At 35.7% G+C, this 71168-nt stretch overlaps 8 protein-coding genes across 10 annotated transcripts; 4 read left to right on the forward strand and 4 right to left on the reverse strand.

Moving 5' to 3' along the window:
* Positions 1–6370: 6370 nt before the first annotated feature.
* Positions 6371–8556, reverse strand: LOC137716587 (uncharacterized). Of its 3 annotated transcripts, none has more exons than XM_088691379.1 (2): positions 8262–8556; positions 6371–7666 (listed from the first exon to the last, which is right to left on the reverse strand). In XM_088691379.1, the coding sequence occupies exons 1-2, from the start codon at positions 8405–8407 to the stop codon at positions 6508–6510; spliced, it is 1305 nt and encodes a 434-aa protein (XP_088547505.1). In that variant the 5' UTR covers positions 8408–8556; the 3' UTR covers positions 6371–6507. The 3 variants fall into 3 exon arrangements, with proteins under 3 accessions (XP_088547505.1, XP_088547504.1, XP_068312136.1); XM_088691378.1 differs by having other exon boundaries at positions 6371–8133; positions 8262–8370; XM_068456035.2 differs by having other exon boundaries at positions 6371–8458.
* A 4055-nt stretch (positions 8557–12611) lies between these two features.
* Positions 12612–15876, forward strand: LOC137716144 (BTB/POZ domain-containing protein At5g60050-like). The gene is made up of 2 exons (XM_068455546.2): positions 12612–13648; positions 14788–15876. Exons 1-2 carry the CDS (start codon positions 13019–13021, stop codon positions 15742–15744), a joined length of 1587 nt encoding a protein of 528 aa, XP_068311647.2. The 5' UTR covers positions 12612–13018; the 3' UTR covers positions 15745–15876.
* NRPC1 (nuclear RNA polymerase C1) lies at positions 15753–31899 on the reverse strand. The gene is made up of 28 exons (XM_068455544.2): positions 31692–31899; positions 31420–31496; positions 31195–31324; positions 30685–30837; positions 29055–29232; positions 28766–28950; positions 28547–28656; positions 28295–28394; positions 27001–27216; positions 26718–26866; positions 26477–26615; positions 26246–26386; positions 25432–25620; positions 25086–25296; positions 23923–24016; positions 23020–23254; positions 22539–22730; positions 21597–21695; positions 20566–20772; positions 20205–20480; positions 19638–19785; positions 19379–19530; positions 18773–18928; positions 18581–18697; positions 18368–18477; positions 17253–17457; positions 16925–17127; positions 15753–16322 (listed from the first exon to the last, which is right to left on the reverse strand). Exons 2-28 carry the CDS (start codon positions 31491–31493, stop codon positions 16232–16234), a joined length of 4260 nt encoding a protein of 1419 aa, XP_068311645.2. The 5' UTR covers positions 31494–31496; positions 31692–31899; the 3' UTR covers positions 15753–16231.
* Positions 31900–33241: 1342 nt separating this feature from the next.
* LOC137716162 (uncharacterized) lies at positions 33242–34403 on the forward strand. The gene has a single exon (XM_068455569.2). The coding sequence runs from the start codon at positions 33359–33361 to the stop codon at positions 34178–34180; it is 822 nt and encodes a 273-aa protein (XP_068311670.1). The 5' UTR covers positions 33242–33358; the 3' UTR covers positions 34181–34403.
* On the reverse strand, positions 33248–38676 carry LOC137716226 (laccase-17-like). The gene is made up of 3 exons (XM_088691380.1): positions 38548–38676; positions 37373–38340; positions 33248–37022 (listed from the first exon to the last, which is right to left on the reverse strand). The coding sequence occupies exons 2-3, from the start codon at positions 37794–37796 to the stop codon at positions 36892–36894; spliced, it is 555 nt and encodes a 184-aa protein (XP_088547506.1). The 5' UTR covers positions 37797–38340; positions 38548–38676; the 3' UTR covers positions 33248–36891.
* Positions 38677–42740: 4064 nt separating this feature from the next.
* LOC137715911 (laccase-17) lies at positions 42741–46854 on the reverse strand. Its single transcript, XM_068455272.2, has 6 exons — positions 46574–46854; positions 46195–46346; positions 45822–46066; positions 44375–44503; positions 43269–44243; positions 42741–43151 (listed from the first exon to the last, which is right to left on the reverse strand). Exons 1-6 carry the CDS (start codon positions 46691–46693, stop codon positions 43021–43023), a joined length of 1752 nt encoding a protein of 583 aa, XP_068311373.1. The 5' UTR covers positions 46694–46854; the 3' UTR covers positions 42741–43020.
* A 13165-nt stretch (positions 46855–60019) lies between these two features.
* On the forward strand, positions 60020–61364 carry LOC148698157 (embryo-specific protein ATS3A-like). Its single transcript, XM_088690263.1, has 2 exons — positions 60020–60164; positions 60653–61364. The coding sequence occupies exons 1-2, from the start codon at positions 60066–60068 to the stop codon at positions 61112–61114; spliced, it is 561 nt and encodes a 186-aa protein (XP_088546389.1). The 5' UTR covers positions 60020–60065; the 3' UTR covers positions 61115–61364.
* Positions 61365–65459: 4095 nt separating this feature from the next.
* Positions 65460–68343, forward strand: LOC137715492 (WUSCHEL-related homeobox 3). The gene is made up of 2 exons (XM_068454839.2): positions 65460–66001; positions 67573–68343. The coding sequence occupies exons 1-2, from the start codon at positions 65561–65563 to the stop codon at positions 67867–67869; spliced, it is 738 nt and encodes a 245-aa protein (XP_068310940.1). The 5' UTR covers positions 65460–65560; the 3' UTR covers positions 67870–68343.
* Positions 68344–71168: the final 2825 nt, after the last annotated feature.

Raw genomic sequence — 71168 nt, forward strand, 5'->3', positions numbered from 1 at the left:
CATTTCATTCAAAAATCTCATAGCTTCTTTCCATCCAATTTGCGAACTCCACGAATCAAAGAGTTATAGGTAACGACGGTGGGGACAATTCCGTTACCTATCATTTCAGAGAAAAGGTCCAACACATCAACAAACATAGTATCTTTACATAGGCTGTCGATGATCATGTTATAGGAAACAATGCCAGGCTTGCAACCACCTCCTTCCATTTTCCTAAGTAGTTGAATAGCCTCAGCCTCTCTTTTCTGAAGAAGTAATGCGTGGAAGGTCACCACACTCGGTTCAAAACTAAGTTTGAACAACTTTCCCAAGACAGACAAACCGAACACCATTTGGTTGAGATGAGAAAAGCAATTAATGATAATGTTTAGAGTACAAACATTAGGACGAATTCCCGACGGCCTGCTGAATAATGTTTCAACTTGGCAACTTGACCCATGATTTGATTGAAAAGGACAACGGAAGGCAGAGGACGCATTTGCAGCATTTCGTCGAATACATGGAGTGCATCCTCAAGATTGGAGGCTTTCACGAGGTGTTGCAATTGGGTGTTTCTAGATTTGTTCGGTTCAAAAGATTGAGAGTGAAACGGAGCGAAGTCATTGATGAAAAGAGTAGATTTATAAAGAAGACAATGCACAGGCTCCATACCTCTCAGTCTCAGTCTGCTACCGATGCCATAACCAACCTTCAAAGAAGAAGAAGAAGCCATTATCGTCGCCCGCATCATCTTCAGCGTGTCTGTGAGTGAGTGGGTGGGTGTTGATCATCAAACCTTTACTTTTATATTGTTAATTTTCTGTAAAATATTTTTTTATTTAAAAAAAATTTAAAAATAAAGGAAGAAAAACTACAACGTAGTAGGTGATTTTATGTTAATTTGGAATTTTATTGTTTTATTTTAAAATTTTAAAGTAATTTTGGATTATTAATGATTTACCGTCGTCACATTCTGACTTTATATACAGATCCCTTTATATATATAGATTAGTGGCAATTTGCTTTTTACGTGTTATATTTTACTTGTAATTTTATCTCTTTTATTTTGATTTTAAATGTTTTTATATTTTGATCTTAAAAAATTAAAGGCAAAAGATTGTCCATTACATTAGGTTTTAGGAAACTTTAACGAAAAGCTCCCGATATTTTTTATTTTAAAGAAAAACCACATTTTTACACTAACAAGTCAATCATGGTATTATTTACTTTACCTTTTATTTTGTCTTTGTCTTTAAAATTTAAAGTTTTCAAACCATTTTCATTAGTTTTCTTTAGGTTTTATTCTGTTAGTGAATTTTTAAAATTATATTATTTTTATTTTAAAATTTTATTAACGAAGGGTATTTTTAGATCTATAAATGTTTCACGTTTTTTGCTTTCTAGATTAATATATTTTCTGGTGTACAAGCAATAGTATCTCCGTTGTAGCGGTGCATATTTTTGTTTAGTGTATTTTCCTTCGTGATCATCTGTATAAATTAACTTTGATACCATAATATTCCAACTTTTTTTATTTTTTTTAATTTTAATACGGCAATATATTTACACCAACTTGCTATTAATCAACTGATATTTTATGTTCCGCTGTGAGAATAGACCCAGATTCAATTTTCTCCTTTTTCACCTTTTACCGTATATTATTTAAAAATTCTTCCTAAATTAGGTGTAGGGTTGCTGCTAGTTTGGTATTTTTGTGCTTTTTAAAGAAATTGTTTCTGTTGTACTATGCTGAGAAAATAAATAGCTGTAAAATAAAGTTGTTGAGTGTGTGGTAAACTGTTTTTGTAAAAGTGCTTTAACCAAAAAAAAAAAAAGTATCTAAGTGTTTGGTAAACTTTTTTATAAAAGTTATGTGAATATGTTAGACCATCTCCAACCGATCCGGCCAAAAGGCCATAGAGCTAAAAATAGCTCAAAATGACACGAAAACCGTCTCCAACCGAAGGCTAGGCACATGGCTCGTGGGCCCCACCAGGCCACAATTGCATAATCGAGCCAACTTGCTGGCTCGAACCAGCCAGCTAGCCAACCCCGGACCGGTCCAAAAATTCAAGCAAAATCGGCTACTTGGCGTCAGCATGACACCAGCTAGTAACGGTTAGCTGACGCAAGGTAGTCGTTGGATTTGAATTTTTTTCTATTTTTTTTTACAATTAAAAATTCTAATTTTTTTTCTATAACTACCTAATTCATTAAACAATATTAAATAACATTGAAAAAAAATATTAAAGAGATATTGTAGAGGGCAAAGCTGAAGGTGTGTGAATTATAGCCCAATATCGACTATATTTATGGACATTGGAAGCTGAAGATAAGAAGTGGCACACAGATAAAAATCCTATCTAAAATTCCCACAACCAATTACATCTCGTCACGTGGGACTCGAAATCCAACCTAAAAGATTGGAGACTTTCACAAGGTGTTGCAATTGGGTGTTTCTAGATTTGATTGGTTCAGAAGGTCGAGAGTGAAACGAAGCGAAGTCATTGATGAAAAGAGTAGATTTATGAAGGAGACAATGCACAGGCGCCATACCTCTCAGTCTCAGTCTGCTACCGATGCCATAACCAACCTTCAAAGAAGAAGAAGAAGCCATTGTCGTCGCCCGCATCATCTTCAGCGTGTCTATGAGTGAGTGAGTGGGTGTTGATCATCAAACCTTTACTTGTAAGTTTTATTGTTAATTTTCTATAAAATATTTTTTTTATTTAAAAAATAAAGGAAGAAAAACTACAACGTAGTAGGTGGTTTTGTTATGTTAATTTGGAACTTTATTGAAATTTAATTGTTTTATTTTAAAATTTTAAAGTAATTTTGGATTATTAATGATTTACCGTCTTCACATTCTGACTTTATATAGTGGCAATTTGCTTTTTACATGTTATATTTTACTTGTAAATTTATCTCTTTTGTTTTGATTTTAAATGTTTCTTATATTTTGATCTTAAAAAAATTAAAGGCAAAAGATTGTCCATTACATTAGGTTTTATTCTGTAAGTGGATTTTTAAAATTATATTATTTTTATTTTAAAATTTTAATTAACGAAGGGTATTTTTAGGACTATAACTATTTCACGTTTTTTGCTTTCTAGTTTAATATATTTTCTATGGTATACACGCAATAGTATCTCGGTTGAAGCGGTACATATTTTTATTTAGTGTATTTTCCTTCATGATCATCTGTATAACTCAACTTTGATACCACAATATTCCAACTAATTTTTTTTTATTTTAATACGGAAATATATTTACACCAACTTGCTATTGATCAACTGATATTTTTTGTTCCTCTGTGAGAATAAACCCAGATTCAATTTTCTCCTTTTTCACCATTTACCCTATATTATTTAAAAATTCTTCCTTTTTACCATACCCCTAAATTAGGTGTAGTGTTGCTGCTAGTTTTGTAGTTTTGTGCTTTTTAAAGAAATTGTTTTTGCTATGCTGTGCTGAGAGAATAAACAGTTGTAAAATAAAGTTGTTGAGTGTGTGGTAAACTTTTTTTTGTAAAAGTGCTTTAACAAAAAAAAAAAAAAAAATGTATCTAAGTGTTTGGTAAACTTTTTTATAAAACTGATGTGAATATGTTAGGCCATCTCCAAGCCAGTCCATAAATTCAAACCCAACGGCTACCTGGCGTCAACATGATGCCAACTAGCAATGGTTAGCTAATGTCATGCTGAGGCCAGGTAGCCATTGGATTTGATTTGATTTTTTTTTTTTTTTTTTTGTTACAATTTTTTTTTAAAATTAAAAATTCTAATTTTTTCCTATAACTACCTAAGCCATTAAACAACATTAAATAACATTAAACAATATTAAACAATATTAAAGAGATATTTGAGAGGGCAAAGTTGAATGTGTGTGAATTATAGTCCAATATCCACCCTATTTATGGACATTGGAAGCTGAAAATAAGAAGTGTCATGCAGATAAAAATCCTATCTAAAATTCTCACAACCAATTACATCTCAACACATGACAATTGAAATCCTATTCGAAAAATTATTGAGATTACATATCAACAAGAAATCAAGATAGTTACTCACATATCAACACGTGACACTCGAAATTCGAGACGTAAAATTATTGAAATTCCATATTGACAAGAAATCCAAAGTTACTCACATATCGACACGTGGCACTCGAAATCCGAGACATAAAATTATTGAGATTCCATATCGATAAAAAATATGTAAAGTTACTCACATATCGACATGTGACACTCGAAATCCGAGCCGAAAAATTATTGAGATTCCATATCGACAACAAATCTGGAAAGTTACTCACTTTAGTGACACGTGTCACTCGAAATCTTATCCGAAAAATTATTGAGATTCCATCTCAAAAAATTATTGAGGTAGTTTAATTTAAGTAACTATATTAATTCAATTAAAATAAGAAATTATGTTTGGCCTATAACCCTTTAGCCCCTTCGGTTGGAGATGATTTTTTGTCACAGTGCTATGTTTGGCCTATGGCCCTTTGGCCCCCTCGGTTGGAGATGGTAAGAAATATGGCTTGTTATTGTTCATTAAAATATTAATTTCTTGGAGAGTTATAGGGCTAAAGGGAGCCATTTGGCTCTCATTCGGTTGGAGATGGCTGATTCGGCCAAAGGACCATAGGGCTAAAAATAGCCCCAAATGACACGAAAACCATCTCCAATAGAAGGCTAAGCCAAAGGGCTTGTGGGCCCCACCAGGCCAAAACCATCAACTCAGGCCAACCGGTTGGCCATCTCTAGCCAGCCAGTCTGCCCGATGAGCCCAACCACTTTTTTTTTTGACGAATTTTTTTAGCCTAGCCCACTTTTTGTTTTACTAATTTTTTTTTTAGCCCAGCCCACTTTTTTTTTTCTTTTTTGGATGAATTTTTTTTTTTAATTTCTAATTTTTTTCCAACATCATTTCTAACATACTTTTCATCATTCCATACTATTTTACCTCATTTTCTTTCAATTCTTCATATTCTATTCTCTTCCAATAATCTTTCCTTTAATTTTTTCAATAATTTTCAAATGGCCACCTCTTTCAATAATCTTCCAATATGTTCGAAAATCTTATTTTAATAAGGTAATTTAATTTAATTAATTATATTAATTCAATTAAAATAATAAATTATGTTTGGCCTATGACCTTTTGGCCACCTTGGTTGTAAATGGTTTTTTTGTCATAGGGCTATATTCGGCCTATGGCCCTATGACCCATTCGGTTGGAGATTGTATGAAATATGACATGACACTGTTCATTAAAATATAATTTCTTGGAGGGCTATAGGGCTATAGAGAGCCCTCTGACCCTCTTTCGGTTGGAGATGACCTTAGATGACTAAATAAGATATGATATTGAATATAATATAATAATTGTCAAATAGAATGATGCACTTGAAAAATGGTAATTTTATAGAATATGGGGGTATACTTATTATTTGAAAATTTTATAAATGGGCATTGTTCACTATGCTTTGAAAAAAATAAAAAAGCACTTGTTTTAGAAATGTAGTAGACCCTACTTCTGCCTTTCTCCATTTTCACCATTTACCGTGTATTATTTAAAAATTCTTCCTTTTTACTGTACCCCTAAATTAGGTATAGCGTTGCCGCTAGTTTGGTATTTTTGTGCTTTTTAAATAAATTGTTTCTGTTGTGCTGTGCTGAGAGAATAAATATTTGTAAAATAAAATTGTTAAGTGTGTGGTAAACTTTTTTGTAAAAGTACTTTAACAAAAAAAAAAATATATATATATATATATATCTGAGTGTTCGGTAAACTTTTTTATAAAACTGATGTGAATATGTTAGATAACTAAAAAAGATATGGTATTGAATGTAATATAATAATTGTCAAAGAGAATAATGCACTTGAAAAATTTGTAATTTTGTAAAATATAGGGGTATACTTATTATTTGAAAATTTTATTAAATGGGCATTGTTCACTATGTTTTGAAAAAAAAAAACACTTGTTTTAGAAACATAGTAAACCCTACTTCTGCTTAAAATCAATAAAGCAAAACGAAAGCAGAGAGCAAACACCACCAAATAACAAGCACCATACCTCTAACAAAGTTGACAAAACGCCTACCCACAAGTAGCCTGAGGCTTCCTCCCGATGGGTAACTAAGCCGAAACACTCTGCTTTGAAAACTGAAACTTGCAGCTGAGTAGAAATAGCAAAAGAAAAAGAGAGAGAAAAAAAAAATAAGAATAATCCTACTGCAGAAATTTAGTTCAGCTGAAATTTAGAATGTGAATCACATCAATATTAGTCGGAATAATCCTGCTGCAAAACACCATCACACACCTGAATGTTAGCAATTGCGGTTCCACACCATGACATTGCTCAATCAGATATGACAATATGCTAAAAGTTTGGCTCTCAAGGCAACAGTGAAAATTAATCAAATGGAGTACAGATAACATCCACTGTTTTCAAAGCCGTGGTAGCTTCAAAGTTCATGAGTAGGTTCTGTTTCGACATTCAAATACGCAAATTGACTTCATAGTGCTATTCTATCAACGGCAACAAAGCGGGATCTACTTTATCTTTAGACAATAACTCAAGAACCAATTCAGCTGTTGATGCATCTGCAGAAAAACCGTTCTCCACCATTTGTTGAATAAGTCCCATCACTCTTGATGTCTCATTGTTATTACAAAGCCCTCGGATAATTGTGTTATAGGTGCAACCATCTGGCGAACAGCCTATCTCTTTCATTTCTGAAAGTAAATTTTCCGCTTCATCTATTAGGCCTGCATTACAAAGTCCACTAATCATTATGGTAAATGTCCTGACATCAGGCTGAAGTCCTGTTGATGACAAACCGCTAAAGAGATTCTTTGCGCATTCAACTTTTCCACTTATGCACAAACCTTCGATAAGAATATTGTAAACCACAATATTTGGATCCAAATTCTTGCCTTTCATCTCTTCAAACAATTCAATTGCCTTAGACAATTGTTGGTTTTTACACAGACCATCCAGTAATATAGCATAAGTTTGAACATCTGGAAGAAGGCCACAAGCTTGCATCTTGGAAAACAGCTTCTGTGCATCGTGTATTCTACCTTGCTTGCAGAAACCATCTATTAGTGTGCTATAAGTAACAGTATCTGGAACCAGTCCCCCACCAGACATTTCCTTAAAAAGCAACATTGCTTCATCTATCCTTCTATGCTTACAATAGCCATTTATCAATATGTTATAACCATAAGCATTAATAATGGATCCCCGGCTAAGCATTAGATCAAAGACTTCCTTCGCCTCACTTATTTCTCCTCTCAAGCAAAAACCATCCATGAGTGAACTGTAAGTAACCACGTCAGGCTCAATACCTCTTTCGGTCATCATTTTGACCATGCCCCTTGCTTTCCCAACCAAGCCCTCCTTACAAAGGGTGTCTACCAAGACATTGAAGGTTTGCAGATTTGGAAAGATACCTTTACTCACCATTTCATTCAACAGTCTCGCAGCTTCTTTCCACTCCCCTAATTTGCATACTCCATGAATCAAAGAAGTATACGTAACGATGTTGGGGTCAATACATTTACTCATCATTTCAGAGAAAAGGTTCAAAGCATCAACAACCATAGTATCCTTGCATAGACTGTCGATGATCGTGTTATAGGAAACAATGTCAGGCTTGCAACCTCCTTCTTCCATTTTCCTAAGTAGTTGAATAGATGCAATATTGTTAGCTTTCATGCACAGACCCTTTACTAGTGTGTTGAATGTAAACACGTCTGGCTTACAATTACCACTCTCCATCATATTATTCAGAATCCGGACAGCATCAGCCTCTCTATCCTCAAGAAGGAAGCCATTGATTAATGTGTTGAAGGTCACCACATTCGGTTCAAAACCAAGTTGGAAGAATTTTCCCAAGACAGACAAACTAAACCCCATTTGGTTGAGGTGGGAAAAGCAATTAATCATTACGGTTAGGGTGTAAGCATCAGGACGAATTCCCGACGCACTCATTCGGTTATTCAAGGAGATGACTGCCGAATAATGTTTCAACTCAGCGACTTGAGTCAAGATTTGAGTGAAATGGACAACGGAAGGCAGAGGACGCATTTGAAGCATTTCGTCGAACACATAGAGTGCATCCTCAAGATTAGTTACTTTGACACGCTGAAGCAATTGGGTTTTTGCAGATTTGGTTGGATAAGAAGGTCGAGAGTGAAACGGAGCCAAGTAATTGTTGAAGAATAGAAAAACAGTAGATTTATGAAGAAAAAGATAAGGCACAGGCGGCATACCTCTCGCTTTCACTCTCTGTCTGCTGCCGATGCCATAACCAACCTTCAAGGGAGAAGCAATTGTGGTCGTCCGCGGCATCTTCAGCATGTCCGTGAGCGAGCAAGCGAGTCTCAAATTTTACTACCTCTAAAAACTCACTTTTCATTTTTAAATAATAGATTATATTTTTCACTCATTCTTAAGTTCAGTTTTTAAAAATAATCATATTAAATAAAATTTTAAAACATAAAACTTGAAAATTATTTTTGAATTTAAAAAGTTAAATTCAAGTAAAATAACAAATAAACCCTTATCTTTTTATTTATTTATTTTATTGTTAACAGGGCTTCATCTCTAGTCAAACCCTCTCCTTCTCGCCATCAAGATCCCTCTCCATGCTCTATTCCCCTACCTCCTCGCCCTCCAAGCCCCCCTTCTCCCCTCCTTCTTCCTAACCACCGTCGCCACGACTCGCCGGGTCAAATCAGTCTCTGACTCTACCGAACCAGTCCTAAACCCTATACGAGATGATGTACGATGACCAAAACTGAGACTCCAAGCTCCTCCCGGACCGAAAAATCCATGCATCTTCACCTTGATGTCAACGTTGCATCACCTTCATCTCGAGCTCTCGGGCCCCGACCATATAATATTTAAAAAATTTGAGCCAAAAAAATTTAATATTTAAAAAGTCTTTTTCTTTTTACAATTACCACTCTTCTGAAATAACCCAATGTCTTGAAAACTACCCAAGGTTAATTAGTACATTAATTATTCAGATTTCAGAATCTTCCCAAACAAACGCCAAAATTCAGAATCTTCCCACGCTTTTCATCCCTATAAATCTACACAATTAAAAACCTCCAACCATAAAATAACTCAAAATTTTCAATTTTTATATAATTGAAAATGAAACATGATATAAAATGGATGAAGAAAATGAAAAATGGGAGTTCTACCGCTTGAGAATGGCCTGAATTACTTCTATCGGTGGTCAGCATGTGCTTCCTGGCCATTGGTCGAGTGGCGACGCTTCAGCTGCTGGAAGAAAAGAATAGCCGCAAAGGATGAGAATGGTGGTTGGGGTCGTGGGCTAGATTTTTGCATAACCACGCGGAGGTTGCAGTTTGCTCGGAAGAGGGCGGGAGGAGTGACGGCAGGATGAGTATGGATCTGAGAAGAAAATAAGAATTAGCTTTTCTTTTAATGAAATTACATAAACATCCTTAATTAAAATTTGAAAAAAAAGCCTATTTTCTAGTTTGCAAGCCATGACCCAAGAATTCCATCCAATTTTGTAACTCATGAACTAAATTGTACCTTATGTTTTAAACTTTTAGTAACTCCAATTTTGTAGAGTAAATTTCATTTTACTTTTTCAAGGTTTGAATGCAATTACAACTTTATAAATATTTAAAACATTTCAATTTTATACGTTTAGTTATTATTTCATTTCTATTTTATATAATTGTTAGAAAAGTTGTTAAGTTGGTAGTTAAATAATGAAGCTGTAACAGTGGATTTCACATTTCTGCTTACGAGGCTGCCAATTTGTGCCACATGGTTTTTTTTTAACAAGTGATATTATCTACAATAAGGGGGAGGGGCTTAGCCTCACAATGAGTTAACAATAATTTGGTTCAAACTTGTCTTTGATAAGAATTGAATTAAAACATTTCACTTACAAATGAAGAATAATACCATTAGACCGTAGTATTATGTGACATTTGTGCCACATGGTTAGACAACTAATAAAAAATCTTAAACGGTCTGCCTCGATCCATCTGCACCCCTCCACCACCCCTTGTTGGCGACAACTCCAACACCCCTCCTTGTGTTCTCTGAGTTCTCATCTTCCAAACCCATCTCGTAGCCGGCGAAGGGGGTGGATTGCACGGAGCGTGGCTCGGATTGATGGGGTGGGGCCCAATTTTTATTTATAATTTGTTTTTTAATCTATGCAGACAAATTTGATTGCCGCATCAACAAAAATATAGACCTTCCATTTGCCAAGTTGTCATTTAACGATCAAATTAACTATTTGACTGACGAATGTGATTAAAATGTTTTAAAGATATCATATGAGGTTGAAATTATATTCAAACTTGAGAGGGTAAAATATAATTAACCCAATTTTGTAACTCATGGACTAAATTGGACTTGTCATGTAGCGTGCTAGGTGAAAATGTACTCTCCACTCGAGTTTTTCTTCCATAGAATTGTATATATATTTTTGTTTTAAGTAGTGTGAGGAGATACTCTCTCAAGTCTTGACATAGAAAGTTGTTATTCATACTTTAAAATATTTATTAATTGTGAGAGCAAGATATTAATTTTGAATGTCAACAACAATTCATAGTGGCATAATAGTTAGACACGATTCAAAAAGCATACTAAATCGGTTGAACTAGTCACCTAACAATTCTTCTAGTCAGTAACGTTGTGATGCCCACACCACGTCAAAGGAATGAAAACCGGCTTGGTGAGTCATTTCAGCTGTACTCATCAAATTCTGGCAGTTGGGTTTAGAAGGAATAAATGGAATTTGGCGTGGACTCCATCGTCTATAACATATTACATTGTTTGTTTGGTGCCAAATTAGACTCTTACCTCACAACATAATTATACAAAGAAAGTAGAAAAAAGGAATCATCCTGCTGCAGAATATTTGCAATTGCAGTTCCAAACCACGACATTGCTCAACCAGCTATGACATTATGCTAAAAGACGACAATGAGAATTTAATCAAACGGAGTACCGATAACATACATGATCCGTGGTTTTCAAAGGCGAAGCAGCTTCAAAGTTCATGAGCACATTATGTTCCAACTTTCAAATTTGCAAATTGATTTCATAATGCTCTTTCTATCAATGGCAACAAAGCGGGATCTACTTTATCTTTAGAGCGTAGCTCAAGAACCGATTCGTGTGTTGATGCATCCGCTAAAAAACCTTTCTCCACCATTTGTCGAACAAGTCTTATTGCCCTTGACGTCTCATTCTTATTGATAATCCCCCGGACAATGGTGTTATAGGTGTAATTGTCTGGAGGACAGCCTCTCTCTTCCATTTCTGTCAGCTACTTCTCTGCTTCGCTTGTTAGCCCTTTCTTTCAAAATTCATGATCATTATGCTATATGTCCGGACAAGGCACAGGCGGCATACCTCTCAGTCTCAGTCTGCTGCCGATGCCATAACCAACCTTGAAAGAAGAAGCAATTGCGGTCGTCCGCATCATCTTCACCATGTCTATAAGTGCTGTCTTTCATAAATATATTAAAAAATATTATTTATTAATGTATTTACCTTATAATATTTATTTATTACTGTAGTTACCTTTTTTTTTTCTTTTTTTTTTTCCTTTTCATTTTTTAATTATTTTTTATAAAGAGGACAACTAGTGGCAAGTCGAATTTCACCCTGCCTATGACAGTAAAGCAGACTCATCAGTTCGGAGCATTGACCTCGAGACCTCCCACATGTTTTTGTTTATTTGGAGAGCCGCAGTCTGCACTCTTATTATTGGGCCACATGCTGTGGTTTAGCGTTACCTCTTCTAAATTAGTGTCTAATGTCTGAAAAACTAGCCAAGGTTAATTAAGCATTCATTCATTTATTTATTTTGCTGAACAGACAAAATTATCTACATTAAGTGATGGAGAAGTGGGATAAGCCTCACAATAGACTAGCAGTAATGTTGTTCAAATTTACTTTTGACAAAAATCGAACCTAAAATCTTTCACTTAGAAATGAAGAAAAATATCACTAGATCGTAGTACTAAGTACCAAATTCAATCTATCATTGACTTTGCACAAATATTACAAGGGGTAATGGAGCAGCATTGCAAAACACAATAATGCCTTTGGGTGCTAATCTTAAAACATCATCTGGTCCAATCATGCGGCACTTGTTATGAATTACAATGATTCTTGTATAAACATTCACTCAGCCACACTATCTAAAGAGTAATCATCCTTCACAAATCAAATTAATACTTTTAAAAACACACAAATAATTTAGTTTGGGCAACCTAACGCAACATAACTTCACAGAAAACTTGAAAAAAAAATAAAAAAGTTAATTTCCTTGTACCCAAATATCAGTTTCTCATGTCGAACACCCCTCAAGATTGCCGGTAGAGAAAATTCAATATCAAAATAGAAAAGAACATTATCCCATTATTACTATGATTAGATTATCAAAATCTGGATTAGGGTTAATTAAACCAAAGTTAGATCCATTTTATAGACTAATTAAAAGCTGATCAGTATTATAATTTATACGTAATAATACACAGATGGGTCCATAAACTCCTTTCCTCCTTCATCCCCTACCCAAAAAAGCACAATTTTACAGCAAACAAAACAATATCGTACGACTGGAGTGAGTGATTGAGTGAGTGGGCAGCTCACCGGTTAATTTAATTACCTTCTTCCTTCCTTAAACAAACCCTTTTTCTCATGTACGTTATAATCATTCACACCATTACCTCTCTCTCTCTCGATTTTCTTGGATTCCTACTTTTTCAATTTTCCCGGAAAATATTTTACTGTCTACTTCCCGACAAACCATTCTTAATTAATTTCCCTCTCTCTCTCTCTCTCTCTCTCTCTCTCTCTCTCTCTCTCTCTACTTTCCTAGAAAATTTCAGTTCTTTCACTCACTCCAATCCTCCAAGAACCCATCTTCCTTTCATCCTTGCATCCCCAGAAAAATCCCACTTCTGGGTTTTCTTGACCACCCACTTAATTCCCCCACCGAGCTATCAGAGCTCCAATGGCGGCCGAGAACGCGCTGAAATCGAGGGAGGTGTCAGCCATGATCAAACAGGGCTTCATCGCCGATCAAACCATCTCCTTCTCGCCGTCAAGATCCCTCTCCAAGTTATATTCCCCCACCTTCTCGGCCTTCAAACCCCTCTCCTCCCCTCCTTCCCAACCGCCGCCGCCACCGCCGCCACCGCCACCGCAACTCGCCAGGACAACTCAGTCCCTGACTCGGGTGACCCAGTCCCAAACCCTCCACGAGATGATGTCCGACGATCAGCACGGGAACTCCAAGCTCCTCCCGGACCGGAAGGTCCACGAGAAAGTCCACAGGCTCCTCCAAAACGCGCCATTTCGGAACCCCAAATGGGGAGGGCTGGTGTCCGGCGACATCAGGCTGATGGTGGTGGCCAAGGACGGGTTCAGGGTCTCGATGGACGTGCACAAGAGCGTCCTGGTGGCGAAAAGCCGGTTCTTCGCCGAAAAACTCCGAAAAGACCGGGGGGTTTTGCACTGCGTGGAGATTTCGGACTGCGATGATGTGGAGGTGTATGTGGAGGCTGTGGTTCTCATGTATTATGATGATTTGAAGAGGAGGTTGATGGGTGACGAGGTCTCTAGGGTTTTGGGTTTGCTGAAGGTATGTGCTTTTCGCTTTTCGCTTTTAGCTTTTGTTGACCGTAGCTTTTAGCCTCGTCTCTGATTTGTTTCTTTGTCTTATATACTCTGTTTGGTTGGTGAGAAAATTTTGGATTAGGACATATGGGTTTTGGAAATCTGTACACTTTTGGATAGGCAGTACACGTTCATGTTGTATTGTTGAAGTTGCTAAAGTAGACGCAAACAAAAATTATCGTAATTAGGAAATTTATGTATCGTACGTTATTGCGTATTTAATTTGATATATTACTGAAAAGATAACGTTAGAGAGATTAAAATTTTAAACAAAAATTGCAAACTAAATGATGTATCACCAATAGGAAATAAGTTTAATCAATACTTAAGTAATAATTCAATCATCAACAACCAAATCATTTGATCTGCAAATTTGGTTAAAAAACATGGTCTCCCTAGCATTATCCTTATTGAAAAAGGTCGAGATAATTAGAGTAATATTCTTTCAACTATATTTCAATTCAAGCTTTGGTCCCTAACTTAAAATTTGTGAGTTTTTGTATCTAAATTTGTTATAGTGTGAAGTGAGTATCCTTTTGTTAACTTCGTTAGAGCTTCCATCGATTGTTTTTCCTTCAAAACTCTTTATTTTGGATGGAATGGATAGCTAAAATGATAATTATTTTATATTATAACTTATTAATTTATTAAGGTATTTCTTATTTTCTTAAATATTGTATTTTGTATTTATTTATCGTCTTACGAACTAACAATTCTATGTAATTGTTTAACCAAGTAAGTGTTTCGCTAAATTAATGGACTTTCTTGGTCCTAAGACTATTAATTTATAGAAGTTTAACTGTATTGACAGAATAAAAAATATATCATAAGAATTTAAAACCTAGAAGTCCCATTTTTCATCCGCAATTTCTTGTGCAAAGCTGCATTTTTGTTTTCCTAATTCATCAAAACTTAAAACAATGACCCGAATATGTATTTTATATATATATATATATATATATATGAAAATACAAAAGAATTGTTGTAAATCGATTCAAAATTGAAAAAAGACTCGAATATTGGTTGACAAGGATCACGTCTGCGTTAATTTTGTTCATTGAGTTAGCGATGGTGAATATTTGTAAAATTAATGTTTTGTTGTAGGTATTTGCTGCTATCATGTTTGATGAAGGGATTACCGCATGCCTGGAGTATTTGGAAGCTGTTCCATGGTCTGAGGAAGAAGAGGAGAAGGTTGTATCGCAACTTGGTGAGCTCCAGCTTCATGAAGACTTAACCGGTGAAGTTCTTCTGAGAGTGTCATCTGAACCATCCACTTCTGCAAGAGCCAATGACATCTTCATGAGACTGCTGACCGGAGTTCTTCAAGCAAAGAATGATAGAGCTCGTCAGGGAATGAAGACTCTCATTTCTCAGTTGCTCAGAGAAGATGCAGCCAGTGACGGCAACAGGATTGATGTTTCTAAGGAAACCCTTTACCATCTTTGCCATAGATGTCTGAGTTCTCTTGTCCTGTGCTTATCTGAAGCGACATCCGCGGATGACGGCAGGCGGGATCGCGGGGTTTTGATGGCGGAGATAGCGAGAGAGGCCGATAACATGCAGTGGATTGTTGGTATTCTGGTGGACAAGAAAATGGGCGATGAGTTTGTGAAGTTATGGGCGGATCAGAAGGAGCTTGCTGTCCTGCATTCCAACATTCCAATCATGTACAGGCACGAAATCAGTAGAATCACTGCTCAGCTGTGCGTTGCAATTGGGAGCAGGCATTTGCTTGCGCCCAAAGAAACGAGGTTCTTGCTGCTATCGACATGGCTGGAAGCTCTGTATGAAGACTTCGGATGGATGAGGAGGGCTTCTTCAAGGTCTATTGATAAACAACTGGTTGAAGTGGGAATAAGCCAGACAATTCTCACGCTGCCATTGCAGCAGCAGCAGACTATTTTGCTTAGTTGGTTCGATCGGTTTCTAAACAAGGGAGACGACTGCCCCAACATTCAGAAGGCGTTCGAGGTTTGGTGGAGAAGAGCATTTATCAAACACGTATCGGAGCAGGAAAATACCCAGTTACAAATAACTGTTTGTGACCACGCAAGCTGAATAAAATCGACACAGAAATGTAGTAAATATATTTTGTTTCCTGTACCAGCTTTTGATGAAAACTTTAGGTTTCGAAGATCATCAATGCTGTGAAAATCTTACGTAAAAATTATACAGGTACTCCTTATGCAATTTTATCTGAGAAAGCTACTTGTCTTTGTACCCGTCTATCGCAGGCAAAGTTAAAGCCGCAAATGAATCAGACGAGTTTACACAAATTGAAATCCGACTGCTACATGTTGCAAAGAGTACAAGCTTCCCAGTTAAGATGAGTTCCATTAGTCGAGCATGTGCATGATCTGGTAACCGGGCCGAATATTGGATTGCTGCGAAGACCACCCCGATGTTCCAGACAATCCTCAGGTAACCGAGGTGAAAGGCGAGCCATCTAGACATGATGGTAGAGCAACCAAAATGATATAAGCGTCGAGGCTGTGTGACACAGTTCTGGAGAAGTGAGACACTTTACAAATCGTTTTTCTTCAAATCAGGTAAGAATCGGTTGTGGCCCATAATCCAGCTGCACATCTGAACGTGGTAGTCCCAAATCTGTGGGTTGCTCCAGACAAGAAGAAACACTGCTCATGGAAAAACATTCAGTTAAAGCTTCCGGGAGGTTCACAAAACAAAACCCGAAACAACAGAAAGTTAACCAACAAAAAATATTAGATATGGCTCATGTTAGATACAGAAGTATATCAAAGCATGCAAACCACTATTGCGATTAGTAATGCAGTTCTTTAAATTGTCCTTCAACCAGCGGTGCACATTTGTCCCAAAAAAAAAAAAAAAAAAAAAAAAAACTAGCGGTACACAGAAACTGATGCTGCCGAATGCACGACTCAAGGAAAGAAGGGGAAACAATGATTCATTAACTAAAACAGGATGGAGTTAATCCATTTAATTATAACGACTAGACAGATTGATAGGTTGCCGACTTTAAATTTGATTTGGTGAACCCAGGAGATCGGGCAAGTTTTGTTGAGAAGATTTTCAGTTGATAGTCAAACATATTTAGTGTGGTATTCCTGCTCTAAGAACATAATATAATCAGACTTCCTTATCACTGTCGCATCAAAATTACTGAGCGTTCGGAGAGCATACATGCGCAATAGAGTGAACAATCTACGCAACATAAGGACTCAAACTATGAACGCATGTATAAATACAAAATTCTTACCTTTGCCTAACTTTGAACATTCCAGTGCCTATCTGCATTGGGATACCCATGATGATGCTTTCACTTACGCCTTCAATCTTGTCAACTCTCCCGTTTACACTAGCATTGAATAGGATATCGTCTGTCCGCTCAAATGAAGCAAGCATCAAAACACTCTTGTCCATTTTTGAAACGCCAAATCTTGTGATTCCAAGAACTTCACCCTGTCATGTAGAATAATTTATACATGAATATGCATCCTCACTCTAACTGCATGTCTAATACATCAGTGTACACCAATTTTGCTTTTTAGATTTCCAGTAAAAGATTTGGTATCAAAGGAATTTACCCTGTATGTCATAACATCCGCTAGAAAAATCATATGGCGATCGTCTATGTTCATCCCGTGCGATTTCATTACTTTCTTTATCTCCTCAATGATACAGACTCTAGCAGCTTCAATTCCAAGTGTCCGCTGCACTTCCATAACATCATTACTTGTCGTTTTACAACCATCAATTCCTTCAGTGCCCATTACCGCTAGAAGACCGGTGCTATAAAGTAACACAACCGGCAATAAGATTAACAAAACAGCTGACATTTAGAATCATTTTCTAGGAGCAAAATAACAACTACCACTTGGAAATTAGAAACATAACACGATACAATGAAAACTACAGAAACCACACACACACGCACATAACGAAATTCAATTAATGCCCATAATTATATTGCATAACCAATAACTCACTCATTTTTCTTTCTGTCACAGAGGGAATGAAACGACCCTGTTCTTTCCCCTCTGGTTTCCCACCCACCACATCATTTCTGGGTTGGGTTATGTCTTTTCTATTTTGTTGTCTACGTTCAGGATAATGATATCTTTTCTTCATAAGGCATCTTCACCAATGAAAACTAAAGATTTTGATGATGGAAGCACATAACACGTATCTGCCTATGCCAAGTTTGGCTCCTAAGGTTCATTGGTTATTGAATATTTCATCTTAGTCCTTTTCCAGGACAGAAAAGACGTGGAAGACGCTACTGGGTGAAGCTTTTTTTTCCCGTAAATGTTGATCAAAACTAAAAGGTGAAATTACTGACGCCAAGGTTAAAGTATTCAAGGTACTGTTCCATCTTTCTGGAAGTGACTTTGTAATAAATAAATTAGTTTACTATGAGCAGCAACTGAAAATTCACATGGCATCACAAATGAATCATCCAATTTGGATACACATTACATCATAAATAAAGAACCCAGAAAGACTCCTAACTAAATGTGCACTAAATCATATGCCGATTGCCAAGTGAGGACCAGTACGAGAGATATCAATCACCATTTTGCATGAGAAATATAATCAAACATCAGGCCAAACTCATGCAAATATAATAGTTTGAAGAGATCTAACATGTAAACCGTTCAAACCTTACGTCACGCGAAATTATATTTTATAACAAACTCACCCTTCTGCAAACAACTTGTACTTCTTTTCGTCTCCTTTAACTTCAACATCATTTTTCTCTTTTTTCACCTTTTCTTCATTAATAATGACACGCTGAACTGTGCCTACACCCTGTTATTGAAAGAATTTAATGAATCACATCAGCTTGATGTGTTTTAAACTTGGTAAATCGAAACAGGAAAATAAGCATTCAGAAAAAAATTAGAAGTCTCACCCGTACAATAACTTTTGGGAGCATACTCTTTAGATAGTCGAGGTGAAAACAGAGCCTACTCCTATCAGCCTCCTGAGGAAGAATTTCTAACTTTCTGATATCCAAAACCCTAACATGCTGCATATGAGATATGACCACGAGTCATTATTAAGAACATATAAAAGTTAGCTAACTAACATGTCAAATTCTCACCTCGCTCTTCAGTTTGATTCTCGGTGTTCGTAAAATTGATTCTTTTACAACATTAGCATCTATAGACAAGTGTGCATCTTGAATCATGACCATATCAAGTGTGATGACTATAGATGCCGCTCTTGAAGTCATTACAGTTTTTATACTCTTAGCAACCTTCATAACAACAGCCAAACGTGTAAGTGAAATCTAACAATGGAGACGAAGAATAGACAACCCTATCCAAGTCACCAGGAAGAAAAGTTTCGGGTTGTTAAAGAATATTAGATCCATGCACGTCCAACAATAAGTAAGATAAACTACTAATAGAACATCAACCTTTACCTTAAAACATTCTGAAACAAATCAAACACTAGTTTGACTTTCTAAAAAAACCCGTTCTTGAGCAATCCAACCAACTAAGCCCAAAAACTTATTGACTACCGATCCAAAGTTGTTGAGAAAGGTAACAGGAAAAAAAACAGAAACCTTAATTTGCATTGCCAACTAATCACGTTCAGTTGAAAACTATATATACAACAGTATAAAATATAAACTTCATTGAGTGATCAACGTGGGCTATTGTCAAATTTACAATATTAGTAACAAATTAGTTAAAATACATACCTGCCCTAGATTTGTTTTCTCAATTCGGCCTGCTACCAGCCGTGCGAATTTCGCATTAGTATCCCACTCAAGTACTGCAGTGATGATGGGTGTACTGATCTTTTTTGCTCCGTTTATTATTTCCTTGATACGAGGGACCCCAAGGGTAACGTCTAACAAAGAGTTAAGGATCAAATTTAAAACCAACCAGTAAATAGCCAAAAGTCCATGCAGCTTTTATACATATCTAACTTTACTCATTCTAATGAATCAAGGATACTCATGCTTGCAACTCCGGCAAAGTGAAAAGTTTTTAAGGTCATCTGCGTCCCAGGTTCGCCAATACTTTGAGCTCCAATTACTCCAATTGCTGTCCCAGCTTCGACCTTTTTGGAATGATAACGAGAAATGCAAGTATCGAGGAAGACCTACAATTTAAATGTAAAGGAAATTCAATAGAGGCACAATCATATGTTCTAACCAACAATCTCCAAAAATGTAAAGGGCTAACTCTAGTTCTTAGAAGAAACATTAGATAACCAGACAATTTCAAAGGATACACAAGGAACATAACACCAAACATTACAAACAGGAAATGGCTCAGCCCAAAATTACGTAATCAATCTCATAATAAAAAAATCGTGAATGAATGTCCAACTTGCACACTGATATAAGATACATCAAACATCCTAACGCCTTATACCAATACATTTTTGGCAAGTACACTCGCAGACACTTGCATTTTAAGTTGCTCACATTATTCATATGTCTAAGACTCTAAAAAGTAAAAACAAAATAGGGAATGCAAAAGGTGACGACTTGCACTAAAACATAGGAAAATAAGTACCTTCAGCTGTTGAGAAGTAACACCAGATATATTTTGGACAATCTTATCCAGAGTAGCAGACTTTTCCTTCAATGCAGGATTTTGATCCAACACAAAAGTCTCATGTGTTTCTCTAAATGTTTTTACAAATTTATCCAGGAATTTCTCCAAAGAAGTTTTGAAACCAGCTGCGCAACCTCCATCAGGAGTCATATCGTGTTTTGAAAGCCTGCTACTCACTATTTCAGACACTTCTTCAGGAGACAAGGTATCACTTCCTCCAGCAGGACATGTGGCCTGTAAATGGACCTCATCAACTCAACAATGAAAAGTCCATGATTACTTCTGAGTTCTGAACCAAATGAAAATCAAGGTTTCATACCTTGGCTTTCAAAAACAATCGGTTGAAGTCCAAAGGAGCTCCACTTTCTTTTCCTTCCATCATTGCAGGATCCATACCGTCATCCCCATAACAAAATTGAACTATAGATCCACTTGAATTCCTTACCGTGTTATCGTACTGGACAGATAGGTCCTCCAAAATTTTTGACAATCTACGAGACATGTATCCAGTATCAGCTGTTTTCACCTGCAAAGGTAAACAAAAATTAAAGACAAAGTATTTCAAGACCCAAGGACCTCTGTGTTTGGCTGCTAGAACTGAACCCCACAAATACATTCAAATGTTATAATAGATTAACAATCTGTCCAGGTTTGACAATGAGGTTACTGCTAATTTTATTGAATCTTCTAATGCATAAAGATGGAGCTAGATTCAACTGAATTCTTATATTTGTGTATAATGTGTAAAGAGAGGGAGTAGACTATCAACCAAATGTTTTAAATTTTCGTGTGCATCAGCTTTTTTGCTATTTCTGTTAAAAGAAATATAGGTGTATTAGGTAATTCAAAGGTGGTGTTTTACATTTCATGCTGAGAAGCCTAAAGTACGGGACAGAGTCAGTTTGGGCTGGAGTAATTACGAGACAAAGTCAGTTTGGGGTCTCGAAACCTTGTCTGTAGTAATAAAACTTATGTTCCTTTTCTTTTTACTTCATTATTTTTTGAGTTAAATTACCGTTAGGAAACTTGAATAGCAAGTTATATCATACAGAGCAACAAATACAAACAACAACCAAATAAGGGGCTTGTCCAGTAACATTTTCATGAAATATCAGCTATTCTATGCACATGCTGATCAAGTATTAACTCGTACTATTCACCGTCTATAATTTTCTTGATCCCCCAATATATTTTAGCTATATTAATGATTAGCAAGCAATCTGTAAGTTTGACAAGTGACGCACAGGCCCAAATCAAGTGGGTCTAGAACCAAAAAAAAAAAAAAAAAAAAAAAAAACACATTAATAATGTGACTTGGAAGATTGATGAAGTTATGACTAGTTAACATACGGCTGTATCCACAAGCCCCTCTCGCCCGCCCATTGTATGGAAAAAGAACTCAGTAGCTGTCAAGCCACTGTAAAAGGAACTAGCAACAAAGCCTTTTGCCTGCATCAATAATAACAGAATGTTCATTTAACACATAAATTCAGACAAAAAGGTTGATAAAAACATTATATAATTCATCAAACTATAAACACAAAGTGAAAACCTCCAATGCATACTAGGTTTCACAATGGACTTACAAAAACTTGCATTAAAGTTCAAATAATAAACATTCAGCTGATTTCACAAGAGACATAACTCCTCGTTAGAATTAAAAATTAAAAAAACAGTACAATGTAAGTGAACACTAGTATACTTCTAAAAGAACAACAGCAACACCTCGGTCCTATGAGAAAACATCAAGACAAAAACAGAATTAACTACAAAACAGAAAATATAAAAATAAAATAAGAGAGAGAGAGAGAGAGAGAGAGAGAGAGAGAGAGAGAGAGAAGAAAGCTCCTTAAATTCCGAAGCTATAAATTAAAAAAGAAACTTTGTCCCATAAACACTCACCTCCTCACCCGCCACATTCTCAAATATCCTCCTATTTCTTCCGAACAACTTAATCGTTTTTCGGGGAGAAAAACAAAAACCAATGTTCTTGCAATGCATGAATTTTTCTAAACATAACCAATTATAGAGTTTGTCAAGGGGTTAGCATGCCTCCTTTCTTTTGAAGTATTCTATTATCTTTCTAATCTCTCCCTATTCTCTTCAATTTCAATCATTGTCGAAGCCACAAAGAGCAACCTGCCTTCAATCCATAATGTAGACAATCTTATAGCCGTATATGCCAGACAATTTTTTTTAGAGACTATATGCATGTCAAATTAGCATATGATATGAGTCACATCACTTCTCACACACACATACAAAATTGACTAAAATCAGCACAGAACTTACAGCAGGCATCTTTGCAAATCTAGGGAAGTGAGGAAGGCTTCGATCTATGAATCCATTAGGTGCACGACGACCCCCAACTGATTGCTGGCCAACACAGGCAACCATCTGGCTGATATTGATAGGAGATCCTTTAGAACCACACTGGGACATGATCAAGGGACTATTTCTCCAATGGAGCTTTTGCATGCACAACTATGGAAACATGGCAAAAGACAATTTCAAAACCATCGTCTTTGAAATATTCTTGCATGACAATAGAAAATAGAAATAATTGCTAAACAAACTGTGCTACTCCAACACACATGGCACTAAGTTTTCAAATGAAAGTAATTTTAAACAGACATACTCTAAGAAGTTAAAACTGTAGAATTTTGTCCTTTAAAACTAAGAATTGAGATTGAGACTTAAAAAATACACTAAAAGGAAACCCAAAAGGGAAGTTCAATGCATAAACAAAGAAAACAGTAATTAAAAAACTCACCTTTCCAGTTTGATCTCTAATATTGTTTAGTAAACTAGTTATCCCAGTCTCAAGTGATTGTGCGGCATCAAAACCAGGTACAAGTGGTAGCTGTCCTTCATTATACAACTTTATCTGGCCACCACATTTGTCATAACCTTCTTTAATTAATTTTTCCTTCTCATCATACAAGCTGTCACTTGGTTGTACGTCACTAATCCCAATTGAGAATCCATGATTACCAATCCATCGGGCACTGCCACCCATGCAAATATGACAAAATTAAACACATAATATTGTTGTATGTACCATTTAAATGCACAAAGAACAGTGACATCAAAATATGGATGCATCATTTGATGAGTCATCCAACTAGAAGATTAGATGATGAATATGATTGAAAAAGATAATTTCTAATTTACAAACGCAAGGTTAGACATTCCTAAAGGGCAGCAAAATAATATACAGCATCAATATCATGGAGTGTCAAAACTCGGTGATGGATAATCATCAAAGCTACAACAGGAAGACGATAATAGTAAGAAAAATCAATATAGTGATATCCAACCATCAAAACCACAAAAAAAATTTGCAAATAGAAACCTTCTAAGTTTTAAATCTCAACACAATATTTAGACCATTAAAAATGTACCACCTCTAACATGATTTTTATTTTCTGATCACCCATCTCAAATATGTCGGACTAGGATTTTTTTGGGTCAGCACACATGGTATATTATGTTAAAAAATTCAACTTTTTGAGTAACTTTTAGTCATACCTTTTTAGGTAACATTTTTGATAAATGTATGCAATAAAATAAACAATAGGTTAGAAATCTGACAGAAGACAATAAAACTAATTTGAACTGTCAAGATGGGTTTAAAAGAACTAGCATTCAAGAAATAATTGTGCTGCATATATACCTTAACTTTGCCAGGCGATTCATGCAAGAAGCAGCAGCATGAGCTTTATAGTCTCTCAATAGAACAGAGTAAAGTCCATCCTTATTGCCGTTCCCTGGAATAATATAAATGCAAAACTGTAAGCCTCAATGGTTCAATATCACTCACTCAGATATCCAAATGCAATATATGATAAAATGAAAATAAAAGTCCAAAAGACTTTCAAGTTTCAAATCAAGAAAATTAACTAGATCAGAAAAAGTCGTACCCAATTCTCAACTAAATTTTTTTGGTAGCGTTACAAGGTTCTAAGGGAAGCCATGACTATCTTAGCTTTGTATAAAGATTCTGAGAGTTTATTATCAGTTATGCTAACCTTTACCTCATCAACTTCTTTTGAGAACAATAGGATTACTTAAAATGGAGCGAAGCTAAGTGTTTCCTTTGTTTCCCTCCAAGGAATATTGGAGTCTATGTAACACCAAAAATTTCTTCCATGTAACTTCACTTTGTAGTTAATGCATTTGATTGAATGAATCATCCAAGCCAAACTAATTGAAAAATGGGTTGAGAGACCCAGGACACGGCATACAAGTATGTATGGCTTTGATTTCTAGATGTGAGATTTCTCAACCCATCCCCTCACATATGAGGTGACTTGAGCCAAACATGTAGACAACATATATTGTGTGACATGGAAGCTCAGGTGGTCACTGGGCCTAACAAGCAAAATGAGTAGTTTAGCCCTTGAATCCTTGTAATCAAAAATAAAAGAATGCTCCCCTTTCCCTCTCTCTGGTCACATATTCACAATTCAATAAGCCCGAGCCTCAGGAGTTCTGATGAATTTTTACCCCCCTACAAATACATATTTCTTGGTTATTAATGCATACGAGGGGGCTGCTTACCTAGAAGGTTTTGTTTACTGTATTGCTTATTGTATGGTTTTCAGGTAGCTGTTAGGTCAGGTTGTCAGAGAAAATCTTATCCTCTATAACTTCATTTGTTTGTAATCATCTATTGTTACAAATTTGTTTCTCGTAAAAAATGCAAAATTATTTTTTATCCTTCCTCTTCTATCAAATGAAATGTAGTGGAAGCAGTCTATCTAGGTATTTTAAACAATGCAGGACATAGACAAACATATACTATCAAAAGACAGAGAATTAATCAAGAAAACTGACCCAAAGTACCCTTCCCAAGTTGCCCAGCTATGAGCTCACTGTTACGAAAATAAACAAATCCATCGTTTGGGCACATTGCTTCAATTTCTCTTCCATCTCCAGTCTTGGTGTAGGATTTCTCCGTAACTGTAAGATTCAAATAGACTCTAACATTTGAATTTGGTCGCACTAGAACACTAAATAATTGTTTTCCTGTCCATAGCTCTATTGGCTGCAAAACAACAGTTAAGAAGAGAAAAGATAAATACTAGAAACGATATAGACATATAACTGAAATTCTCAAGTGTAAGGGTACAATTGTGTAACAAATTTACAACAGAAATAAATAATGGCTTCAGTAACTCACCTTAATTACAGAAGGCGTTGGCAAGTCAATAGTATCCACTCCATCCCCCATATATGAACACATGAGAGAAAAAGATGCACGGTCATAAAATGTGTCCTTCCTTGTAATAAGGAAAGAGGACGTTAGAAAATCTTGGGTGGAAGCAACCAAAACCTCTCCATTTTTTGGAGTACATAGATTGTTTTGCACCTGAAAAACACACTGAAATGTTACACCAAAAACAAATGCAGCGAACAATCAACAAAAGTATAAGCCAAAAGAGACGACGCATGACTTTCCACACCAAGAAAATGGGGAATAGAAACAAAAATAGAATGCATTCACAGTCTATAATGCATCACTGATGTATGACCTCCCAGGACCAAGAAGACAACCACCAAAATTAGGGTTTTACCTAGCTTGACAGGGCAACAACAAAGACAGTAATAGAAATAACCCACTACAACTCATTACCATAGCAGAAAACGAACAAGCTCATTTGGTCAAATTTTTTTTTTTAGAGGGACCAATCTAATTACTGACAAACAATAAAATTACAAGGGAAGTGGACAAGAAGATCAATCCAAAGAAAGCAAAGCACAATGGATTTACAGATGTTAGCAATGCTAGAAAAGACCCAATCAAAGCACAACACCTAGAAAACAGCAGCTTGCCCAACTGGGAGATCAGAATAATAACACCAAGACACTGCAATGCTCAAAATATACCAATGATTGTGAATAATGTAGTGAAAAACTGTATTTTTATGTAGTTTTATGCATAGCCATTAGCCATAGGCATATATCTCAATGAAGTGTGATCCAATCTTATTTACCCCCATCAATGTAAGAGCTTCTGTCCGGGCCTCTTCTGTTTGCGGGACATGCATATTCATTTCATCGCCATCAAAATCAGCATTGTATGGGTTGCAAACAGATTCATTAAACCTCAATGTTCTCCAAGGCATGATCTTAGCCTGCAAGTACAAAATGATAACACGTGACTAAATATCAACAAAATCATGAAACAATGCCACATACAAAAATAATTATAAACATTTAATCACCCTATGACACATGAGAGACATCCGATGCAAGCTTGGTTGTCTGTTGAAAAGAACAATGTCCCCGTCTTCTAGGTGGCGTTCAACTATGTCACCATATTTTAGTGAATCAGCAATGCTCTTTCTGTTAACCTTTAAAACCCTTCAGCACAAAACAATAAATTCAACATCAGCAACAAAGCAAGCATTTCCATATAAGAAAAGAACCCAAAGCAAGCAACATTAGCACAAGACTATTATGTACCATTCAGTCCCATCGGAATTTCTAAGCACTCTGGCACCAGGGTACTTATCAGGTCCATTACTGACACACTGCCTCAACTTCTCAATATTATGATGAGAAACACGTTCTGGATAAGTTAATATTGTAGCCATTTTGATAGGGATTCCAACCTAGATTCAATAAAGATTTAGAGGAAACAAACATAACAGGCAAATAAAATTAGCACAATTGTGTCAGAGGTTTTAGCAGAATATGCAAATAAAATTAGCACAATTATGTCAGAGATTTTAGAAGAATATCTAACCTCGGTAATTTTCAGATTAGGGTCTGGTGATATAACAGTTCGGCCAGTATATTCTACACGCTTCCCAGATAAATTCCCACGAAAGCGCCCTCCTTTCCCTTTCAGGCGCTGCACAAAACCAGCCAATGGCTTGGAAGTTTGCATGGAAAAGGGAACACCACGAACATCACTGTTTACGTACTGTGCAACCTCAACTTGAAGTATCTCCCAACTAGCCTGAACACCAGTTCTCAACATTAAGCATTACAAATCATACTATAGAACCATAAGCAACATTTATTATCCTATTAAACTTCACCAGCAAACAAGATATTCAAATATGTTTTAAACAGCATTTGCGCAAAAAGCGGCCGCATAATTAGCTCACGATTTCTAAACAGTAAATCAGCAATCAACTAATGAATAAACAGATGCGATTCTTTTTCTTTTTATACAAAACAGAACAATTGGGTCAATAAAGGTTAACAGTACAACCAAAGGCGGAGCACCAGTCCACAAAAAGATACCATCCTCAGCCAACGAAAATACGACAATAAACTGAATTACAACTGTACAAGAACAAGCATCCCTCAGCCAAGAAACCCCAGAACCAGCAGCCAAATAACCTACATTCTTGACCAAAAAAATACATAACCTACATTCGAACATAGAAAACAGCTTCCTGAAAAGCTCTTGGTACGACATGCCTCCCAATCCAGAAGAAATGGACAAAACAGAATGTCTTTAAATTTTTTGAACAAAGAAGGCCCTGTTAAAACTAAAGTCTAATTCATTCCCAAATTGAGCTCAGATCCTCCTCATTTCCTTCAAGATTCCATTGTTCCGGTCCAACCATATACACCACAACAAAGCCAAAGCAGCACATCTACGAAGAGACACCCGCATCACCATGAACACCTTTTGAAAACCACTCTGAATCCCTATTGGCTGCAATTATATCTTTCTGAGTGACTTATGCATGTTCCCATCACCAAAATTGACACAACGTATTATTTGGACAAATTTGACATGGTTAGGAACTATAAAGGTGTGTTTGCTAGGTTTTAAACTATTGAGACAAGAGTAGAACGTAGTTTGGCCAAACCAACAGAAAAAGAAGGCACATAATCATGAATGTGACTCAAATCTCAGGAAACCTAAAATATTTGTGTGCACATAGCATTATATACGAATTTCTATACTAGTGCCTGGGTAGGTCTATATCAAGCATGCAGAATTACATGTACAAATGTGAAGTAAACAACAAGACACTGGTGATACACTTTGGAGGACATATATCCTCCATGATTCATACCAAACATTTGGCTGCAGAACTTGCTTCCATTAAATCCTGTCGGAGACTAGAATTTGACTGAATAATTCTCTTCAACCTCTCTGTAATGTCATTTTCATTGCTGTAATAGGAAAAGTAGAACCCTAATAAGTATTATTTACAGCAGTACTACCATAAAAGCACTGAAAAAAGATGTTTATGGCATCTAATTACAAACATGAAAAGAAAAGGGAGCAAAAGCTTCATATTCAGTAAATAAAATATTGAGATGACCTCTGTGATCCATCCACAATAACAGAAGGACGAATAGGTATCGGTGGCACCGCAATGTTTGTCATTATGAGGTTCTCTGGTCTATCTGAAAGATAAAGCAACTCACAATCCTGCAATAACAGTAGAAAATACAAATATGCTTCAAGAGGAACAGAATGCAAGAGAATATATAACCATGCACCATTTTCATTGTTTTTTTAACTTTTTTATAAGTAGTACCTCATCAACCATCCTTTTGAACAGTGAAAAAACTCTAGCAGGGTTTAGATTATGAGTAGCCGGATTAAAGGACGCTTTGGACTCTTTCGTGTGAGATATTGCTGATCTAAAGTCATCCATAACACCAACAAATTTTGAACGATCATGGATAATGCCCAGCACACCCACAGCCTTCTTCACTGAACCTGTAAAGCATAACATATCAAGCCATTACTTTTGAAAGATGATAGAAGATCCAGCCAGAAAAACAAAAACAATAAAGTATCAAGAGGGAATATATGAGCCAAACCATTTATAAATCCACATTTGGAGCACTTCACTGGTCTATTATTGGTTGTCAAGCTATTACACTTCTTCACTATCACTTTCATCAACTCACTTTTCTTCATGGGCTCCATTTTGGGACGTCTCATTTTCTTCAAAAATTCGATGCGCATTCCCTCCTCCAAAAGTATGCCAGAACATAACTGCATATCATGCAATCCCAACTTGAAATTCCAGTAAAAACAGGGTTTACTTGGCTAATAAGATTGCATTGTAAAGAGTTCACTGTCAAAGCAGTTATTATTTTGAGTCATTAGTGCAAGAGTATGAGTCTCTTTTACACAATGGTGAGGTTATTAATTCTAGCAAAACTGAAATTTCCCTTATTTCCCCCATTAGTTCATGAATTTTGCAAGAGAAAACAATAAAAGCCTTAATCTAGTACAAAAAAGAAAACATTCTCTAAACCATATGAAGGGAACTATGAATCACTAAAAGAAATTAAGAAACATAAGTCTCAATGATTCAGTTTCAGAAAACATCAAGATTAATATACATGAAGTTCCAGAGTTTGTGACTGTTATGGTTTGACTGATCCAAAGTGGAATTCAAATCCAAAAATCTAATTGTATCTTTATAAAGGCATCAAACTATAAAAGAATGGTGGAGGTAGTACTGATAAAAGTTTTCCCCATTGTAGTTAATCCTTCCAAGGGCACCCCTCCCCCCCCCCCCCCCCCTCCCTCCTTTTTTCTTCTTTTTTGTCTTTCTCCCAGTTTAATGTTTTATCACAACTTGTACATTTATTTGAGTCATTTTGTCTTATTTTATTTAGAAATTTACATAAAGTGTGTGTGTGTGTGTGTGTATTTTTTTTAATTGATCATATTAGCGAATATCTTTATTTAATAATTTTTTTTAGGAAAACTAATGAAAAGGGCTTGAAAACTTGAGTTTTAACGATAAGGACAAAATAAAGGGTAAAGTGAATAGTATCAGGTTTGACATTTTAGTGTAAAAATTTGGTTTTTTGTTAAAGTGAACAGTACCGTGGGCTTTTCGTTAAAACTCCCCTTTTTTCTGTGAATTATACAAAATAAATTCTTGTGGATGGGATGGGGAACTTGACCCGCATTGTGGAATCTGTTCGCCCAATAGGGATCCCCATACCAACCCAGAATGGGGAGAGGATTGGATCCAACACTTCTGCAAGGATGGATATAAAGTGCGCAAACCCTCCCCTCCCCTCTTGCCAGTCCTAGGTGGTAGCAAGATACATTCAAGGTTTAAGTTCTTGTCCGACCTAAATAAAAGCCAAGCTCATGCATTTAGCCCAACACATTGTTTAGATGTAAATTTAACCACATTTCATGCATGCTAAATTCTCAAAAGTATTTGAGAATCACTGAATTTCCCTTGACAGTGGCCAAGGTGTAAAATGGAGAGCCTAAATTCAATTTTATACTCCTGGTGGCCTAAACCTAAGTCTCGTAAAATCAAATATCCCAAAATCTCAACCAATCTCAAACTAAAAAGAAGAAATATATAAATAGTTGTTAAATTTAACTTTTTAATAGAAAAACAAAACATATAAAGGAACATAATTCAAATTCATTAGAAAGTAATTACAAATGGAGTTAATCTATTCTCTGTACCTTACAAATGCACTTCAATATGTCCACAATAGTACTTAAATACCCAACATTGAAAACAGGAAGGGCAAGCACCAAGTATCCAAAGTGCCCCGGGCAGTCCTTCGTTGTCCCACCACAGGTCGCACATGCACCACTACTCCTATTTGCAGGACCCTGAAGCAATACCAGAACATCCAAAGGAAAGAATAATCTACAGTTAGAATACTACTTGGTCATTCTTTGTTCTTTATTTGAATCGTTTCTAATTGCACTCTTCCATGTGAAATGTACTCACGTGAAATGAATTCAAACAAAACTAGAACTTTCAGAAAATGTTATTCTGTCTGTGAGTCAATTATATTGAGTGTATTGGTTAACTTGTTCCCTTAATCCTGTTTAATACTTCTTATGGTCAGTCCTAATGCCTGCACAAATCCATCGATTAGTCTAACGTTTCAACAATTTCCATATAATTCAACCGAAATTGCTTCAACAAGAATCGAAAGTAACAATTAAAGGGTGGGAGAGTACCAAGCGGGGGTCCAATAAGCCGCCTTCAATAGGCTTCCGATTGGAATCATAATATTGACCTTTAAAGATTTGAACTTCAGCCATTTTCATGATCTCCTTGTCGGACATCGCGCTGAATTTCCATTTTTCTCTACAGGCATTGAATTATACAAACCGAAAGCGTCTCACTTTACAAAATTGAACAAATCAAAATTTAATTTTTGAAGAAAAATGAAAAGGGCTTACATTCTAAGGTGTCCTTGGTCTTCGATGAAAGGCTGTTTGGTAAAGATTATGGTCTTGGCTTGCCCTCTATTCATCCTCTACATTGATCATACCCAAAAGAGACGAAAACTAATTAATTAAAGATGAATTAATTAACCACAAAATTAGATTGAAATACTCGAATGCCGGGTTAATTTGATCATAACTATTGAAATTAAAAAGAAAAAAAAATTGTATATTTGTATTTCCATATTAGACTGCTGCAAATTTAAAGATATGATAAATAGCAGTACCGAATGGTGGCGGCGGCGCCGACGGTGGAGACTTCAATAGAGGTGGCGAGAAGCAACTGCTGCAGTTAGAGAGAGTGAGAGAGAGAACGCTCAGAAAGGTTTTGGGTTGGGTTTTAGGCTAGCGGCACATGCTTCAGCGACCGGTTCGAACCGCTTAAACCGGCTGAAATGTTAAAACTGAATTTTTGAAGGTTTTTTAGCACCCCACGTTGCAATTATTATTAAATGACCTATATATTCTACATGAAATGACTGTTTAGGCCTTATAAGATTTTATCCATGAAAATAAAAATTACACATAAAAATTTCAAATGCTCTTCCACCGTATATTTTACTTTAAAACAAAACTCTAACTACTAAAAGTACAAACATGTTGATGAGAAAATGTAATTTTTGACGGATGAAACATAAAATTAACGTTTTGGGAGGCTTCACATTTTTCGTATTTGAGTGATTTCAACGCCATCGTTATCAATATAAGCATATACTCGCTTTTGCTTTCCAAACGGTTGGAGAAGAGGCTAGTCTCGACCCCATTTCTAAAAACCAATCCCTAGAGAAAGATAGGATAGTGTTAACAGTGCAAAAGGAAGTATCATCGCCTTCGGATTTGAAATCAACAGACGAATATGGTATACACAAGGTTGATGTGGAGTAAATGTAGACAGCAGAGTGTAGGGTATGTAGAATATATGGGGTCCTCGAACCGTAAGCGGTTTCTTTTCATTCATTCATTCATTAATTCAAGCTAGTTGTAGCTTGCTTCCAAGTTCAAGTGCTAGCGATAGAATAGGCCGAAACAGATTCGTATGCCACCATGATTTAGTTTAGTATCAGATTCTAACCTAGCATTCATCCTCGTTGCGCATGTTGAGCTAGTAACTCGAGCTAGGATGACAGTATGAGCAGTAGCGAAGTCAGGTGTGACATCCCGTCCCAGGAAGTGGTCCCGCCCGGACCGGAATGTGACATCAGGAATTGTCTTGGGGTGTAGAGTACCAAAGGGGCGAAATCATCACCCTTAAATGGCGATTTCCAACGTGATAGAGCGGCAACCCCTCCTTGTCCCCATGTAGCTTCAGCCAAGAGTGTGAGGGTACTATGGAAAATAATGTAGGGTGTATTAAAAATTTAATTGAAAAATTAGATGTGCGTGTATTTAACAATATATGAAGTGTGAATAAAACAACCTTTTTAGAATCAACAACACTAATAGGTTAAATTGTTCTCTATCATAAAATGGACATCAATAAAGATCGAATGCGAACCAAAAACATTTTCTCATTACTCCGTCACTACAGTAAAACGTTATTAAAAATATTTAGAAATGGAAAGGGAACTTTTCCGAACCCCATCCTCCAAATCCAACCAATTAATCAATTCGGGTTCTTGAAATTTGATCCAACGGTTACAAATAAAGGAATCATTTAAAAGTTATAATAATTTTAACCGTTTGATTAAATTTTAAGAATTCGAATTAAGTGATTTGATGAATTTTGTGAAAAGATCGTGATCCTTTCCTCTAGAAATAACTTGATTTTTACAGTCGAGAAGCTGAACGGTGAGACGAATCTAGCTTCAGTTGGCAAAGCAATAAATACGCGTTTTACTTAAACCCATGTGTCCAATCTCGCCCCCTTTCTCCTAAAACCCTAGAATTCCCAACCATGAAAACGGTATCGGGGATCGTCCTCTCGTCGAAGCCAATCTCTCTGTCCAAAGCGACTTCCACTCTCTCCTCCTTCGTCTCCAGCGACACCGGCGCGTCGCAAGAGTTCACCGTCTACCTCCGACGCACCTTGGCATCGTTCAAGGAGGTGAAGCAGCTACACAAGGAGCTCAAATCGCCGAGATCGGAAAGGAAGCGGTCGCGGCGGCACAGGTCGGAGACCGAAAACGACGACGCAGAGACCGTCGGAGAGAATCCGGCGCAGAGTACCGGTGTGAGTGAGGTGAGTCATGGGCTTGAGTCCAAGCCGGAAACGCAGCGACAGGTAGTGGATGCCCAGGTGAAGAAGAAGGAGAGGAAGAAGGGTGAAGTTCGTAAATTTGGGGAAGATGGAGGTGGAATTTCAGAGAGGGGAGGGGAGGGTGGTGAAAAGAAAGAGACAGCTGATTCAGTAGAGGTACTTAGGACGAAGAAGAAGAAGAAGAGGGACAATGTAGGTAATTCTAATGAAGATGGGGATCGAATTGAGAAGGGAGATGGCGGGGTCAAAATTGCAGAGAGGGCGAATGGCGGTGTTGAAAAGAGAGAGCCGGCTGATTCAGTTGATACACAAAATAAGAAGAAAAAGAGGGACAATGTTAGCAATTCCGGTGAAAACGGGGGTCAAATGAAGAAGGGAGATGGCGGGGCTAAAACAAGGAGCGAAGAGGTAAAGAAGGAAGAGAGTAAGAAAAGGAAGAGTGGGGTGTTAGAAGATGGAGGCTCTGGTGCTTTAGGAGGAGAGCAAGGGGATAAGAAAAAGAAGAGGAGGAAAAGTTGAGAACACTATGACACAATTGTTCGTAGTTGTCGGTTTTGAGTTTTCTGGAATTCGTTGGAGATTTGAATTCCATGAGGTCTGCTGCTCAGCACCTTCAGGGTAATTTGTGGGGATACTATTTTCTATGTAATGCTAATTACTAAGCTGAGCTGTAGTTTGTTTTTGGTGATATTATTGATTGCAACGGAAATATTGTTAATGCCATATCGATTTTGGTTCTTAATTTGAGTGTTATTTCAATTTGTGTATTCTGCATTCAGTTTTGTATGTCAAGTGTTATGTTTATTTCAAAGAACAAACCGATTCTATCAATTGCAATTCTGTAGATGGCTAATGAAATAATCATATATGAGAGGGAAAAAAAAGGCTAGCAAGCACCATAAGAGGATGTTTTAAACAATTGAGAAAATTGTAGATACATTTTTAACAAATTAAGGTTGCTTCTTTCAGTTACTGGATCCCAGGCCTTTACGTTCTTTGTGTAAGTACATCCTTTTACTTTTAATCTCTGTTCTTTTTTTCTTCGACGGATATTTGGTACTTCCTTTGCTCTTGGATATAATGATCCTAGGCAGGCATATGCATAAGGTTCTCCACCAGCGTATTTTAATTTTTGGCATCTTTTTCTCTTCCTGGATCAGTCCACTTTATAATACAGTGAATTGTAGGATAAACATGGTTAAATAGTATGTCACGTTGTTTCCGCAAGGGTTATACCTTTTTGAAGTTGGAACAGAATTACTCTTGAACCTATCAGATACTTTGGTACACAGTTATATAACAGCACTACCAGGTATGTTATCTCGGTATCAACTCTTGCATGTTCGTGTTTCCTCTTATTTAACAAAATTGTCCAACCATCTTGCTTTCTGTTTTGTCAATTTTTTGTTCTTCCTGTTTGTCTTATCATATCCATGTTTATTTATGTAATTGAAAACACAAAAAAGAAGAGTACACAAGACCAGTTCAACAACTGAATACTGCAGAAGCTATAGAATCCTTAATTCTCTACAATGATTCTTTAGATATATTATGTATGTTTGGTGTATTTGAATTCCCTCTGTTTTCGATATAAAAGAAGGAAAGGTTTAATCAGTTTATGGGAACTCCATGGTTCTCTGTGTTTTTGACCAGAAAAAAAACATGGTTCTCTGTGTCCCAGAAGAAACTAAAGTCTCCATTGGCGGAAGAAGGATTATGGGATTGCGTTTTATAGTCAATAGCAAAGGAGAGGATGAAGTGAAATTCAACTTTGACATCAACGGATACATCTGTGAAAGCATTGTTCTCATCTCCTATGTACTCTCTGAAGAGTTTGGGTTTGCCGTGACTGTAAGTAGGAATGCGAAAGTTGTGTACTTCTGGGGTCTGTTGTGCAACTTCGGACCTCGTTTGGAGGTACTTGTACAGGTGAGCCGCAGACGGAATTTTTTATTGTTATATGTTTTGGTGCTGATGTCTCATTCTTATTGAAGCATAATGTTACTGCTTTGCAAACCAGATTCAATTGATTCCTCATCAAGTATGTTGGCAAGAATATATTTTTCTTGGCGGATATCACCAACCGATAGATACATAATAGATATCAATTTTGTTTATTAGGAATTCAACTTGTATCATTTGAATACAAAGCATTGAATTGATTAATTAAGTAATTAAGCACCTATGTGGAATGTCGTATTACAACCGTACACAATTCTTTGGATTCTTAGGTATATACTGGTAAGGAATATAGGGACTCTTATTGCATAGAAATTAATATCATCTGTATGACGTGAATGCATGTCTACTACTGATCGATCAATCATAGGGCTCCATTAACATGAAACCCCTATGAAAGCTATTTCGACACAATTGCTCGTCTACTACTGATCAATCAATCACAGGGCTCGTTAACTGGAAATCCTTATTAATCAATTATGTGAAACAGTAATTCTACTTCATTTTTCTTTTGGTTGTGCAATTTTTCATGGTAGTACTTCACACAATTACTTTTTCTAGTTAATCGTACGTGTTATGACATCAAATTGTGAATAAAGCTGTTGATTAGGTGGTGGATTTTGAATATGCAGACTAACATGCCATCCATTCAATCAATGATCATTCTTCTGTCGTGACATGCTGCTGCAAACCTAGAAGAAACCATGCTATTCTTGTTTTGATTAGAATGGAGTAACTTCCGGACGCCTGAGAGAAGATAGGATCCCTCTGCTTGGGCGGCTATGTACGTTTCGGGCGATCTTATTCCCTTCGGCTGCATCCACAGATATGCTAAACTGGGGTTGGTTGGTTTCTTCCTTGTACTGGGAAATCTCAGCTTTGTGTGACGACACGCTTTTGCCGGATAATTCAACAAACACTTCTTGTTTTGTTACCAAAAGTGTACATTTAAATTCAAAATAATGCAGGGCATTCCCTTTGTGTGTTTGTTTCTTGTATTCCAAGAAATGAAAAAGAACAGCAACAATCTGCTCGTAAATATTACTGAATATTGAGAGGCATTGTACATTAATAATATAATTGGAGTATTAAGTATTGTCCTACTCTTTTGCTTCCCTAAGCTCCTCTTAAGAAATGTGCAATCACACTCAAAACAATTTAATTTGGCAAAGTAATTAAAATCCAAAAGGTGCCAAAGAATAAACAAATATTAATGGGTCAGGAAATTCTTTGGACAAGTTATGGTCAGAAGTAATGGATTGAAAAGATCATCAGCATTTGGGAAGATCTGCAGGGGAAGGGAGCAGTTTTTGATTGGGAAGCTTGCCATCCAAGACTACCCAACCCATCTTCAAGCCCCAACTTGTGTGGATCTCCAGGTGGCAATGCATAAACCATACTCCTGTGTATTCACACATGATACATTAACAAGCAATCAACCAACAATTAGAAATTTTGATTTATCATTGAGAGTTATTATTGGCACACTCACTATTACTAATCACACAACTGATGCTTCTCTGTCTTTACGTAAGTCTTACTTCCATGATCATGATAGAATTCTCGTTCCTAGATGCCCGATTAGGGCACCATGAGTGAACGATGTTGAATCATAGAGGTTAGATGATCGAATCACCTTGTAATCCAGAGTGACGGACACAAGAATTTCTCTCTTATGCGATTGGTAGTGTAATAGTATATAATTATGATTTTAACAATTTACTTTTAGGTTCAATTCAATTAAATAGTTACCTGGATTATCAGCCAGAAAATGGATAGCAACCCACCCACCAGAGGGCACACCCACAATGTTCCTCTCAACAGGGTCAACCAGATTGAACTTTTTAGGGTCCTTATTCGGGTCAAAGTTCCCGAACCCTTGACCCACAACAAAGAAATTGAACCCATGAAGGTGCAGAGGATGGCTCTCAGCACCAAGAATGCTAGTGTCCTGCATCACCAGCTCCACCCTAGAATTAAATGGCAGCACCATCAGCTTTGTCCCATTGCTCACCATAGTATCCTTTGGTGGGGGGCCAGTATAGTTTAATGGCGTTATGGGATTGGTTGGGAAGTCAGGAATGCAGACCCCACTTGACTGCCCAGAAAAATGGGATTGTAGCAAGGCAGTGTTTGGCATTGCAAAAGAAATGTTGTTAACTGAGGCTGCAAACATTGTCCCATTGGGTCCTTGACATGTTTGCTTGTTTTGGCTACAAGGGTTGGTTCCAAGGCCTATGGTGAAGAAAAAGTGCTTGTCAACTTTTTGAGGGACATTAGCTGGGAATTGTGGAGTGTTAAGCTACGTGGTTTGTTGGCGAATTTGGTTGCGAATGATGTGTCGTTTAGGGCAGGGAGGTTGGGTTTCAACAGCGGAAGTCTCTTTGTGTTTAGGGTTTTGGTTTTGGATGGCGAATCGTACTCTAGAATGCCAGCAACTGTGGTGTTGTCAAATGTGCCTTGGCCAGTCACATATGGCCTTGCAGTCATGAAAAATGTGGCAATGGGGAAGTTGGGTTTGGTCTTGAGAAGAACATTTGTGGTTTGCCCGGGGGCAATGAGAATTGTGCGAGTCTCGAAGGGTTTGACATAGACGGCATCGACTTCTACTACTTTGAGGGTGTGATTTGCAATGCTGAAGAAAAGCTCGTCGTTGAGTGCTGCGTTGATTAGTCGGAGAAGATAAGTCTTGCCAGGTTGAACCTTTAGCTTGAATGCATCTGCAAGAAAGTCACATGTGCAAAACAATTGAGATGAGAGTAACATAAATTCTTCTCGCATGATCTGTTCTATAATATCGAATGGAAGCACTACATTCTCGAGCCTATATCGATTCCATTTTTTTCTTTTTGTTACAATGATATCGACACATTATCAATAACAATTGACAGTTTGTACGAACTTCCATTCCATAGTCGATTTAATACCTTTGGCAAAACAATTGTGTAAGGGCCCCGGGAATCCGTTAATGGTATAAGCATCATACGCATTCGGCCCTCCACCTGTTTGTAAGGCCTGGCTAATTATGGCTTCAGGATCTGCATTCCACCACTCACCTGTATTTCAAGTATAAATTGTATATATAGCTTTTCTCAGCAGGTATACATATTATTATAGGCAGAAAATATAGTTCAAAGTTAATTACCAAAAATAATTGGAACATCTTTGCAGGTTTAGTGAAAGGGTACGGAACACCGTGCTTGGGAAGTATGATTAAGGGCCCATAAACAGTTGATCTGAGCCGTGACGTGTGAGCATGCCAAAAAAGAGTGCCTCTTGGGCCTGTAATGGTGAAGTTGTACACATAGTTGTTGCTTGTTTTTATGGGACATTGGGTCACATATGCCGGACCATCAGCCCACCTCGATTGAAGCTGTCGAATGCCGTGCTTGGTAATTTAAAGAAATTAATTAACAATATTAACCAACACTTAATTTAGATTAGTTATGCATGGTGATGGTGTGTAATGAAGTTTAAGCAAAGAATGATGATTAGATTCAATATTGCTTATGAAGTTGTAGTTGATGATTACCAGTGGATAGAGATGTTGTTTTGGACATGGTTAATCATTTTAATTAGGAGTTGATCACCCTCTCTAGCAATGATTTTCTGCCTAGGAAACTGCCCGTTCACTGTTACTATGCTTTTTGTGTGGCAGAGTCTTGTCACCTTCTGTTGTTTGATCTGCACAACCATTCAAAGGGGAAAACATAAGAACCCAAAACAAAAAGGAAAAAAAGGCTGCATGCATGCATGCATCTGCAAGCGCTCAAACTTCATCTATGTAACAAGCTTTGGCTAAGGGGTCAATGTTATCTTGTTAGGTATCATGAATAGTACATTTTTAGACAGTTAATCTAGACAACCTATATTCAAATACAAATTCAAATGATCAATGGGAAAGACGAAGAGATTGATTTCATAGCATAACAGATCAAACTGTGATTAGAGTATCTCTCGTTTCGAAATTAAGGAAAGTGTTTTGTGATGATCAAACGACCAAATGATATACAAATTTTTTATTTGAGAAACATAACATGTTAAACTGTAATATTTTTCCTCGTTGATGTGTCTATATATAATTATACATGCGTTGAGGAATATGCACATACTTCAAACTTGTGGTGCCTGGTTATGCCTGCAAGAGCATGATGATGAATGAGACATGTTATGAACGAGAAGAGAAAGAGCCTAAGAAATGGTGAAGCTAAAAGAAGATGAACACCCGTTTTACTCTCTCTCCCTCTCTCTCTCGTTTTTCTGCAAGAAAGTGAGAAGCTGCTCCAATTAGGTGAACTCAAGATAAGCATTTGGGTTGTGTATATATTTAGAGGAGAGGGAAGAGTAGTGTTTGGTCGAGTAGCTATTATACTATTAGGGATATGCGTACATGGTTGTTAGAACAACTTTAGAGTGGTGTCAAAGACAATCAAAATTTTCTGTTGACCTCTCTCCTTTCCTTTCAAGTCCAACATTTCCTAAGTATTTCCACGTCCCTCTGCATAAATGGACGTGATTTTGACCTACTTAATATTAGTTTCCTGGCTTAGCAACAACTATGAGAGTCTGTCACGAGGTAACACGCATAAACAACTCTTTGCATGCATGTATACACAAGTAGTTAAGTGAGGGAACTAATGAATGTAATGTGAAATTTATTGTCAACTTGTATATGTCCCTTTAAGTATCAGCAATTTGTGTGGAGGCTTCTTATTATAAAAAAGAATGGCTTGTTTAGAAGTGTTTTTAAAATGATTGAAAATATTTTTGATAAAAATGTTTTGGAACCAATTCTTAGTAAAAATGCAAGTAAACCTTAAAAAAGCACTTAAAGTACTATCTACAAGAAGCATATAACTGATGATTCTTGCATGGAGCACTTTAATGCTTCTGAAATGCAAAATAATTTCATCAAAAACACTTTCAGTGATTTTAAAAATCACTTCAAAACGAGTAACTATGATCAGGTAAAAAAATGAAGACTAAAGACTTTCACTTAAAAGTTGAAAATATATATATATATATATATATATATATATATATATCACTAAACCGTTATCTTATTATTAAAAATCAAGATTTGCAAAACCCTATCCTCAGCGACAACCTAGTGCAAAAGTCGAAGTAGGGGAAAGAGGAAGGATAAGCACTTCTGTTTTCCTCCTCCCTTCAGCTCCTATCCCTTTTCTTCCATTTTTATACTCTATTGTTGCCAAGAATAGTCTCCTTTGTGGTGATGAAGTCCATGTCTTAGCTTTGTTTAGGTTTAGGTTCTCCATCATTTTTTTTGTCTTGTTTCAATCCAATTCTTCTCCCAAAATCCTCCTCTTAGGTTTTTAAGGTGTGTTTTTTACCCTCGTTAAAGTTCATTCGACTGGATTGCTTTGCTAAGACTATACTAATCCTATGTTTGATGCAAGCTAGACTAAACTTAAATGAGACTAAGTCGGACTCGTTCCGACTAAGTGCTTCGCTAGGTCGTCCTAGTGAGACACCCCAAAAAGCATGGGATTCCTAATCCCGTCTACAACATCGTTTGCACACCTTTGTCGTCTGCAACTTCGAATCCCTTACCCATGCCAAGATCTCAAACCCACTACCTAAATCTCAAAATCAACACCTAAAATTCAAAACAAAAAAAATGAAAAACCCCCAGAATTAAGCACCTGCAAACGAATCCCCCAAAAAAAATTCAAAATAAAAAGGCAAAATCACCATAAAATTTTGAGATTTTCCTAGAAAATCAGTGAAGGTGCTGGGTGGAGAGCTCCGATAAATCCTCTGCGAGAATCTCTGCATAAGGAAAAGAGGGGGAGAGTGGACGAGGAAAAATGGGAGAGAAGAGGGAGAGAGTGGGTGGAGGAAAATAGGGAGAGGTATACAAAGAGGAAGAGAATTCGAGAAAAATGGTGACAGAGGATAAAAAGAGGGAGAGGAGAGTGAGAGACTAGCGGAGGAAAAAAGGAATGGGTTAAGATGATTTTAGAAATAAAAAATAAAAAGATATTGGCTATTAGATAGAGAGATGATTCTAGAAAAAAAGAAAAGAAAAAAAGAAGATAAATTAATAATAAATTATTAATAAATGTAAATTAAATAATATAATATTTGAGTCTTTTAGTTATCCTGTTTCTTAGTCCAACACTACATTAAACGTTTTATTAAATTAGTCCAGCTGATTTGGTATAGTTGTGCTTTGGAAAAAAAAAAAAACTATTTCTGCTGTGTTGTGAGAATAAGATCATTTTTGCTACTTCACGTTTTCAGCTTTTTTTTTTTACCCAAAACTGTAAAAATAAGTTGTTTTTAAGTGTTTACCAAACACCTTTTTGAGCTCAACTTTTTTTAATACTCACTTTTTATAAAAGCACCTCAGTACCAAACCAATACTTAGACTAGGTACTGGTTTGGTACTGAGGTGCTTTTATAAAAAGTAAGTATAAAAAACAGCTGAGCTCAAAAAGGTGTTTGGTAAACCCTTCAAAACAGCTTATTTTCACAGTTTTGGGTTAGAAAAAAGCTGAAAACGTGAAGCAGCAAAAATAAACTTATTCTCACAGCACAGCAGAAACAATTTTTTTTCAAAGCACATCAATATCAAACCAGTCCTAAGCCAGTCTAGTTTAATCCCTAAAGCTAATCCAGTCTGAAATAGTCCGGTGGCACAAACGTACCTTTAAGGTATCGTGGGACTGCGAGAGATGATGTCGAATTTTTGTGATATGGATTTTCTAGATTATAGTGCCCCTTTTGTCCATGTTAGATTTGTCCAAAACTTTTGGGTTTGTGTCATTTGTTCATGTCTCATGATGGCGGCAATGTCCTAATGCAACCGGTAGCTTCGTTGGTGGTTTATGGTGGATTGGTGCTCCTTTTCTTCATTTCTTTCTTTGGTTTTGGGCAATGGTGTAGATAGACACCTATACTGTAGTGCATCTAGACATATAGCACGAAGATGAGTTAATTCTGTTTTCTATAAATCCGGCGTCGTTATTACGAAAGTATAAACTGTTGTAGAGTTTTGTAGGATTGCAACTTCATATCCTTAGTTTAAGTGATTGTCTAATTGGTTGAAAAACAATGACCAAAAATTAAATACAATTAGCTATCAGATACGTCGTGGAAAAAATCGTACAATATCCATTGTTTCATGTTCAGCCTCTTAATTACATTAGAATATTTGAAACCTTACAGTATCCCCTCAACCTTTTTCTTCCCGAACTCCATATGGAAAAATTCGAATGAACAAAAATTCCACAGGAATCAGTACAAGAATTATTGAAACATAATTAATTGGACAAGTGCATAAGAAAATTTAAGCTGACAGTTATAAAACAAGGGTTACAAAATAATGGGAGCAGTTTCCAATCCAAAAAATGTAGCTCAGATCGAGTCAAGCATTAACAAGTGGGAAGATCTGCTGGGGGAGGAAGCAACTTTTGGTTGGGAAGCTTTCCATCTAGGACTAGCCAAGCCATCTTCAAGCCCCAACTAGTATGGATCTCCAAATGGCAATGCATGAACCATACACCTGCATATACAGTTTTTAACACATGGTTTATTAGGATAAAATCTTTGATTAAATTCAATAGCTAGTTTAGATTTGCAACACTATAGTATTAGTACTGCTCTCTATTAACTAACTCACCGGGGTTATCTGCTAGGAATCGTATTGCAACCCATCCACCAGATGGCACACCCACAGTATTTCTTTCAACAGGGTCGACCAAATTGAAGTTTGCAGGGTCCTTATTCCGGTCAAAGTTCCCGAACCCTTGTCCAACAACAAAGAAATTAAATCCATGAAGATGAAGAGGGTGGCTTTCGACGCCCAGAATGCTTGTGTCCTGCATCACCAACTCCACACTAGTGTTGAATGGAAGTACCATTAGCTTTGTACCATTGCCAACCATTGTATTATTAGGTGGGGTGCCTGTATAGTTAAATGGAATTAAAGGACTGCTTGGGAAGTAAGGGCTGTAAACCGCATTTGATTGCCCCGTGAAGTGGGCTTGAAGTAGAGCGGTGGTTGGCATTGCGAAAGAAACGTTATTGACTGAAGCCGCAAACATTGTCCCATTAGGTCCCTGGCAGGTTTGGTTACTGTTGCTGCATGGGTTGGTTCCAAGGCCTATTGTGAAGAAAAAGTGTTTGTCAACCTTTTGGGGGACATTAGCAGGGAATTGTGCATTGGCTAAGCTACGAAGTTTGTTGCTGAACTTTGTTGCAAATGATGTGTCATTTAGAGCAGGCAGAACTGGTTTGAAGAGCGGAAGCTTCTTCATTGGGAGGGTTGAATGGAGGGTTTTGGAGGGTGATTCATACTCTAAAATAGCAGCAACAGTGGAGTTGTCAAAGGTGCCTAGTCCAGTCGCGTATGGCCTAGCGGTCATGAAAAATGTGGCATTGGGGAAATTTGCTTTGGTCTTGAGCAGAACATTTGTAGTCTGCCCCGGGGCAATCAGAATTGTGTCAGTCTCAAAGGGTTTGACATAGATCGCATCAGCTTCTACCACTTTGAGGGTGTGGTTTGCAATGCTAAAGAAGAGCTCATCATTGAGCGCAGCGTTGATTAGGCGGAGAAGGTAAGTCTTCCCAGATTGAACCTTCAGCTTGAATGTGTCTGCAAAAAAAAAAAAAAAAAAAAAAACGCATATATACAATGTTACTTGCTCAATATGATTTAAAATTTTGTGTCTTTCAAGTTATAAACCATGAAATGGTCTATCATTTTTTTTTGCACTAATTTAATACCTTTGGCAGAACAATTGTAAAAGGGCCCTGGAAGTCCATTGATGGTATAAGCATCAGAGACGTTTGGCCCTCCACCTGTTTGCAAGGCTTGGCTAATAACAGCTTCAGGGTTTACATTCCACCACTCTCCTGTATTCACATTGTATAGCTTTTGTTAGAGGGATATTATGGATGCCGTCCATAATTATAAATGTTCTTTGACTGAAACCTTATTAGCTTTCAATTTTTTATCGAAGTCTCTGACATTAATGTATGGGTAATGTATTTATATGTAGGTTATTATATTTTTTAAATTAAAAATTAAAAATTGTAGTTGTTTATATTAATGAGATTTTAAATAAAACATATCATGTGTCAAAGTAAAAATATTAAAAGATGTCACTTAGTACTACGATTTAGCGATATTCCTCTTCACTTGTAAGTGAGAGGTCTTTGGTTCGATTTTCGTCAAATGTGAATTTAAACCACATTATTGCTAGCCCACTGTAAGGCTTAATCAATTCCCTACCCCCTTAGTATAGATAATATCATTTGTTCAAAAAAATATATATATTAAAAGATACATTATAGTCTCCAATCTGTTACACACACACACACACACACACACACAGATTATAGGTACATTCATCAAAATTAGCCAACAAATTAATATTGCCAAAACATGTACTACCATAAAAAAAAAGATATTAGGTTAATAACATTAGTAAATTTCTTCAATTAAACTTGACATGGATACATTCTCAAATCAATGAAAAAGAATGTACATACCTATATAAGTTTTAAAAATGGATTAGAAAACAATTGAATGGATTTTATATTAAAAAATGTGTACATTTTATATTAAAAAAAAGGGTACATTTACATATTATAAAAGGAAAACTAACGAAAAGTCCAAGAAAACTTTAGTTTTAATGAAAAATGACAAATAAAGATGTAAATGTGTAGTGAATAGTACTATGGAAAGGTAAAAATGTGGTTTTTCGTTAAAAGTGAACAATACCGGGTGTGTTTCGTTAAAACTCCCTATAATAAATTGGTATACTTAAGAATGGGTACATTTAAGATTGAAAATATTAAAAATTATATGAATGGTTACATTGAAGATTAAAAAAATTGAAAATCTTCTTACATAAAATTAATGGGTACAAACTTATTCTAATTTTTTTTTTTTATTTTAGAAATGTTTTGAATTGAAAATTAATTAGGAGTTTAATAAAGGTAAATCAATTACTATTTTTTATTTTTAAAAATTATGGAACTTACATATAAATTCATTAATACATTAATTAATACTAGGGACTTCGATCAAAATCTAAAAAACTAATAAAGTCTCAGTCAATGAACATTAGTAACTAGAGACCGGATATTAATTTTTACTTATTAGAACAGAATTGATAAGACAAAAATTTTGATATATGCTTATTTGGAGTATGCAGATAAGCATTACCGAAGATGATCGGAATCTCCTTGTAGGGCTTAGCAAATGGGTAAGGTACACCGCGCTTGGGAAGTATGATCAAGGGACCATAAACAGTTGATCTAAGCCATGATATATGAGCATGCCAGAAAAGAGTGCCTCTTTGGCCTGTAATGGTGAAGTTGTAGACATAATTGTTGCCTGTTTGTATAGGACATTGGGTAACATATGCAGGTCCATCAGCCCACCCCGATCGAAGCTGTCGAATGCCATGCCTGGTAGTTTAAAGAAATTAATGATTAATTAACCTTCATTTTTATCCTGATTCAAGTTGCATGCATGGCATCAAATTTAAGCGAGCACATATACATTCTTTCCGAACTTGTATACAATTGTTAATTACCAGTGGATGGAAATGTTGTTTTGAACATGATTAACCACTTTAATAAGGACGTGATCACCCTCCCGAGCAACAATTCGAGGCCCTGGAAATTGCCCGTTTACTGTTACAATGCTCTTTGTGTGGCATAGTCTTGTCACATTTTGATGTTTGATCTGCAAAATCATACAAAAGACATAAAATAAGAACCAAAGGAAAATAGAAACATGTGCATGTATAGAGACAAACTTCATATGTGCGACAAGATATTGTCTTAGAGGTTGCTCTGATATTGACAACTAGAATGGTATTTGAAGATTGACATCTCTACCACACATTCAAACAAGACTATATAATGTCAAACTGTTTGACAAAAGTACATTTTCTATACGTATGAGCATACATCAAATTTGTAGTGCCTCGTTATGCTTGCAAGAGCATGCTGAGGAATGAGACACAACGTAATGAGAGAAAAGAGGAAGAGTCTAAGAAGTGTTGCTGACGAAAGAAGAGGAACTCCCATTTTACTCTCTCTCTCTCTCTCTCTTTGTTTTTTTTTTTTTTGGGGGGGGGGGGGGGCGGGTGGAGAAGAAAGTGAGAGATATTTAGGGTTTGGATGAAACTGAAGCTGCTGAAATGAAGTACTGTGTGGTGTGTGAAGGTTTGGTGTTGTTTTATATTTAGAGAGGTGAAGAGCTTCATCAATTTTGGTATGTATTTTAATGTGTAACGCAATTGTTATGTAGAGTGGTGTCAAAGACATTCTATTTCTGTTGACCTCCTTTCCTTCAAGTCGAATCTTTCCTAAGTATTCCACGTCTCTCCATTGTTTGGACGTGATTTTGATCTACCAAAAAACTTCCAGGCTCAGCAACAACTATATATATAATTATGATAATGTTTAATGAATCTATTAACAGATGGCATGCATCTGTTCTTGCAGATGCAATAGGCCTATCACAAATCAGTTTATTAATTAGTTTGTGAGGAGTAAATAGTGAAAATGTTCTAGCTAAGACTACAAAATAAGGAGAGATTTTTTAGTGTGACCGGTATACAGGATGGTACACCACGTGTTACTATACAAATGGTGGGATATGTGTGCTAAAAAGTTAATAACTTAAAAAATAAAATTTCTCATCACTTCTATTAAAATACGTGGTATACTTCTTAAGATGTTTCGAACATGTTTAAAAATAGAGAAAATAATATTTAATGAATAACTGATTGAATCATATTATTGCTAGTCTATTATGAGGTACTAATTATTAAAAAAAAATGTACAAAAAAATTAATTATTCAAAAAACATTGTTAAAATGACAAAAAAAAAAAAACTAATTTTGGGTTGCTTTTGGAGTTTTTTGTTTGAGAGGCATTTTTGTCCAATTATTTTGGTGAAGCTTGTGACACCATAAAACATTGTTCATTGGGCCATTGGCTTTATGTATAAAGATTTGGAGCACCATTTCCATTAAATTTCTTTCATTTTTAATTCAACGTATTTGAACTACATTATTGTTAGTCCATTAGTGTGGATAATATTGATTGTTTAAAAAGACATTCAACATATTTGAATAGGAGGTGATTAAAAATTGAGTATAATTTATACATTTGTATAATCTCTATAATAGTGGTAAGACCCACCAACGCATATGAGTCCCATATATATTACAGAAGTGGTACAAAATGATGATACAAATAGATGGTAAGAAACTAGCAATCCCATTTTTGTACAAATACGTTATGGAAAATGTGGTAAAAGTGGCATTTTTGTTTAAAATAAGAATTGTCCCATTTAATACATGCACCATCTAACATTAAAAAGGTAATGTTATACTTGTCCTATTTGTTTCACTTTTCTGATGTAGGTAGGGATCACCAATACAAGTGGGTCTCATTAGAGAAGTAATACAAATGTGATATGAAAAATATGATCGAGTGTCATTTTTGCCTTAAAACTTAGTACTTCACCATCTAATAAATATTTTATTTTTAATTTTAATTTCACATTTATAATTTAGTTGTCATTTTTCTAGAAGTAAATACATGTGAGCATAAAAAAAAATACAGAAAAATAAAGAAAATATGATGAGGAAAGATATAGAAAGAAAAACACAGTCATCCCCATTTAGATTCTCCCCTACGGCCCTAACCCCCCTTCTAATTTTCGCATATGTTTTTAGAATTTCCTCGTGGTCTAAATAGCTCTATTGTTAATTATTATAGAAAACTCGATTTTAATTTGTAAAAAAATTGTGTTTCTAATAATACCGTATGTAAGATGAAAAACTAAAAATAGTTCTTTGATTCGTGTTGACATCAGCTTATATATTCTATGTTAGATTTAATTACCTTTTTTAATGAATTTATTGTATTTTTAGTTTGCCTATATTACCCTTTTTAGGGATTCAAACACAAAAAAATTGAAAAACATTTTGCAAATTATAAATAATGTATGAGGCCTAACGAATCAATAATACAAAAATTACTGGACCAAGTGAACTAAAACATAAAAAATTCAAACCGTACCAAATTGACCAGACCTAATGAACTAAAACATAAAAAATAAAAATTGTACTAATTAACCGTACCAAATCTATCAGACTTGATGAACTACAACATAAAAATACAACCATACCAGATTTGATTGTACCGAATTTATCAGACCTAGTAAACTAAAACATAAAAATACAAATCGTATCAAATCGATTGTACTGAATCTATCATACCTAAACTATGTAACTTACCTAAATGACCGTACCATGAAACTATCGGACCTAAACTAGTGCATTCTCCACACAATATCAAATTTGAATAAATAAGAAAAAACAAAACAAAATACAAAAAGTAGATAGTTATAGACAATAAAGATGGCATTTTTAGATAATGAAAATGGAGGTTATGTTTATGGGTGATAATGAATCTATGGTTACATTTTTCAACTTTGATGGTGGAGGTTATATTGTAGACAATAAAGATGGCATTTTTGTAAATAGTAGTAAACCTGTGATTTTATATAAATCTTTTTTTTTATTAACAAACAATATTTTTACACTATGGGGTGGGAGAGTAGGCTAAGCCTCACAATGAGTTAAAAATAATGTAGTTCAAATTTGCCTTTGTCAAAAATCAAACCTAGAACTCTCACTTACAAGTGAAGAGAAACACCATTAGACCGTAGTACTAAGTTACCACTAGACCGTAATACTAAATGACAATAAATTATCATTTTTAGGTATAGAAAACCTTTCGGGTTATATTCAAAGAATCATTTTATTTAAGCCCTTTTCTCTAAAAGCCAAATTATATATCTTATTATATCGCGGACAATTCTGTAGGTTAATTTATTCAAACGTAAGTTTTAGACCTCATGTACTCCACATGCAATGCAACTTATCTCACGTACAGTGTTTAATCGTAATTAAAAAGCAGATTAAAAGGTTGCCATATGAAGCTGTCGTTGTTACAATTGTTAATATAATATTCTTTCTTTAAATTAATTATTATCTCATGGGATGAATAGTGTCGATGGGGAAACCTCATTTGACGTGATTTTGTGTTAAGCAAAGGTAGCTGTGCATGCACTGAATGTCGTGATCCAAATCGACTGTGGATGGTAAGATTTCATTGTATGTACTGACCAGGTCGATATATAATGTATATATCGTCGTCATCAGGCTCACTAGACCTACCCCTGCTGGTGCACCTACTACAGGTTTTAGGTTTATCTATGCAGATATCAAATTAATTTGTTCTTAGTTGATTATTTTCTTGATCTCAATATCTCTACATTAACCAACTAGCTATTAATATTTCTCTAATTTATAATGTGTGGTTCTTTCTCAACTCATATAGTCGTGAAACATGCATGGACATTGTCAGGCATAAAGTTCATGAATCTTAGACCTGGTTTGGTACTGAGGTGATTCTGAAAAAAACCGGTATCAAAAAAAGCTGAGAGCTGTTTTTGTGTTTGGTAAACATTCAGCTTCAGCTTTTTTTCACAGTTTTGGGTGAAAAAAAGCCAAAAACAAGAAGCTGCAAAACCCAGCTTTGAAAAATCGGCTTTTTTTTCACATCTGTTTTACATAAAAGTTTACCAAACACTATAATACTGTTTTTTTTTTCAAAAGCATTTTTACAAAAAAGTTTACCAAACACTCTGCTGCTTTATTTCACAGTCGCTTATTCTCACAGCACAACAAAATCAGCTTTTTTTTCAGAGCACAGCAATACCAAACCAGCCCTTAGTTTGCACATCGTTGTTTGGTTTTAATACTAATTTGTCGTTTTCACAAGGATGGATAAACTTAAGTACTCAATAGTGAGCACCTTATATACTCACCTTTTTATTTTAGCCCACATTATTTTAAGTGAATTTAAGGGGGAAAATGTATGAAAAAGGTAGCTAGTGAATTTAATGGGAAAAAAAAAATTATGAAAAAGGTAGCTAGTTTTTATTTAAAACCTAAGAGTATGGAATTAACACAACATGTACTAAGATCACAGTCGAATAGTCATACTTTTGAAAATTTTGAGTAGAATTTCATTGTCCCATATTGGTCATTACTAAAAAGTTCCCTCACTTTACAAGGCTTTGTTCCTTATAGAAAATGATTTGAGTGATAGACCATGGAGAATAAAATTGGGCTCAACCTTGGGTTTGGACTTTGGGGTGTAGTAAAATATGGGCCTTAGGGCTCGGGTTCTAATAACTAAATTCTTTAATTAATTTTGGATTTAATTATTTTTTACCAATAGTTACAATCCCGACCCGGAATGCCCACTTTGACTCCGAATCGAGCTGTGCTGGTTGACACCTGAAAGGTGACGAACCCATAAAGTGTAGTGTAGTGGAAAATGTGAATAAATTTAAACCTAATAGTGCCTAAATATAAGAGTGCGCTAATGAGCCCATTTCACACATGATGTCAGAGCATAAGTAAAGTACAGTAAAGTAGGATGAGAATTATATCATTGAAGGTAATCTCCAATACCAGTATTTGCCAAGAATCCTCGTCGATACGAAAGCTCAGCTACTAAAACCTGGAGGGGCGAAAAACAAGGGTGAGTGGGCCAGAAAATAAAGTTTTAATAAACCCCTTCTGAAAACATTATAACCCCTCGTCGTAAAACAAGTATAGTTTCCAAAATATACATACTATGTATAGTATGAAAATACTTACCGTAGCCTGAAATATCTCAAGAATTCAATACGACACAATATTTCGTAAGTACACATCACATCCGTAATCACACAATCTCACATAAGCAAACATATCATACAAGTGCTCATCCACACATGTTGACACACGAGTTCATGTAGAGTTATTCTGACATGAAAATGATTGGGCGTAACAATGATATACGCTGTAGTACTACAATCACAGGAAGACTGGCGCTATGTGCATCACATACGATATGAGTCCTAATTTCCTATAACAATCTAGGACAGGATTGGCACATACAATAGATCCAAAGTGAGTGTACGGTGTGATATGCACATACACGTGAAAGACTGATCCTGTCCCGGGTGAGTACTAATACTGATGCAGCAAATGATGAGCAGTTAACACAAATATAATCATGCCACAGTGATTTGATAATTCTAGTTGACATAACATTATTCATAGCCGTAAGTTTAGCTAAGGCATCCCGTAAGATTTATAATGATTTCCTAATTCTCGTCGTTACATCATTTTCTATAAATGTTAATTTAATTATGATAGTCATATAGAAAATTCATTATTAGACGTATATATGGAAACTAAATAAATATATCTATATATCAAAGAAAATACCCATTCACAGTTACTTGCGATGTCACATTCATTCGAGCTAGGAAGCCAAAGTATTTGATAATAGTCGCACCTAAGCATAATATTGAGACTCATTAGTAAAAATCAATTAAAATGTTTGAATTTGGAGAAATGAACGGCGGATTCGGAATCAGTGCGTCGAAATACGCTAAGAAGGGTCTTAGGCAAATTTTATAAAAGGTCAACTTAAAATCAACGGTCAACCCTAAAAGTCAACCGAGATGCCCCGGTGGCCAACCACGTTAAAACTTTGGAATTTCACTAAATGGATGTCAAAAACAGAATTGGAACGTCGAAATTAGCCAAGTAGGGTTTCCAAGAAAATTTCGAAAGAGTCAACACAAGGAATATTCTAAGAATATTCTGAGCCCATTTCAGAACTGGGCCGAGCTGGAAACAGTGGCCCAACTGTTTGGGCTGGGCTTGGGCCAGGTTTAGGCCTACGGCCCCTTTTTTTTTATTTTTTTCGTCTCCTTCTCTGGGCGATTGCCGTTGTAACCGCCGGGGTTCTACCCAGTTCCGACCACTTCAAAACTCCACTAAACTTAGCATTCCAATATATCAAAACAAAGCTCAGAGGACAAGGAATCGAAATACATCTTTGGTTTCCTCGATTGTGGCCGGAGTTGGTCGGAAAAAGGGACTCGAACTTGCCGGATTTCCGCCGGAATCTGGGAAAAATCGGTTCTTGTTGTTTCTGCTTCCCAAACTCGCCAAAACGAGCACGTCAACTTAGAAATTGAAGTAAACATAAAAAAGGAAGAGAGACGAGGAACCTTAAAGCTTACCTAGGTCGTGAAAGGTAGAAACTTGCCGGGAAATCATTGAACATTGTGGCAACACTATGCAGTGCACGGCTTGTGTTTTGGTTTGATTTCGTGGTTTACGTTCCTAGGTTTTAGGAAGAGACAGAAGATCGGGGAACAATGGTGGAGTTGGAACTCGCCGGCTGGGTTGGTTGTTTGGTTCGCCGGAGAGACGGCAAGTGTTTTATGTGGTCCTCGGCGTGGTTGTACAGAGAGGGCAGAGGGTTTTAAAATAAGAGGTATTCATCAATTTCTCTTCTGAACTTGTGACCATTGACCAATTTCTCCCCTCAACTCTCAAAATTAGTCAATTTGCACCATACTGTTAATTTTTTTTTTAAAAAATTTCCATCTATTCTTTTCTTAATTTTCAATCTTTCTAATAACTTCCAACAAAGTACTAAAAGTAACATAAACTCACCTGTATAATATAGGGCAAAATGTACAAAAATATAATACAGTTAGTATGTGATATGGGTTAATTATAAGAAAAGGTTATGAATCGGGTTTAAAGCATGTAGAAGAAGAAATAATAATCCTAAACTCATGGATCAAACCTATTTCAATAAAATGAGTTATTCTTAATAAGGAGTCGAAAATTATGAATAGACTAGCCATTTTTTCACTAAAGCTCGATTCTCCGCAATTTACTTGAACTTAGCTTTTACTTTTATAAAGAAAATTGTATTCACATACAAAAATTTACACATCAATCCTTTTCGTTATCAATTTTGTATGGTCAAAAATCAAATAAAATTACTCCATACTGATTTATTATGACTAATAATACTATCTATGATAAATTCTAAAATTCTAAATTTTAATCTATTTGTAATAGGATAAAAATATAGGAACATGATTAACATACATTTATTTAGTTTCTTACATACACTTGTTTAATTATGATCAAATTAAAAAATTAACAGTAGGGTGCAAGTTGACTAATTATAAGAGTTGAGGGGGGAAATTGGCTAAATTAAAGTTGAGGGGAGAAATTGACTAATTATGAGAGTTGAGGAGGGAAATTGGCCAAAATTAAAGTTGAGAGGGGAAATTGGCTAATGGTTACAAGTTTAGGGTGGAAATTGATGAATACCTCTTAAAATAAAAATGAAGGGTGAGGTTAAGGGAGGGAAAAGAGAGAGAGGGAGAGACGTGATGGTTAGGGTGGTGCGTGGTGGCCGTCGCCACTCCGGGTGATGGTGATCGGTTGCAGAGGAGGAGAGATGCGGCTGAGAGAGTTTGAGAGAGAGAGTGGGAGATAAGGTGAGGTGGCGAAAGGGAATTGCGTGAGTAAAGAGAGGGAGATCCATATTTCTAGGGGAAATGGGATACGGGATAGGGCAGGAGTGGGGAGTCCCACCAGACAAAAAGCTCAAAGAAAATGTTAAAATAATAAAGCCACTTACCAGGAATAGCAAAATTACTAAAATGTCCTTCAACTTCGTACTTCCGTAAAATCTCCATCGTAACTCCAAATTCTATTCCGCTTGTGTCTACGCGTTCGTATTGTCGAGTACTACAAGGAGATGCCAAAATAATGTTTCATACATCTCCCAATACGTTGGTCAACGAAAGTCAACACCCTGGCCTCTAGGGGCATTTTCGTCAATTTACTCATTTAAAATTAATAAAATCATAAATTAGGGACATGTTGTCACAAACAGAATCATCCTTTCAGATGAAGTCTGAAGTGTGGTGAAATATACATCAAATGGATGTAAAAACAACATTTTTAAATGGAGAACTTGATGAAGAAATATACATGGAACAACCTGAAGGGTTCGTGCTTAATTAAAGGATGAGACAGCAAAGTGTGCAAATTAGTTAAGTCATTATATGAACTTAAACAAGCACCAAAACAATGGCATGAGAAATTTGATCATACTTTGTTGGCACATGGGTTCAAAATAAATGAATCTGATAAATGTGTCTACATTAAGAGTAATGATAAAACTTGCGTTATTGTCTGCTTCTATGTAAATGATACGCTCATAATGGGAAGTGATAAAGATGTAATAAACAAAAGGGAAATTTTATTTAAACTCATTTAACCTCTTTCTACACCCAACTTAAATTTTAAATGTTAATGGTCTATTTTACTTTATTGCATAATTACTATTAAGTACAAAATGAAATTAATAATAAAACTCATATTTATCAATAAACCCAAACATTTATTGTGTAGATGACATATTAACAAAAAAAATGTAGATGGCAACACTTTCTCTTAAGAAAAACAACTAATAATTTACAAGATTGGGGAAATATCAATAAACATGATTAATGTTTCTTTGATTACATGCAACCAACTGATCACACATGTGTGTGTGTGTGTGTGTGTGTGTGTATAGTTCCATTTGATGGGGATCAGTGATTTGGATTATGCTTTGGAGTTTGGAGGGGTACGGTTGAACAAACAAGAAATGTAATTGTTTCTGGTGAGGGAAGTTGCAGCCAGAAACAAGATGGAAAACAAACACGAAACGTTAAAAAGGGGTTGGAACTTTCAGTTCAAATCTAACTTCTTGTCCCACAATCCCTTTTTCTAGTTCCCCTTTTCAGACTTTTGGTGTGGATTACACACTCAGATTTCTATGTGGAAAACCTCCCACAAGTTACAACAACATTTTAATTTCATCTCGGAGCCAAAGTTGCTGAGGGTGTCAATGAGCTCAAAAGTTGTCCCAGTCCCCCCCGTAAAAAAATACCAAAAAAGCTCACTCATCTCCTTCCTCTTTTTCATGACCCCATTTGTCTTCTTGTTAAGTCTCTCTCTTTCTATATGTCCGTTCTGGGTGGCGTGTCAAGGCAGAGACCCTAAGAATAATGCTTCGGACTATCACTCGCTCAACAAAAAAAAAAAGAAAAAAAGAAAAAAAAGAAAGAAAGTGTTTCAATTAATATTAGAAGCCATGTTGAAATTGATTGATCGAAGGAGGAGTCCCTGCGTAGCTCCCGCTCCAATTCAATGCTTCTTATTGATTCACGTGCAGGGATCCGTCTCTACCACCACCACCACCACCACCACCACCACCACTACCACTACCACCACCTTCTCTCTTGTCCTTTCCATCTTTTGCACTGTTTTTCTTTTTTCTGTAGCTGCCTGCAACTATGTGAAACCCCCCAATCATAAAAAAAAATACAGCTTCGATAAGACACAACCTAATCACCTCAAACGCTACCTAATTTATTAATTAACCAAAAATCATCATGAATAAATTTTAAGCTCATCAATTTATTCAAACTTCCAATCTCCTTTCATATATGGCCTTTTATCGAATTAAAAAAATAAAAGGGAGGGGAGGGGACTTGAAGAGAAAAACAAAACCAGAACAATGCACCCGTTGAGCGATAATGCAAAGGGAGAGATGGTGATACATGGTTTTTTTCAACATGTATAGAAGTGTCAGTCTTGTTGTCAGCCATGGCTGAATTCACACCCCAATTTTCAATGTCCGTTTCCAGACGGCGTAAAGATAGTTAAAAATCAAATGGGTATAAAGAAAAATCTACAAATTGAATTGGGTTTATAGGGGTATAATAGGTAATAAATTTGGGTTTAAAGAGATATTAATAGTTTAGTTAAAAATCAATTGGGTACAAAGAGTAAGCTGGGTGTAGAAATAGGTTACATGAGCTTAAATAAAATTTTCTTAAACAAAACAAAGAAAATGTTGGATTCAAGTTTTGACATGAAAGACTTAGGTCAAGCCGATGTCATTTTAGGAATTCAAATTAAGAGAAATAGTGAAGGATATGTCCTTACACAATCCCATTATGTAGAAAAAAAATATTACGAAGGTTTGGTCAATTTGACTGCAAACCTACTGCAACTCCTTTTGATGCTAGATGCAAGTTGGAGAAAATAAAGGCAATGCCATATCTCAACTTGAATATTCTCAAGTAATTGGAAATCTAATGTACTTGATGAATTCGACTAGGCCTAACTTTGCTTATGCAGTAAGTAGGCTTAGTAGATATACAAGTAATCCGGCACAAGAGCATTATGATGCTTTAGTAAGAGTGTTAAGGTATTTGAAAAATACACTTGACTACGGATTACACTACACAACATATCCACCTGTTGTAGAAGGCTACAGTGATGCTAATTGGATTTCTAACACTACAGAATCCAAGTCGACAAATGGATATGTTTTTACTTTGGAAGGTGCAGCAATATCTTGGAAATCCTCTAAATAGAAATGTATAGCTCATTCTACCATGGAATCAGAGTTTATAGCTTTAGACTTGGCTGGAGAAGAAGCCGAGTGGCTTAAACATTTTCTAGAGGACATTCTAGTATGGCCAAAGCCTGTAATTGCTATATGTATACATTGTGATTGTATGGCTGCACAATCAAGGGCCAAAAGTCATGTATACAATGGAAAGTCGTGACATATTAGGCGTCGACATAATACTCAAGAAGTTGCTCTCCAATGGAATAATATCCATTGATTATGTAATGTCCAAGGAAAGTATAGATGATCCTTTGACAAAAGGCCTACCAAGAGAGCAAATATTATTTACATCGAGGGGAATAGGTCTCAAGCCAATTCAATGAATTGGATTGGGGCGGAAACCTAACCTAGCTAATTGGAGATCCCATAGTCTAGGTTCAACAGGCTAACTGGTTGAGTTTGATTCAAAAGTTGAACACACAACTTACCCATTCTTATGATAAAATGTGTGTTGTTAGTTAAAGTTTGAAGGGTTATGTTTTATACACTTAATGACATTAATATCTTGTTATCAAGAGGAATATGGCAGACTATTCTTAATTAATGTCACCTACATAGGAGTAAATGGGGCCGCATTTATGAGAATTGACATGGCTAAATTCTCTAAAGCTCCTACAAAATCCAGGATCTATTCAGGGCCAAAATGAACACAACCGTATGAATTGATGTGTGGCAAACATGATGTGTGTAGCATATTGTCTTGGTTTACTACTGCGGTGAACAGTTCAAGATCTTCTACATCCATTGCGTCACCAAGTAAACCCAGTATGTTTTCACTAGGGTAAGTTCAAGTCCAAAAGATACTTCACCCGATGCATATCATGTCTATTCTCTCTCAGTTTTAGGTAGCCTAGTCATACATTTGCATTCAAATGTGGGGTGTTATAAGTAAATTGGTCGTGTTTGAATGAAATTTCAACTCAAATACGGGGTATTGTTGAAAATTTTGAGTAGAATTTTATTGTCCCACATTGGTCACTACCAAAAAGTTCCCTCACTTTATAAGGCTTTGTCCCTTATAGAAAATGAGTGGAGTGATAGACCATGGAGAATAAAATTGGGCTTAACCTTGGGTTTGGGTTTTGGGGTGTACTAATTAATTGATAATTAATATATAATTAATTATCAAAATATGGGCTTTGGGGCTCAAGCTCTAATAATTAAATTCTTTAATTAATTATTTTTTACCAACAGACTCATCCTTTTAGATGAAGTCTAAAGTGTGGTGAAAGAATGCAGAGAGCAAACACCCTTCTGAGAAGATGTTTTCCAACAAATGCATCCCGTCTTCATACCTATTGCGAACATGCATAATCCTATTATATATACATCCATCTGCATGACATTTAGAACACAGAAAAAACATAATTCTCCTTCTACAATCCAAAGCATTCTTACTGAGAGAACCACAAAGAAATTCGCCTGAAGTTAAGTTTTCCGATGCTGGAATTTTGACTTGATCGTTGAGACGTTGGTAGAACTACAAGCACTGAGTAGGAGAAAAATATTTGTTTCAAGGACATTGCGGTACGCAAGCCTCGATCATCAGTTTATCTGTTTAATATTATTTCATTGTTCATACTCTGTTAGGTTAGTTGTTCGCATTTATTATTTATTAGTATCTATAAATTTATCATTGATTGTTGATATTTATCTAACACATACTAGTATGCATGTATATTAACTTTACTCTAACCTGGAATGGAAGACATGATGGTAGGGTTTGAGAAGGATGTCTTCTCCACTCACTGCCAAGAATGTTCGCGCAATGAAATAGGGTTTATTGTTTCAGGATGGAACCGGTGCAGTGAGTGCAGAAACAACCTAATATATATATAACTAGGGTTTCCCTACTAATACGCCTATTATAGAGTAGTTAGGGTTTACCATAACTCTTTAATATCAATTAGGTTTCTTATCATGGTTGTCAACACAAGTCCTCCCAAATAAGGTGTATTAAGACTCCAAACTTTAGCCATATATCAAGATTTCCATATAATTAGGTCGATGGTCAACTTGTATAACAAGTTGCTTATCGTCCAAGTAACTGAATGATACTCACATGAGTCTTACAATTTCTTGAAGTGCTTAGATGGGGATGATTGTTGAATGTTTCGTCATTGTTGGGTGAGGGATGTTCAGTTGGATTTCGGACTTATTGTGAGACGAAGGATAATTTTTAGAAGACAAATTTCTCCCTGTTTTCGACTATATACAGAGACTTTATTCATCTAAGGAGTCAAGTTAGAGTGTAGACAATTTTTAGTTCGGTGGGGTGGGAAATTTTTCGCTAACTGATGAAGCCCACCTAGCCCCAGGTTGACTCTGCCCTTGATTAAAATTCTTCAATTTTTTTAAGGGAGAAGAGATAACAGTTGGGTATGAATTGAAGTTGAAGAAATTAAGGCTCCTTTATATGCAATAGAAATTAATCCGAACGTTTTTTGCAAAAATTTAAACAAATTCAAGATTACCAATACATTCATTTGTAGTGAAAAAAATAGACAAGTTCAACAAAAAAAAAAACACTAAAATGACTATCATTTAATGCAACGGTCATATGATTTCGGATTTGAGTGGCTTTCGGTAAGATAATCTTCGAGAGAAAACCTAAAAGATAGATAGTTAAATTGTTAAAATACATAAAGTGGGCATGTATGTCAAAATGTGTGTACAAAAAATGCGTGTACCCACTATATATAAAGGAGAATAGCACTAATAAAAGATGCTTTGCTCTGATACCCGGGTAATCAACCTCGGCAAAAAAGCAGATGCATGGTATAAGTAGAAGTCAAGGAAACCTGATTCATACGTCTAGAGGTACAGATAAAAACATGAAATATGATCTAGTAGATCACATGCATATACAGTTTAAGAATATGCCTTTCTTAGTTTGCCAAGCAAAGAATATGAAGCGTTGGAGTGGTGTCTATAAATTGCGTACATACCTTGAGAGTGATATTAAAACATTTACTGGCCAATTAACGATGATTTGATTTGTTTTAGCACACTAGAAGGACAACCAATGGCAACACAGAATTGCAGACCTTCGTTGTTAATATGCTGTGTGCTTCTGATTGCTTTATTGGCCGGAGGTGAAAGTCTCGCACCAAGAATAAACAAGGTGATGAAGATGCAACATGCATATAGACACACACTAGCTGATTGAAAATTATTCTAGAATTTGCTTGTTACTGTGCATGTGCCTCTAATTTGGTGGTGGATGAATAATGCGATGCATGTTAGTATAGAAACCTTATTTTTGTGATTGGCCTTCTATTCTAATTATTGTTTTGCACTGAATGCACTTGTTTTTCTCGTATTAACTTAGAAAACTTGCTTGTTAATCAGTTAGCATTCTAATTACTATTTTGCATACAAAAAGTACATCAGAAGTTGGTAAAAATGATTGCTTTTTGAAATCTTAATTGTTGATCTATGATCAACTTTTTTGTATGTCGTCAATATTTGATCATTATGTTGATATTTCCTTAGTAATTGATTTGATTCGTGATTATCATTTTAGCTAATTTATCAAAAGTATTTGTACCACATTTAACTGATAACACCTAGCTAGATGAAATAAATAATCTCACTTTTGACATTATGTAGGAAAACTGTACGTACGCAGTTACAATTGAAACAACATGCACAAAGGGTGCCGAAACCTCAAACCACATAAGGCTGAGATTTGGTGACACAAACTCTAATGACATTGTGGTTCACCACCTAAACTCCAAGCACATAAGAAGGGTGGATCCGATAGCGCCTGACGTCCTTGACGATGTTCCCAGAAAACCATTTCAAGCTTGCGTGGTGGATGAGTTCCAAGTGAAGGGCCAATGTGTTGACTCGCCGGTCTGCTACCTCTACCTCAAACTGTCTGGAACTGATGATTGGAGACCTGGTTTTGCACAAGTCCATGTTTTGGAGGGGTCTCACTCCCATCTCAGCTCGAATTACTTCTACTTCCGCAGGTACTTGCCGCGCCATGTGTGGCATGGTTCGGATGTGTGTGATAAAGAGGTCACTCCATTTGGGATCAAGCACAAGAGGAAAGTGTTTGCTAAATAGCCAGTCATGAAAAAATTGGCTTGAACGCCATGATATAATTCATCTTTAGTTACTTGTATCAAACTTTTTCTCTCAACTTTTTTGTTGTTATACCATATCATAAATACTGAGTATTCAGAGAATAACGAAGTTGTGGAATTAACCCATATTTGTGAGATAAAAGAAGAAGGGTACAGTAGCATTGACATTTAGGGTCAACTGTCACTAATATAAATAATTTTAATTGCAATAGGGGGTCTTTTAGTTTTAATTATGTGCTGTTTCAGAAAAAATTATTATTATTATGTGTCCGTTCTAGTACAAATACTAAATTTATTTGTATATATTGGTTCTGGCAATTGATGCTAGCAACGCTCTTTTTTTCTTTTTTTTCTTTTCAATTCGCGTGAAACATTAATTTAAAAGAGAACAATTTGGGGTTTTTGTTCTGATCGTTCTGCTACCTAAAGGCTGCAAATCATGTGTTGAAATTCAATTAAAATCCTTAAAATGTAGAATACCTTGGAGTATACCAAAAATCCCTTCAACATGTGTAGAACAAAAGCAACATTCACACATCAATTGGGATCTAGGCTTTTGAGATTTAGCAACTAATTCTAAGTCATGCACCTGTGAATTATTTTGAAGCATCTCTAATATTTAGTCCTCGGTAAATGCTGGACCAAGATTACACGCATGCATATATGCTAATCAAGATAAAAGCACCTGTGAGGCTTCTTTTTGCCTGATCAAGCTGTGAAAAATCCCATAGTACATGTGAATCATGCATATTCATTCATCTACTAAAAATTCTGTTAATACTTCTAGTAATGAAAAGGGATTTGCATATCTGCAAAGTCAGATAATGATCAGTTTAATCCCAGTACACCAAATGCAAGTGAATCGAATTTTTTGTTTTTAATTTCTTTTTTTGAAAGCCACAAAGTAGAAATGAATAGAACCACCCAAGCTTACAACATATTTCAGAATTCAGGAAGTCCAGAGCTGTATGCAACTTTTGATCAAGACAAAGAAGCTATACAGTGATCTTGAATACCAATACCACGTACTTAATTGTTATGTATGTACTAGCTAAAAGGTGAAAAGGATTGATCAATTCTTATTTTAGCAAAATTTTCTTTTGGTGGTATGGAAATATAGTAAAATATAATAAAAACTTTTTTATTAACTGCGTGTTTCCATCTTATTGAATTTATATTTGTACGTATTTAATTACCAAAAAGATATAATGCATATTTTACTTACATATGTGATGACCCTCATCGAAATAAGAGATTCTACCTTGCAATCAGTTGTATATCAGTTTCTCTTTATTTCTTTCCTTTCATGACTAGTTATAATATGAGAAATATACACACACACACAGATATATATATATATATATATATATATATATATATACACACATATATCTACTAATTAATAAAACACTTATTGTCAACCAAAATCCTATGAAATTACCAGTTTAACACTCTAATTAAAACATAATATGAATAAGAAATATGGGGCATAAATGTAATTTCACATAACCAAATTTTGCTGTTTTTTTTTCCAATGCCTCACCTACATGTAATTCTAACATATCTCTAATTAAAAAAATTAAAAAAAAAAAATTCCCACTCCCACATTCTCTATTACTCTTTTCCTATCTCCGTCTATTTCAAAAAAAAAAAAAAAAAAAAAAAAAAAAAAAAAAAAAAATCTCTCACACACTTTGTGTGTGCCCATATGCTTGTGTGTGTGTATATATACCAAAATCTCTGTGGGTTTAGCTCCCTCCTATTTATTAGTCCAAATTAATTACAAGCCATTTTAATATTGTCTTTTATTATTTTGGAAACTTTGTATATTATGAATTTGTTAATTTTCAGAACGTGTTCATTTGGTACGCAATTGGACCACTTAACCCCCTGAAATGTTAAGTCCCAGTTATTGCTATACGCAATTGGAAAACTTAACCCCCTGAAATGTGGAAAAACTGAGATTAACTACCGTGCGTAGAAAAGACGGAAGAGAAAAAATGCGGAGGTCTCTGTGTTTTCTTTCCTTTTTCTAGCTCGGGAAAAAAATGGGTAACCTTGTCGACTTACATGTCTTTCCATGCCATGCATTTTGTGAAAACCCTAATTATACCCTTATCATTCAATGGTTATAGCCCAAAATTCTATTGATTTGATTTGATTTATTTAAATTTTTTTTGTCGAAATGATGAGGGATGAGGAGACAAGACGTGACTAATTGCTGCAAACTATACATGGAGGAGGAAGGCGGTGTCTGAAGTCACTTTTCATCGATGTGAGCCATGCATGAGCATGACTTTATGATAGGAATTTTACCGCACATGCTTAAGGGTTAAAAACTCTTATAGAACTTGCAAGAATGACAAAGTTATTATAGTATAAAAGGATCTTATAAGGTCGTTTTCCACACGAATTATTAAATAATTTGAAGTAAACCGAATTTCAATTAATTATTGTAAAGTAGAAATTGAGATGATTGATTTTATGACCTACTTAAATTAAAACAAAATTGATTAATAAAAGTAAATTAATCTGCCATCGAAATTGATTAATAAAAGTAAATTAATTTGCAATATTAAAGATGAAGAAAAAAGAAACAATTTTGAAGAAATCAAATTAAGAAAGCACTAGGGATCCGCCGTCACCTTAACAATTCTATATAGTTCTCTCAATTACTTATGACCTTTACATGCATATTTCGAAGGTTGGGTTTTCCTAATATATGCCTACTTGGAGTCTTGGACCCCCAACATAGAGCGTATATCAAACATGCAATCCGTCTGTGGTATTCATATCAAATCTAAACATGCATGACTCATTAAGTTCTGTTAAACCTTTTGAAAAACCATGCAACCCTTAAGACGTAGTATTCATCCTAAGTGAACTTGCACATATTAATCACAAGAAGCCTTAGTCGTCGACCTCCAACCAAAATTGCATCAAATTACTTTTCTAAACATCCTAATGGTGATCAAGGGAATTGGATCCTCACCGAGGCAATGCCTCGGGATCCTCCTGACTGGACAACACGGACCGTTGGATTTTGATCCAACGGCTACAAACAGGGGGTCCCTTTAAAAGTTATAATAATTGTAGCTGTTGGATCAAAATCCAACGGCACGTGTTGTCCGATCAGGAGGATCCCGAGGCTTTGCCTCGGAGAGGATCTAATTCCGTGATCAAGCATTAAGAGTCCAAGACAATTAGATATTTTAAATCAATGATCAATAATTCAAAAACCTGCATGTATATAATCATAAGCAAATTGAAGGAGAAACTACATATTCTTACTAAGGCTCGTGGCCTCACCCTAGCAAAAAGAAAATTAGTTACGCATATTCATAATAGAAATCACAAAGTTCTTTATTGAATAATAAAAGATCGAAAACACTCTGAATGAAAAAGTCTGAAGTTTTCTACGCTTGGCCAATTTCCTCTCTTCAAGAACGCACGGAGAACAAGTTAACCTATGAATAGGACCGGCCAAGCTTATTTAACCTAATAGAAATTAAATCCTCCTAATAAAAGGTCTTCCAATCCAACTAGGAAACTAAATACTAGAATAATATAGGAAACATAACCCTAAATTGAATGAAAATTTCGCCTAAAATCTGAACAGCCACGTTTTGGACCCTTAAACTGCTCCAAAACCAGCCCAATGTTGTTGGATCTAAGGTTTGGAATATTCTGAATACTTCTCCAGAAGGCTACGAATCCATGAAAGGTCATCTTGAGTTCTAAAAACGCAATTTAAGCCTAGAAACGTTATTTTCCAGCACTGCGCACTGCTACTTTATTTCATCACCAAAAAATAACCGCTTTGTAGAAAAATCCTAAATTTTGACATGAACACACCAAGAGACACACGAACGTCCTCCAATTTGAATCACTTCAACATTCGTCCGTTTGATCATGTTTTGCTCCAAAGGAAGTCGAATGTCCTATATTGAAAATATAAATCAAAGTATCAAAATTCTACCAAAATAATTAGCAAAATATACTAAGAATAAGATAAAATATATAATATGAAATTGACTCATCAACTTATCTTTACAATTACTATAAATAAGCAAATCTAAAAGGCTATCAACTTTTATTCATCAGACAAGGTTGTCTGAGTCTGATTTTTGACGAGATTAATTTACTCCACTGTGTTTTGCTAGAGAGCAGTGTTGGATTTTCATTCGATGTAAATCAATCATAAATTGTCCTACACTGTGTCTACACAGTGTGGCTTCCCACCAAATGAATGTTATTTTCATGGTAAATCTAAAATCCAACACTCTGTTTACTTTCTCTTTGTCTATCTATTTATACCTCTCCATACTTCAACCCTTCACTCCCCACAGCCACACCAAAAACCCTACTTTAGTTTCTCTGTGTACAGCTACCACAAACCAAGTCCACAATTCAGGAAAAACCGATTATGTCCCCTGCAGCTAACTCATCATCATCATCATCAAGATGGTGCCCTGCCCCAGAGCAACTGATGCTCCTTGAAGAGATGTACAAGGCTGGAATCAGAACCCCCAATGCCTCTCAAATCCAACACATCACTGCCCAGCTCTCTTTCTATGGCAAGATTGAGGGCAAAAATGTGTTTTACTGGTTCCAGAACCACAAGGCAAGGGACAGACAGAAGCTTAGGAAAAAGCTTTGTAAGCAACTGCAGCAGCAGCAACTACTTTATCACCATCATAATTACCATAATTACCGTAACTGCCACTATGAGCAGCAGCTGAATCAGCAGACCTTTCTTGGTTGCCTTGAGTCCCCTCCTCCTGTCCCTTCTGCTCTTCATCATAAGCGACTTTCTACTTGTCATCATCACAATAACTACTCATCAACTGGGTTTCTTCCTCCTCAGGTTATAATTATATAGATTTATGCGTAGATATTTATCTCTTGATTAAAAACTTATGCACAATGATGAGATATTTACCAGTAGTGGAAAGACAGAATATTCTTTCTTTCTTTTTTTCTTCATGTTTAAAATCATTACCTTATTATTGCTTTGGGTCAGTATTGTTTTAGCTTAATAACTGTTTAAAGTTAGAAGTACAAGGAATTTATTAAATTTACTAAATTATTAAATTTAAACTTGGTACTACCAGTCTACAATTCATCACCCTTTTAAAGATCTAACAGCAAAAAATTCTGATGTTAAAAATCCTTTTTTTTTTTTTTTGTCAGACTAAAACATCCTATATATCATACCGAAAAAAATCGGCCACTATATTTATCATATAAGACAAAAACATAAGAGGAGAAGTATGGAAAGGTAAAAACTGTTTTTCTAAAATGAACTTGTACTTGCCTTTTTTTAGGTCTTCATTAAATATATAACTATATAAGTACAGTGTCTGTTTGTATAGTGTTTGTGGTAATAGAGTAAACATAAAACTCTTAACTTTAATCCTTAAATAATTTTATTTTTAGATAAATGCCTGGTGTAAGATTATAATTATATACTGATTATAGTCCTTAGATATAATCATATAAGTTAACATTTTCAAATTAATCAATTTATTTTATTTTATTATTATTATTACTATATCAAATGTAACCGGATATCTTTCAGTCATAAACATATAAACATAAAATATTTGCATCAAAATTAATGGAGAACTATCGTACCTCTTTTTGTTTAATACAAATGGACCTAAACTATCGTACCTCTTTTTGTTTAATACATGCAAAACTTTGTCATACAAATGAAACTAATGACTAAGGTACCTGAGCAAAATATTTGTAGCTAAACTAATTGGACCTAAACTATCGTACGTAAATATTGTGCAAACAAAAATTTACCATACAAATGGAAATCCCCAGTCATTTGAACCTGGAATTGTATTTGTGCCATAAATATGGGGTTAATTGATTATAGAAATTTCTTTTGTATTTGAGAATTGACCTAGCATTACTGACAATAGGTAAGAAAAAATAGCAAGCTTGTAAATACATAATAGCAAAACCTATGGAATTCATTGCAGATGGTGACGTTTTTTAAAAGAAGGATTCAAGAATATAAGAATCATCTTATTTAAACCCTAATATCTAAAATCCCCCTTAAATTTACAAAGTAAAGGAATAATTAACAATTTTTCTGTTCAAGGTAATACAATATTTTCATTAAAGAGCGAAACAAATTTGTATACATAACAATATGCATGGTGCACAAACGGTGACGTCAATAAAACCGTGATGCTAGAACAGTCAACTTGGATTGAAAGAAAAAGAGTATCACGCACTAAGACATTGATCTTTATTGTCCTCTAACTAACAAGTGTACAATAAAATCAACACAAGTTTTTTACCAAGTAAAAAACACCAGAATACATAATTCTTGTCCTTAATTTCTCTCATTTTGCTACTAATTTTCCTTTTCTTGAAGCTATTTTAACTATTTTTTTTTTTTTTTTTTCCTTATTGGCATAGGTCGGAGTTGAAGATGCCTTGATAAACTACACCTGGAAGATGGAGATCCCAGAGAAGGTGGAGAGGGAGAAGTCCGTGATGAGTATGTACGGTCGTGAGTGGATGATAATGATGATGAATGTAAGCCCACCATCCCCATGTTGCACTAGTTCAAGCAGCAGTACTACCACTACTACTACTTCTACACCACCACTCAAGACCCTTCAACTCTTCCCTATCACTGCCACTGATCTCAAAGAAGAATCCACACCCTCCCGCAGTGCTCTGTCTTCCTCCACCCTCACAGAAAATCACTAAAAAGCCGTACTACTACTGCTGCATTTGCATCTGCATCTGCATTCATCTCTCTCTCTCTCTCTCTCAATCACTTGTTTGGTGTCTTAGTTTCTGCTATGTGTTTTCTGTGTTCTTCTTCTGCGATGTGAAAGATCTCAATTGTCCAATGAGTAGTACTACGGTTCTGGGTCCTATACTTATTTTAACCTCTCAATTTCAAACAAACGTCGATTATTTATTTGCACTATTACTAGCTAGCTGTACTATATATAGTGCAATATTGCATGCAGCAGAATTGTATTTTGTTTTCAAGTCTTAGCTTGTCTGTTGTGTGTAGCTTAAAGCTGACATATTGCACACCCAGTACGTGAACTGATGACTACATATTGTATCTAGTCATGTAGAAGTCAGCTTTTTATTAGTGTTTACTTGGTCTGGACCTTTCGAACAAGTCAATGTAACACATTCTGTCTATTATATGTTTAAATTTTGCAAGGATTTTTTTCATTTTCTAAACTTTTTTTGTGCTTTCTTTTAATATTGGGAGAGGCGACTTGTTTAAGATGAAATAATAATTCTTTGGTTATGGCACCAAACTACGGATTATCTAAAGACTTTTAACCAATTTTTTACTTGAAGGAATTTTAACCATCGCCTCAAACATATTCTAGGGGTGTTTTAGCACTGGACGAGGGGTGAACTCGAATAACTATACTGTTTGAGGGAGTGTCGAGTGACTATATTTTTAAATCTTGAAAAGTAAATGGCTAAAAATCCAATAATCTAAAAATATGGCTAAGTTTTCCAATGTCCCTCATAATGATCCCATCAAATTATAATGTGTGTGTTTTTTGCCTTATTTTAAAACTCTCATAAGTCAAACAAATTTTCACATTTTCTTGGTTAATTCAATCCCATCACTTGTTCTTTGGAGAAACTGAAAAGAAAATGACTTATTTTCACATTTTCGCTTATATATAGTGAACCCATCAAATTAGATCCCATTTTTTTGGAACTTCTTCTCATAGGCACCTTTTTTAAGAGGAAAAATGTTGAATTTTTAATTAAAATCCAAGTGCTTTGCAAAAAAGTATATCACATCGCTTTTTAAAAGCATCTAGTTGGTGCTTCTTCATAAGCTGTTTAAAACAGTCTCAAACAACTTATGCTACTATATAATTATATCTTGGGCTGCCTTTTATACACTACAGCCAAGTTTACCTATTCTTATAGGAAATGAACTTAACAAATTACATATTACGTATATTTGCTCTAAATTAACTAATACACATGTTTGTGGACAACCAAAAAATAAACATTTATTTGCAACAATTATATAGTATATATGTAATTGGGTATTTATGACATACGGATTTATCTTGAACAATAATGGTTTATTTAGCTGCACTGTCAAGATTTTAGATGGGTCATTAGCTCATTACTATAACCACACCGATATTGTTTTCTAACTTACATTTTACTACTTGCACAACGTACACCGATGTGGATCCAAAATCAATATAAGTCATATTTAATTTTGTTGATTTCTGATATGAAATTTTTGTAATCTTCAACAAAGTGATCACGATCATATACATGAAGTTGAATCAATGAAATCGCCATAAAACTTTGCCAAACATAAGCTAAGGTCAAATTACCTCCATTTGTAAAATAAGAATCCTAATGATGGTAAGTGATCTTAGACATATATATTCGATATCACATGAGGTATTGTCACTGGAGTAATGTGAATCCCACACAGTCCTTGGCTGTTAGGTTACAATAATGTCCAATATTGGTGTCTAGACAAGAAAACGACGTTCTATAATGCAGTTCAAACGAAGGCCCCCTTTGCTGGAATGGACAAAACGACTCTACCAAATGATATGTCTGATGCCCTGAACGACAAAACAGACGATGCAAAAAGACATTTATGATTTATCTGATGCATGGAATGGCTCCAAACGATCTACTTGTTGCTTGATGACATGTTCTTTTCATCACAAAAACAAATAAAAATTGGAAAACAGTTAAAGCCATTTGTTATTATGTTAGATTCTATTTAAGTTATGTTAAGTTGCTTGAAGGTCGATTCGAACTGTTAAGTAGAGAAAGATCAATCATACACTACTACAAAAGAGGCTATCACTGCCAGTGTAAAAACCAACAAGAAACCCCAATTATTGTCAGATTTTTGGTAAAAATCCGACATCAAATCGTGCAATGTTTGATAGGAGAACCAACACCGTTTCTAGCATCACGAAAAGGGTATTGAAGTCGGTTAGTCCCCTTAATCTGCCACCAAGAAGCAAAGTAATATAAAATAAAAAAAATAACAATGTTGGTTAAAAGTGATATCTAACCTTACGTCGGTTAGAAGCGACGTTAAATTTTGACATGATGGCGGTCCTAACTGACTTCAAGCAACAATAAAAGAATTAAAATATCAAACCTATTGTCGGTCCTAACCGACATTACGTAACAGTTAAACAAATAAAATACTCAAACCAATGTCGGTTCTAATTGACATTACGTAACATCTTAATACATAAAATAATTATTATGTTGTCGTTCATAAGCGACACCAAATATATTAATAATAATAAAAAAAAATCTGTTTTAGTCTTTAATTAATAATAATTAAAAATAATTATATAAAAATAATTCCCACCATATTTCATATATAGGCCAAAGCAAACATTAATAAAAACTATTAACAATTATCCACCATAACAAACATATTATATCTCACATAACATACAAAAACTCATCCGCCATAAGAAACACTAAATCCGACATTACAAATATAACATACAAAAAAAAGAAATAGAAACTACAAATGCTGGCCAAAGTGTCATACATATCTGACAATAAAGCGAACCAAATAAACTACTTAACAGAACCAGAGCCTGAATGTACCCCAGATCCTTCTTCAGATCCTCCTTGTGATCCGAAAACCCTTGTCATGTCCACATCTAATGTAGCACCCGTGAGCATTCCAAAAAACTCTCTAGTTGGAACATCCAGGGAAAATCCATTAGGAGAAGCCATCTTAGGTCGATATACAGGCATTTGATATGGCGGCTGCTGCATGTATGTCATGGGCTGCTACTACATGTATGCCATGGGCGGCGTCGGATACAGGGTGAGGCTGACTTTTGGGCGAGAGTTGGGTTCCTTGTGGGCATAGATATCCAGGAAGAGGCTGACTCTGGCCTGACTGTTAGGTTCCCAAGCTATACGGTGGTGGCGGTTGAATTTTTTGCAGTAACAACGTCAACAACTGCTTCTGTTCACTAATACAAAAAACACTTTGCGTG

Source organism: Pyrus communis, chromosome 3, assembly GCF_041283825.1.
Source record: "Pyrus communis isolate YQ-2024b chromosome 3, ASM4128382v1, whole genome shotgun sequence".
In the NCBI taxonomy this organism is placed as follows: domain Eukaryota; kingdom Viridiplantae; phylum Streptophyta; class Magnoliopsida; order Rosales; family Rosaceae; genus Pyrus; species Pyrus communis.

Excerpts from the sequence above, each read along its gene's own strand:
- LOC137716587 (XM_068456035.2), bottom strand. The coding sequence starts at position 8,349 with ATGCTGAAGATGCCGCGGACGACCACAATTGCTTCTCCCTTGAAGGTT.
- LOC137716226 (XM_088691380.1), bottom strand. The coding sequence starts at position 37,796 with ATGTTTGCAGCCTCAGTTAACAACATTTCTTTTGCAATGCCAAACACT. Across the intron at positions 37,023-37,372 it reads TTTTCTGGCTGATAATCCAG|GAGTATGGTTTATGCATTGC; the intron begins GTAACTATTTAA and ends GTGAATACACAG.
- NRPC1 (XM_068455544.2), bottom strand. The coding sequence starts at position 31,493 with ATGAATAGAGGGCAAGCCAAGACCATAATCTTTACCAAACAGCCTTTC. Across the intron at positions 26,867-27,000 it reads CTAATCTGAAAATTACCGAG|GTTGGAATCCCTATCAAAAT; the intron begins GTTAGATATTCT and ends TATTGAATCTAG. Across the intron at positions 18,478-18,580 it reads TCCCAAAAGTTATTGTACGG|GGTGTAGGCACAGTTCAGCG; the intron begins GTGAGACTTCTA and ends TTTCAATAACAG.
- LOC137715911 (XM_068455272.2), bottom strand. The coding sequence starts at position 46,693 with ATGGGAGTTCCTCTTCTTTCGTCAGCAACACTTCTTAGACTCTTCCTC. Across the intron at positions 46,347-46,573 it reads CGAGGCACTACAAATTTGAT|ATCAAACATCAAAATGTGAC; the intron begins GTATGCTCATAC and ends ATGATTTTGCAG. Across the intron at positions 46,067-46,194 it reads AACAACATTTCCATCCACTG|GCATGGCATTCGACAGCTTC; the intron begins GTAATTAACAAT and ends TTAAACTACCAG.
- LOC137716144 (XM_068455546.2), top strand. The coding sequence starts at position 13,019 with ATGGCGGCCGAGAACGCGCTGAAATCGAGGGAGGTGTCAGCCATGATC. Across the intron at positions 13,649-14,787 it reads GGGTTTTGGGTTTGCTGAAG|GTATTTGCTGCTATCATGTT; the intron begins GTATGTGCTTTT and ends GTTTTGTTGTAG.
- LOC137716162 (XM_068455569.2), top strand. The coding sequence starts at position 33,359 with ATGAAAACGGTATCGGGGATCGTCCTCTCGTCGAAGCCAATCTCTCTG.
- LOC148698157 (XM_088690263.1), top strand. The coding sequence starts at position 60,066 with ATGGCAACACAGAATTGCAGACCTTCGTTGTTAATATGCTGTGTGCTT. Across the intron at positions 60,165-60,652 it reads TCGCACCAAGAATAAACAAG|GAAAACTGTACGTACGCAGT; the intron begins GTGATGAAGATG and ends GACATTATGTAG.
- LOC137715492 (XM_068454839.2), top strand. The coding sequence starts at position 65,561 with ATGTCCCCTGCAGCTAACTCATCATCATCATCATCAAGATGGTGCCCT. Across the intron at positions 66,002-67,572 it reads CTGGGTTTCTTCCTCCTCAG|GTCGGAGTTGAAGATGCCTT; the intron begins GTTATAATTATA and ends TTATTGGCATAG.